General features: G+C 37.4%; 2 protein-coding genes across 4 annotated transcripts; both read left to right on the top strand.

Moving 5' to 3' along the window:
- The first annotated feature begins 54,853 nt into the window (after positions 1–54,853).
- LOC138858974 (citron rho-interacting kinase-like) lies at positions 54,854–56,217 on the top strand. The gene is made up of 2 exons (XM_070113043.1): positions 54,854–55,147; positions 55,216–56,217. Exons 1-2 carry the CDS (start codon positions 54,854–54,856, stop codon positions 56,215–56,217), a joined length of 1,296 nt encoding a protein of 431 aa, XP_069969144.1.
- A 6,992-nt stretch (positions 56,218–63,209) lies between these two features.
- On the top strand, positions 63,210–65,858 carry LOC106625022 (cylicin-2). 3 transcript variants are annotated; one of them, XM_036368437.2, is made up of 7 exons: positions 63,210–63,307; positions 63,377–63,499; positions 63,566–63,705; positions 63,755–64,008; positions 64,108–64,464; positions 64,518–65,631; positions 65,695–65,858. In XM_036368437.2, the coding sequence occupies exons 3-7, from the start codon at positions 63,662–63,664 to the stop codon at positions 65,786–65,788; spliced, it is 1,863 nt and encodes a 620-aa protein (XP_036224330.2). In that variant the 5' UTR covers positions 63,210–63,307; positions 63,377–63,499; positions 63,566–63,661; the 3' UTR covers positions 65,789–65,858. The 3 variants fall into 3 exon arrangements, with proteins under 3 accessions (XP_036224330.2, XP_036224329.2, XP_014100299.2); XM_036368436.2 differs by having other exon boundaries at positions 64,105–64,464; XM_014244824.3 differs by having other exon boundaries at positions 63,212–63,307; positions 64,102–64,464.
- The last annotated feature ends 6,231 nt before the right edge of the window (positions 65,859–72,089 follow it).

Below are 72,089 nucleotides of genomic sequence, written 5' to 3'. Positions count from 1 at the left end.
TATTAGAGCATAATCTTACATTTTTTGAAACAGATGCATTAGAAGAATTTGATATGCTTCTGGGTGAACAGGGACTTAGAAAAATTAAAGCAGAGATCAACCTTTTCGAGTACAAGCTCAGTTATAAATATAGGGCCAAGAACGAAAGTGAATCTTTGCAAAAAATTAATTATACGGTTAATAGTGAAAATTATAGGGCAGAAATCGAAAAATGTATGCAAAAAAATGAAATCACAAACGAAGTGCTACCTTATACTACCGCGATACAAGCTACCATTAGGACGAACTCCGAAGATCCTATTTGGACCAAGCAATATCCGTACCCTATGTCAGATAGCGATTTCATTAACAAAGAAATTACTTGGACAGTCGATAAAAAAGGTACCGATTAAAAAGGGAAACCTAAGCGCAGAATAGTTGTAGACTTTCAAAAGCTAAACGCTCAAACTATTACAGATAGATACACCTGATGTGGCTATGACCATACAGAATTTAGGTAATGCAAAAGTATTTACAACTTTAGATTTAGAGTCTGGCTCCCATCAGATCCTTATTAAAGAATCTGACAGGGAAAAAACTGTCTTTAGTGTAAATGGAGCTAAATATGAATTCCTTCGTATGCCGTTCGGCCTGAAAAATGCTCCATCAATTTTTCAAAGATGTGTAGATGATATTTTGAGACCATATATCGGCAAGTTCACATACGTTTATATAGACGACGTTCTCATTTATTTTTCCTCTCCCGAAGAACATATCGAGCATATCCGCATAATAATAAACGCGCTTCACCAGGCCAACATGAAGATTTCCAACGAGAAATCTCACTTTTTCCAGGACTCTGTAGAATATTTAGGTCATATAATTAAATATAACAGGATTACAGTTGATCCTTCACAAACCATTAAAGATTTTCCTATTCCCTTAACGCTTAAGGAACTCAGATCCTTTCTAGGCCTTGCGAGTTATTATCGAAAATTCCTACAGAATTTCGCAGCCATAGTCAAGCCACTTACTACGTTCCTCAGAGGAGAGAACGGTGGCATATCCAAGAATCAAAGTGCAAAAATAAAAATCAGCTTAGACGAACGTGCACTAGAAGCATTAAACAAAATAAAAGAAGAATTACAAGCCCAGGTTGAACTCTTCCAACCAAATTTTATCAAACCCTTCGAGTTAACCACAGATGCTAGCAATTACGCTATAGGAGCCGTATTATCTCAAAACCAAAAACCCATATCATTTATTTCACGAACGCTCAGCGAAGCAGAACAGAATTACTCCACGAATGAGAAAGAGTTACTCGCAATTGTGTGGTCACTACAGAAGCTACGTAATTACTTGTATGGTATAGCAGATTTAACAATTTACACTGACCATCAATCATTAATCTTCTCCATTTCAGAAAAAAACCCCAATACAAAATTACAAAGATGGAAAAATTTCATTGAAGAATATGGTGCAAAACTCGTTTACAAACCCGGACATCAGAACGTTGTTGCTAATGCACTTTCTCGCCAGCAAATAAACAACACTGTAAATTCTGATGACTCCCAACATTCAACACAAAGCTCCCCAACACAAAAACTCAAACGAGTAAAGAAGCCAATAAACTCCTTTAGAAATCAAATTATTGTGAATCAGTCAGATCAAAACTCCGCCGAAATATCGTCACAAAACATATTTTCTAACAGCCGACACAAGCTTTTTTTTTAACACAAAAACTGAATTACTAGACAGACTAAAAACTATAATTAGACCAAAGGTCACTAAGGCACTTCTTATAGACGAACAAATATTATTTTATCAACACATTTCCACTGTATCAATTGTACTAGCGCAAAAATTGGTAGACGACATCACCGAAACCGAACAACAACAACGAATCATACAAGACACACACAGACGTGCTCACAGAAACTACAAAAATAACGCACAGGAAATTTCGCTCAGATACTACTGGCCACACATACGTGACGCTTGTAAATAAGAAGTACAGGACTATGAAATTTGTCTCACAAACAAGTATGAACGCCGACCAAATAAACAACCAATAGGTTCAGCAACAATACCGAACAAAGTAGGCGAATACATACACTTAGATTCTTTTTTCTGAACAATAATATATACATTAGTTCAACCGACAAATACTCAAAATTCTGTCATTTGAGACAAATACCATCAAAGAAGGACACATACAAAGACGTTGACGAGATACTATTGCAAATATACCAAAACTTCAGCCTATCATTCGACAACAAACGGGCAAGTTGAACGGACGCATAGCACGATAATTGAACTCGCGAAAGTTTTGGCACATGAACACAGTTCGGCACCTGATGAACAGATATTCGAAGCAGTCCGAAAATACAACAAAACAATCCATTCGGTAACCAACGAGAAACCCGAGGATATGTTTTTCAATCAAAGAGAGTATCCTGACATCAAAGAGCGTCTTCAAAAAAACCAAGAGAGAGTTTTGCGATCCCATAACCGCAATCGGAAACAACTGACCTATAAAGAAGGAGACGTAATATATTCCAAGACATACAGAAGGAACAAAAACGTAAAAAAATACGCGAAGCACATAGTTAAGGAAGATAACGGTAAAACAATAACAACCAAGAAAAGAGTTATTATACAAGTTAATATATTTATTAATAGATTCTTAAAAAAAACACAAGTTTTTGTTTTTATTACGAGCGGGTTGCTCACTTTATTGCTTAAAATTAAAATTAGAACTGACTTACATTTTTGGTCTTACAGCTAATTTATGCTAGTAAGTCACGTTGCAAAGCAGGTGCAATTGCACATTGTTGTTGTTGTGGGCTGGCTGGCCAGACGTTCTCATGCGGCGACGGTGTGGAGTCAGCATTTTGGCAATTGCGCGTGTGGTGTCGTTTGACTGTGAAAGTTATTTTGTTGCCTAAGCTAAGGTAGATCGTGGGAAAGGTATTTCGGCGTATACCGTGTTAACTCCTCCCCCTTTAAAACATGCAGCGTCCTCGATGGATGTCTCTGAAATATGGACAATTGCTGGAGATGATGTTTCCATCGGTATTGGAGAGTTGTTTTGTACGTTTTTCGTCTCAACTTGGATGTGGATTTTTCCTTTTCGGTTTGCAATTATTCTTTTTAGTGCCATTGTTAAGACCATTGCCACAAGGAGTATAATTATAACCGATTCAGTAAAAACGCTGATTTTATGCTTTGTGTTGATGGCATTGATTTCTCTGATGTTTGCAACATTAAGCTCTTTCAAATATTGCAGCGAGAGAACTTCTTCCAAATTTGCTGTGGTATTTGCGAAATTAACGACTGCTGGTAGTGGTTTCGCAAAAAATTGGCTTATATTTATATAGCTTTTACCATTAACTATTACGGTTGCGTTATCGTATTTGATTAGGAATGTGCCATGCAGATTGATGATGTCTTGATCTACTTCTATCGTGCCATTGTAACTGTTAATAAGTATAAGGCCATGATTTATCTCTTCTATTGTAGGTATATGATGCCCATTGATGGTTGTGCAGTTTGAAGAATATCCCTTAAGTAAATTCGGTATGCAGCTGCTTTGTGTGACTTCTTCTATGTTTTCTTGTTTACATATAGATACATCATTTAGGTTCTTACAACTATTTTTTATATTATATATATTCTTCTGACAAACAATTAAATTTTTATTTTCTAGTTTAATAACTTTATTATCTTGTTTTACAGGTTTTATTATTAATGATTTACAATTTTCTTCGCTTGTAATAGATACCTTTACAATGTAAATAATAGATGATAAATTTGATGCGATTTTTACATCACTAAATTCTATAGCTTCTATTACATTTATATAAGGCATTTTTTGCCTTTCCAATTTCTCCTTAATAACATTAATTTCTTCATTCGACAGTATAAATGAATTAACAATTTTGGCTTTTGCCCATTGAATTGAATAGTCTACATTCTTTAAATCTTCCTTAATATAATTTAATTTTCTTTCGATATTTCTTTCTAATTCTTTCTGCTTTATAGCATCATTCGCTTTTACTTCGCTTAAGATTATATTTGCAATATGTGTTAAGTTATTTATTCTTTCTAATACAGATTTATTAATTATTATTTGTTGGTTATTATTATTTAGCAAGTTATCTATTTCGTCATTTACTATTTTGAAATCATCGTGATCTGGGGATCCGGCTAACCATTTCCAGGCTGTGCCGAGGGAATTTATTGCTCCTTTTATTTTCCTGGGTCTAAGTTGAGATAAGAGTGTTCGGATGGATTTTTCTTCTTGTGAAAGGAATCGATAATTTTGGCTTTTCTTGGTTACGTAATGCTCTATTGTATTGTGTATCTCGTCAAGTACGCTGTCATATTGGTCTAGGTCAATAACATGTATCAGTCTAAATGTACCAGTCTGCACCTTTGCGTGTCCTGTCTCTATTGTCACTATGTTACTGTTCGTATAATCAAAAGTTTGGTTTTCCGCATTGCACAAGGCATTTCGACCTGATTTTGTTAATATTGTACATCCTTTATCTACCTGTACTAATTCCTTCTTATACTTAGGTGTGAGTTTGTTACCTAGTCTTTTATTGATACTCACATATATGGTATCGTCAGTATTGTATGTCTTATATTCTGTCCTGTTTTTATTATGATACTCTAAGTCTTTTTCCTGCTTTTCACAGATTTTCTTAATGTTGTCTAGTCTGTCTTTTTCTAATTGTGCTGGGTTAGTAGTAACTCTTCGTCCAAAAAAGGCTTCTACGGGTTTTTTATTGATAGTTGAATGAATCGAATTGTTATATTTGTGAATGGCTCTAAAAAGTAAATTTTCAAATGAGTTGTGGGTTTTTTCGCTTTTTACACAGCGCATTATTTCTGTTAATGTACTGTGAAACCGTTCTATTTGTCCATTTACGGTACTAGTGTAGGGCGGTGTTTTGTATATCTGAATTCCATACTGGTTTTCTAGCATGAATGTTATGGGGGCAACACTAAGACATTTTTCGTTATCTATTACTATGTTTGCAGGTATGCCAAACATTGTGAGAAGTTCCTGCAGGGGTAATTTTATATCTTCTGAAGCTCTGGATTTCACTATCTTTGCCTGAGCATATTTAGAGAATTTGTCTATTGCGGTAAGTATGACTTTTTTATTAGTGTGATACAGATCAATGTGAACGATTTGGCCTGGATATTCTGGGATTGGGGAAGCTTTCAATATTGGTTTTGCCGTATGTCTCTGATATTTATTTTCTTGACAAACTTTACATTGTTTTGTGATATTCTTAATTTTCGCGTTCATCTGAGGGAAATAGTATTTTTCAAGTAGTTGAATTTTGTTCTCTGTCGCATTCCTGTGTGCTCTGTTATGTTCCTTTATAATTTCCGTTTCTTGTGCTGATTCGTTTGTTAGATCTTTCACTATTTTTCGCGTGTATTTTACTCTATATCTGCTGAAATTTTGTGAGTAGATATTTTGGATTTTTCCTAATATTCTGTCTTCGGTTTTAATGCAATTCGTTACGGAAGGGTTAAGGTATCTTTTTAGTAGTGCTGTGAGACTTTCTTCTGTAAAACTTCTCTCTATTATAATATGCCTATGATAAGTTGGGAAAGTTATTTGGAATTGGTATGATGCTGTTTCGTCGGTAGAAATGAAAATTCGATTCTTAAATACGTTGATAGGTGCGTCAGTGTATTGTATTAAGGTCTGTCTTGAGCTTTCGTCACTATGTTGGGTTGCTGTCATAGAATTTACTTGCTGTGGCGGTCTAGAAAGTGCGTCGGCGACGACATTGGTGTGACCGGATTTATATTTAATTTCGTAGTTATATTCTTCTAAAATAGATTTCCATCTTTTTAGTTTGTTGTTGGTATTTCTATTACTAAGGGAATATGTTAGCGGTTGATGGTCAGTGAAAATTTTGACTGTTGCAGATCCGTAAAGGTAATTCCTAAAAGTTTTCAGAGCCCATATTATGGCTAAAAGTTCGTTTTCGTTAGTCGCGTAGTTTTCTTCGGTTTTTGTCAATGTCCTGGATATGAACGTTATGGGTTTGCCATCTTGTTCGAGGACTGCTCCTATTGCATGGTTCGATGCGTCCGTGGTTAAGTGAAATTTTTTACTGAAGTCGGGATATTGTAGCATGACGTCTGTAGATACTAGTGAATTTTTTAATTTGCTGAATGCTTCTTTTGCTTTATCGTCTAGAGCAATTTTTATTTTGGATGATTGATTTTTTGACATGCGTCCCTCCTCCCCTCTTAAAAGTATTGTTAGGTATTTTGCGAGTTTCGCATAGTCTTTAATGAAACGGCGGTAATAACCAGAGAGTCCAAGGAAGGATCGAAGTTCTTTTATTGTTTGTGGTGATGGGAAGTCTAAAATTGATTTTACTTTTGTTGCATTTGTTTTTAGTCCATTTTGAGAAATAACGAATCCCAAAAATTCTACTTCTGTTTTTAGAAATTCGCATTTGTCAATTTGGATTTTCATATTAGCTTCTTGTAATGTTTGGAAAATGGTGTGAACGTTTTGTAAATGAGACTCCTCGTCTTTGCCAAAAATTATAATATCGTCTATGTAAACAAAGCATATTTCTCCGATATATTTTCTTAGTATATCGTCTAATGCTCTTTGGAAAATTGCGGGTGCGTTTTTTAAACCGAATAGTAGTCTGGTAAATTCATATTTACCGTTGTTGACCGAAAAAGCTGTCTTTCCAATATCAGATTCAACTAATGGAATTTGATAAAAGCCACTTTTCAGATCTAGGACTGTAAAAAATTTATTTTTGCCAAGTTGGGACAGAACTTCGTTTGTGTCTGGGATGGGATAACGATCGGGTATTGTGATTAAATTTAGTTTCCGGTAATCGATTCTGTATTTTTTTGTGCCAGATGCATCGATTTTTTTTGGTACTATCCAAATTGGGGAATTGTAAGGAGATCGGGAAGGTCTTATTATTCCGTCTTCGAGTAATTTTGCTAATTGTTTTTCGACTTCGTCCTTAAGGGACATAGGATAAGGGTAATATCTAGAATAAACTGGGTCTTGGGTGGTAGTTCTTATTTCAGCTTTTACTGTGGTAGTATAAGTTAATTTCTCGTCCGGTTCGGAAAAAAGATTTGGGTATAAATTGCATAATTTACAAAGTTTTTCTGATTGTCTATTTGTGAGGTGATCCGTCCTTATTTGGATATTGTTATTTGATTTTGATTCCTGTTGTTTTATTGCAATTTTTATATTGTTTTTTATCATCATGTAATTTTTTGAAGTGAATATTGTTGCTTCGAATTGTTTTAAACTGTCATTACCTAAAATACCATCAAAGGATTTTAAGGTGGGTAGGATAAAAATTTAAGGTTTTCGTCTTTCATTCCGAAAAGATTGATAAGGGTATGGGGAGTTATTTTAATATTTCCTGCTACTGAACTTGCGAGGAAACTTTCGTTGTTGGGTATAAGGTTTTTTGCAAGTTGGGGTTGAATATAGTTCTTATTTGAACCTGTGTCTATTAGAATTTTCAATATTTTTCCATCACTATCCTTGCATTGAAAATAAGGAAGTGTGGAGTTCGTCAACCTAAAAAATGTATATCTGAAAACTCGTTAGTATCTTCATCTGGTATGTTGTCCTGAGAAGCATACTGTTGGTAGTAGTCTTCCCATGATTGCTCATTTTGTCCTTGGTCTGATTGTCCTGAGTCTATTAGTGTATCGTCAACGGGTTCTATGTGATTAACTCGTTGTTGCTTAAATGGTTGATGCATTTGGTCTGATGGGACTATTGGTCTTTTTCCGTCAAAGGGATTATTAGTAGGTCTGTTCATATAGTTTATATTTTTGGTCCTTTGTGATTGGTCTACGTCCATTGGCACTGGTGGTTTGGGTTGAGTGAGTCTTGGCGGTGGATTATTAAAATAATTAGGTCTAGGTGTTGGTCTGTGAGCGTATGCGAAGTTTTGTGGATAGTTTAAGTTTTGTCGGTATTGAAGATTAGTTGGGTTTTGGTTAATTGAATTTCTTTGGTATAGTGGATATTGGTTATTTGTATTCCTGTTTGAATTTAGTTGTCCATAGTAGGGAGTTGGTTGGGGTAGGTATGCTAAATTTGGGAAAATGGTTGTGGTTTCTTTGGTGGAATATGTGGGGTGTTTAGTTTTCGCTGTGAGGGTTGGTAACTAACGCTTTGTCGCGGTAGGTTTTAGTAAGGATTTGTATGGATTCCGGTCCTACATCCATGCATGAAATTTTATTTAAAATTAGTGAAAGATGTGAAAATACATCCTGGTAGAATTCATTAATAGATTTATTGACTTGGAATAGGCATGACATCTGGTACTCTAAGGTACTGATATCGCGCTTATCACCATAATGTGTGTTTAAACATTTAGAAATTGCCGTCCAGTTTAACGGAGTGTTGTACGATTCTAAAGCGACGTCGGCATTGCCCGTTATTTTGTTTCTTATGACATTTAAAATGCCAAAATAACGTGGAGTGCATTTTTCGCTGTCATATATCCTTAGAATTCTTTCCATGCTTTTCTTCCAAGATGCGAATTCTCTAGGATCTCCAGAGAAATCTCGGAGACATCTAACGACATCTGGTATTCTATCTAAGCCTGCAAGGTTGTTAATATGTCCTGGGTCTATATTCTGATCGGTTATTATTTCATTCGTAGGATGGATGATATAATCTATAAGAGAAGGTGCTTCTTCCAAAATCATCTGTGAGACAATATTTCTAATGAGGCTTGCTAGTTCTGGGGTTGTTTGGTAGTGTTTGACCATTGTTAAATGGTCCTGGTTGTCTAGTAGCGTTTTGCGGAATGGTGGGTGGAGGCGGGACATTTATATTAAGGACAGGAGGCTTAATTAATTCTGGATTACTCATTTTGAAGGTTTTATTTTATTTTACCCAATTAATTTATTTATTAATGGTTTTTTTTTTGTCAATCTCTGGAGGGTCCCCCTAAAGGTGGTGAATCGCGGCCTTGCTTTTACTTATTTATTGGCTGTACAAGCCTTTAATTTATATAATTTTTTGTTTAAGTATTTAATCTTTAAAATCTAAATATTTTACTTTGATTCACAAAGCTATTTTTTTTTTTAAAATAACTTAAAGTTAGATTTAAACCCTAAGCAGAAATTGATGTATCTTTGCTATTTGGTGGGCGTCTTTACGTCGCCAAAGTGATCTAAGTATTTATATAATTCTTTAAGTTTTTACCACTTGAGGGTCCTGCCGCGTCCTGGCACTTCTTGAGGGCTCTTCGTGAAAGCCGGGTTTAATAATTTTGCGACGAAATTCCCGTTTCCTGGCACTTCTTAAAAGCTGGGTTTTAATAACTTCGCGACGAAATTCCCGTTTTTTTTTTTTGTTTTTTCGCACTTCACTACAATCGGACGCGACTGGCCGTTGGGCGCCAGTTAATCTATTTATTAATAGATTCTTAAAAAAACAAACAAGTTTTTGTTTTTATTACGAGCGGGTTGCTCACTTTATTGCTTAAAATTAAAATTAGAACTGACTTACATTTTTGGTCTTACAGCTAATTTATGCTAGTAAGTCACGTTGCAAAGCAGGTGCAATTGCACATTGTTGTTGTTGTGGGCTGGCTGGCCAGACGCTCTCATGCGGCGACGGTGTGGAGTCAGCATTTTGGCAATTGCGCGTGTGGTGTCGTTTGACTGTGAAAGTTATTTTGTTGCCTAAGCTAAGGTAGATCGTGGAAAAGGTATTTCGGCGTATACCGTGTTAACTTACATAAGGACAATATCAGAGTAAAGGCATGTACGGAATAATATTTATCTCACTTTTCTCTATCGTACTTTGCGATAGTATAATAGATTTAACCGATAGGAAATATGTACTTGTAGAAACAGATCCTGTTTACATATATCAGGACACAGCTTTCTTATATCACATATCTAACCTTACAAAAATATTCGCGCCGTACGAAAATATAATGAAATCATCATAGAATTTAGAAAACCAACCTGAAACTCAAATATTAGTGAACAAAATAGAATCTCTGAAAAATCAGCTCATCCCAAATATCTATAGACCCAAAAGATCACTTAACTTCCTTGGTTCCATGTTAAAATTCATCACTGGCACACCAGACCACGATGACCTGGTCGAAATTAAAATTTTACTTAATATGCTAATAGAAACTAATAATAAGCAAAGAACAATTAATTCACAGTTCGAAAGATTACTCGAAACCCTTGATCCCAAAGCAATAACCGAAAAAATTATTATATCAGAAGTTTATAATGAACTCCAATCAATAACGAGCACTATAAATTTTGCAAAAACTAATAATTTTTACTCTGGCACACTAAATTTAAGAGATGTATATGATTTAATAAAGCATGAAAAGTTGGATCTTCCATTAATTAATATATTAGAGTATGCAGACATTCATATCTGTTACCTACAAGAAGCAATTATAACTATATACAAATATCCTATTCTCGAAACTAAATGCAGCCTATTGAATGTATACCCCTTAGCACATAAGCATGGTAAAATTAATTTAGACTTTAAGATCGCAAAATGTAACAATTATCAAAGAGTATCTTAATGTAAAAATTATATGAGTACCTTTATTTGTAAATCAGAACCCTCTGACAATTGTACTATAAAAATATTAGAAGACAAATCAGCCCAATGCGATACAATCCATGAAAACAATGCTCTACTCCACATCTTAGAGAATGGATATATTTTGACAGATTACCAGCATACTTGGAACAACATATATATATCAGGCCCTAAATTGATACATTTTAACGAATCCACAAACATCGATAATATCACGTACTACAATCATCAAGGACAACACAATCAACACAGCGAAAAATTTGAAGTACTCCGTATCCTTTCCTCAAATTCAATCTACAAATTCAGTAATATCCAAAAACTCTCAACATTTTTGATACCTATTGAAGAAAACCCAGTACAGCTGACGTTCTTTATCATAATGGGATTCCTTACTTTAGTAGTCATTAATTATGGTATTGTAAATCTCTGCCGATACCTCGAAAATAGAAAAGTACTTAACAGACAAAGGCAAATTGACGAGTTATACGAAATCGAAATGAACCGTCTTCAACAGCAACTCGTAGCAGCAGCGTAGCGAGGATGCTCTGTTTTAAGAGGGAGGGGAGTTAACGACATAGCCGCACACCGCATACATATCTGCATACAATATGTGATCTGTACACTTCACATACACATCGTACATATACATATAGCATATCACTAGCATAAATACACAAAATCGAAATAAGCATATGTAAACATATCTATCAGCTAACACACATTGTTAAATATAAATACTAGAGATAAGAACACATAACAATAGAAATGCACTATGAATAACAACCCAAAGATAATAATAGAAACTAATAGTTTTATCTGTTAGTAAACAGATAACTATCGATACAGCTCAATAGTATAAATAGCACTAAGATTTATGTAAACTAGTTAGTCTTAAGAATATCCATAAAGAGTACACATTTCACTGCAGCTCAAAGGTATTTTTAATAACTCATATCGCGTAAACGATAATAACTCGCTCAGGCTCGTAGACGATAAGCGAATGATATATAGCGAATGATCCCGTCCTTTTTGGTAGGTGTCTTCGTGCATATTGTACTCAGAGGTTGAGTGTGGTGGTGTCATCATGTGTAGTGTTCTCAAATGTTAAGTCCAGTGTGGTGTGTTTCATTAGGGTGTGCCAGTTTTACACAAGTAGATTGGTGTGTATATATAGGGGTGGCTTATCTTATTTAAACAAGCATTACTACAGCAATATCGAGTCCTGATGACTTTTTTGAATTTATCTCTTTTAGTATTTTAAAAGTGCAAATCTTAAAATATAAAAGCGATTTGGTAGCAGTGTCGAACAAAATTGGCAGATTAAATAAAAAAGAATACCTTTTCTAGGTGGTTTGCAAAGAAAGTTGCCTTTTCCTCATTCCTTCCAGCCCAATCACCACTCATGTCTCTTATGGGCAAATTGAAATATACCGGTGGTTTAAAGTGTTTTTGGGCTTTCCAAAGTGAGTTTTGCTTGCTTAATTTTCAGTGCTGTATTCTTCCGCACACTTAAGCGCTTCTCTTAGTCTACGTACTGCATCCTTCAATTCAGCTGAATAAAAGGAGAGTGATTTGCTTGCCATTCACGTCTAGCTCGCCTCTTTTCAGTTACAAGCTTTTCTATTTCAACATTTGTTATTCTTCTGAGACCAGGCGGCTTGTTAGTTTGGTTCGCTTTTGCTTTGGTCAATATCTCATTCTGAGTTTATTCTGTAACCAATATTAATAACGGGTGTTTTTTTTTTGAGGCATAGAACTTTAAGTGGGCATTACTGTTCAAGATGGCGACCGATTTAACAGCTGTCAAGTCACGCCTGAACAACGCTTGCAAATAGTGCAATTTTATTTCAAGAATAATGGTTCTGTGCGCAATACGTATCTTGCACTACGTTCATTTTATCGTATGATGCGATGAAGCACACTTCTGGTTGAATGGCTACGTCAACAAGCCATACTGCCGCATTTGGCTTGAAGCTAATCCTCAAGTGTATGTCGAAACACCGTTACCTCCAAACCTGACTGTTTGGTGCGATTTATGGGCTAGTGGAATCATTGGTCTGTACTTCTTCAAAAACGATGATGGCCAGAACGTTATAGTCAATGGTGATCGGTAAAGAGCCATGATTACTAACTTTTTCCTTCCTGAATTGAACAACCATGATGTCCAGGAGCTGTGGCTCCAACAAGACGGCGCAACATGTCACACAGCTCGTACCACAATCGATTTATTGAAAACCATGTTTGGTGACCGCCTAATTTCACGTTTTAGACCTGTGAATTGGCCTCCAAGATCTTGTGATTTAACACCGCTGAACTACTTACTAAGGGGTTATGTAAAGTCATTGGTCTATGCGCATAAGCTACAAACGCTTAACCATTTGGAAGACAACATTTGCCATGTTTTGCCGATATACGGCCACAAATGTTGGAAAAAGTCATCGTCAGACGTCCAGATTGGACTACATCCGAGCCAGCCGTGGCGGTCATATGCCCGAAATCATATTTTAAATGTAATGCCAGAAGATTATCTTTCGGATAAATAAAATTCATGTCAATCGAATAATCCATCGTTGTTTTATTGCAATTTAAAGTGCTATACCTCTAAAAAAAAACACCTTTTATTACCAAAATAGGGTTGAGTTGACCTGAAGTTGAATTGCTTCAACTTCATTTCAACCAAGTGGAGTTGAAAACCTGAAAAAGTGATTAAGTGCGATCAACATACAAGTTTGCTCCGCGGCTGTAGGCGGATTCGCCGGAGGGCATCAACATTGTTTTCACCACGTTACACATAGTTTTCCTAGGACTAGTAAAAAAAATCACTCAATTAATAAATTTTCGCGCAAAAAAAATTTTCTCCACCTCCTTAAGTGAACATCAGCGGTTTCTTTCACACGGTGAGCCAGCGCTGCCACATTAGTGAAATAAAATCAAAATAAACACTTCTACTTCTAACTGCATTATCGACCAAACGACAGATTGCTAATACCCAGTGGAGAAAATCCTAGAAAATAAAAATGACTGAACCTCTTCATGAGATGAAGAAACAGTCTCTGCTCTTTTAGAGTAAATAAAATAAGAGAACTAGAAAAACCAAATCCACTTATAAACGAACAAACCGCTAAAATAACCGGCAAAAATGCGTAATACACTTTTACAAAAGTGGAAAGTGAAAAAATAAACATAAATAAAAATAAAAATCTTGATGACCGTGCTTACTTGACAGCTCGGCCAGAACGTAGTAACTCATTATCCGCATATCTGAGTGTAAAAAATCGAATAGTGAAGTAAAAGAGAGAAAACCTGAACCAAAATCCAACGCACCAACAACGTCAACAGTAGCTCAACATCAAGCGCAAACAGGTATGCAGAGATATATTACTATTACCAAACGCAAAGCTAGCCCCAAGGGCTCTCAACGACAGCGTATTGCTAAGCAGTTAAAACTACACAAGGTGAAACAGCTAAGAATGGCAACAGATTTTCCATCCTTGCTTTTGCAGAAGACGAGGGCAATGAAAGTCAAACCACCACAAATTTACTTGCGCGAACAAACATCAAACACAATTGTGAATATGTTGTCTCAGTTGGTGGGCAAAGTACACTTCCATGTTGCTTCTATTCATAAGGATCTGGTTCAAGAAACAAAGAAGAGTTATTACACGTACCAGCTGAAAAGCGCCAAAGACGTGGTAATTGTAATAAAATGTATAGATAGCTCTGTGAATACTGATGACATTAAGAGCGCGCTAGAAGAAGAAGGTTATGGTGTAAGATCGGTGCACAATATTTAAAATAAGAATCAGGGAATAAGGTTGTGAGGCCTAACCAATGCACCGAGTAAAGATCGCATTCGATGCATCGCACATAAAATCGAAAAACTCAGTGCATCCCATATATAACTTGCGATATCTTCTGAACAAATGATTACCGTCGAAGAGCTCCTAAACCGTAAGGGTCCGATGCAGTGCACTAATTGTCAAGAATTTGGACACACGAAGGCTTATTGTAAGCTACCATCGGTTTGCGTAATTTGCGGCGATGCTCATGGCACTTCAGAATGCTTGCATGCCAAAAATTAAAATTTTCTTACGCCAATGTTGTAATAGATGATCCACAGGCTAAAAGTAATTCCTCAATCGATAACCTCATACAGACAATAAATAGTTTTATGTCTAATATGCAGAGTATGTTCCAGGAGATGATGGAAATTCAAAACATGCTTCGGCAAGTTTTACTTAGTAAAAATTGAGCCCACTGAAAATATGTTACCGGAACGCGAATGGGCTATCCCAACGTAAGCTCGAAGTTGAACAATTTTTGCACACAGAAGGTATCGACCAGAAGTGTCTTGGTAACACACTATACCGACAAAAACTGCTTTAGAATCAAAGGTTACTACAATTATGATATTGAGCATCCAAGTAGAAAGCACGCGCTGGTAGGGCCATAAATGGCTCTATGTGAGACATTCCCTAATGCCGGAATTTAAAGAAGAATATCGCAATTTCATCTGTTTACTGATCCCCCCCCAGACACAAAATTTAACTAGTCAGGTTTCAAACGTTTTTTGCTTCGCTTGGCCAAGATGTATTGCATCTGGTGATTACGACGACGCATTAGCCCTAGAGGTAGGCGCAGTTGAATAGATGTATTACGTTATTGCGCAATATGTTGCAGCTGAAAAGAAAATCCGGACTCGCAAACTACTTTAGATTTTGGATACAACAAATAACACAAATTATAGCCGTAAGGCACATGAAATGTCCTATCACTCACGAATCACCTTTGAGATTGGAAAACCGCACTTGGGCCAAAACCCCCAGCGAAAGAGTTAACGCTTTTGCAAACAGTCTGGAGAATGTCTTCACACAACACGACACAAATGCTCATATCAGCCCATCAAACATAAGTAATATTGTTAACGCACCTATCAAATTTCGGCTTTCTCACGGCCGCTTTGAAAAGCCTTGATTTGAAGAAGTCGGCGGGGCAGATGGCATTACAGGATTAATAATAATCAATTTACCAACTTGTGCTATACGAATTGTACTATTAATTTTTAACGCAATGTTAAGAATTGGTTACTTCCCACCATCTTGGAAGATTTCTACAATTGTTATGATTCCCAAGCCGAGAAAAGACGCTAGTCAAATTACATCATATAATAAAATTATAAAATTCTTATCCAAAGTTTAGCTCTCAACATCAGTTTAGATTTCGAGCTAATCACGGTACTAGTGAACAGGTACACAGAATCGTCACTATCATTAGATCGGCTTTTGAAAAGAAGCAGTATTGTTCAGCTTTCTTTGTTGACATATCACAGGCATTCGTTAAGGTTTGGCACGACGGGCTGATCAGCAAAATAATTCGACTGCTACCCGAGAATACACAAAAACTTTTTAAAAGCTATTTAACTGATAGAACGTGCCCACAAATCCGAACACACTCTCTTAGTGAAGTGGACGTGTTTTTTCCGCTCCTGGGTTTGCCTGCAGATAATCCCAGCTTTACATTGTGAATTACAGTAGTTTTTGTATTGGACTTCCGGGCAACCGGACGATATAAGTGGATTTAGCCTAAATATAGAGATAAGTACAAATTTGTTTTATATAAAAAATCATTGGCACTTACCTGCCCCTTTATAATAAGTTAGTTTTAATTATCATTTCCCCTAATTTTTCGCTGTTATTCACATAAAACGTGCACTTTTTTCAATCTGCCGTTTTGTTTTGATTAAACAGCTGTTCCCCGCTTCGCTTTCTCCTTTTCGTTTTTTCTTTTGGTTTTGGCGTTGCCAACCATTCAAAAAATAAGTAAGGTTTAGCGCTAGGGTTGAACATACCCATTGACAGGTGTACCCAAACTATTCTCTAGCTGAGCTATGGTCTCTGAGAATAGTATGGGGCGTACTCCAGAGAATCCTTTTCGGAGGAATTCTAAAATTTTGAGAACGCCACCAAATGACAGAAATGAGGAACCCACCGCTGCTGGATCAACATGGAATGGTGAATTTACGGACCAGGCAAATAAAGCTTAAGAAAAGTCAGAAAATATTGAAATTTCTGGTAATTTTAACAAACTGGGTAGTAAATTAAAAGAGTTGGAAAACATGATGGCTGGTCAAAGGCACGTTAACCAACTATGCGTGATCTACTAAGCAGCATTATGAGCCTGTATAACAGAGCCGAGAAACCGCAGAATCAACGGAAAAAACTTATGGCTGAGAAAGCAACACAAGTTTTTCTTACTTATAAAGAGATAAATACGCCAAAACGGCTGCGGGAGACATCGGGGACCTTACCCCCCACGAAAAAACCGAAAAAAGCTGTTGAAAAAGTGCAGCCAACAACCAGTGAGTCCACGATAACAATAAAGGAAAACACCAGGGAACAACATAGCGCTGGCGAAAAATGGGTGGGCGTTGTTAAAAAGAGGAAACCGATTCAGAAGAAAATAAGGACGAAACCGGACGCCATCATCATAACCAAAAAGGAAGGTGCGTCATACGCTGATATTCTCCGGAAGATCAAAAGCGACAGCGGTCTTGAAGAGTCGGGTTTAAACGTTACCTACATACGGAAGACCATGAAAGGACACCTACTGATTGAATTAAAAAATCAGGCAGACAAGAAAGCCGAATCGTTTCAAAGCGTCTTAGAGGGAGCGGTGGGGGAAATGGCGGTGATACAACCGAAATCCCACAACGTCATAATAGTGTGTAAGGACCTAGATGAAATTACCACTTCCGAAGAAATCTGCGCGGCACTGCACAAGGAGTGTGGGATCCAAAACCTGGAAAAAACAAGCGTCAAAAGCATGATAAAAACTCGTAGTGGCACACAAATTGCTCTTGTATGCCTGCGTGCTCAGGAGGCCAAGGCTGCACTTAAACTGGGCAAAATTAGGATAGGGTGGTCGATCTGTCGCCTCCGGGAATATTCGCCTATTCCGCGTTGTTTTAGGTGTTTCAACCTGGGACATATGGCACGAAAATGTTGCAACCCGACTGACAGGTCGTCTCTTTGCACGCATTGTGGAACTGGAGGACACGTTGCAAAGATATGCACAAACGCTCCAAAGTGCATGCTATGTAAAGGGGATCACTCAATATTGAGTACGAAGTGCCCGAAATATCTGGAGATGATGACGTCACTAAAAATGAAAATATTGCAGCTAAATTTAAATCACTGTGTTGCAGCACAAGACCTGCTCAAACAAACGATTATAGAAAAAAGTATTGATATCGCGTTATTAAGCGAACAATACTGCCAGCGTTCGGAAAGCACTTGGATCACAGACAGTACTGGCAAGGCAGCAATATGGTCTTGTAAAGGGAAACCTTTTATGTTGCATTCCAGGCAAGCTCACAGTGGTTTCACATGGGCAAAAATAAAAGACATATATTTTGTAAGCTGCTATGCCCGCCCCAGCGCATCAATTAAAGATTTCGAGGACTTTCTCCTGGAACTGTCCTTGGAAACCAGAAGCAAATCGCCAATAATAATAGCGGGCGACTTTAACGCATGGTCGACTGCTTGGGGCAGCAAAAGAACAAACCATCGTGGGCGTCTTATTTTAGAATTCCTGAGCCAAACTAACCTCACGTTAATGAATAGCGGCACGAAAAATACTTATCAACAAGGAAATAAAGGTTCCATAATAGACCTAATGTTTACAAATGACACATTGAGCAGACGCATTAAGTGGGAAGTGTCAGATATCTACACAAATAGCGATCACTCGGCTATAATTGCTGAAGTTCTGTTCTCTAGGGAAACGTTTACAAGAAATTCTTCACAGAGGCAAAGCTGGAGACAAAAAGATTTCGATAAAGACGTTTTCGAGGTAGTCTGGAGTGCGGCAAAGACACAACGTGAAGACGCCGCCCACTTGGTATCCGCAGTGCGGAAAGAACTGGTCGCAACATGGGACGCTACTATGCGTAGGACAACACACCGAAATAAACGAAGGCCAGTATATTGGTGGAACGAGCAAATAGCCACGCTTAGGAAACTTTGTCACTCAGCCAGACGTCGCCTACAGCGTAACCAGAATGGCACAAACGATATTGAGTTCAGGGAAACGTTTAAAAGACATAAGAAGCTCCTGAAGTCAGCGATTACCCGCAGCAAAATAAATAGTTTCGAAAAGCTTTGTAATGAAGCGAACATAGACCCATGGGGAACTGCGTACAAAATTTTAATGTCCAAATTTAAAAATAAGTCCCAGCAGCCTAATAGCGCATCTTTTATGAGAAGAGTAGTCGGGTCACTATTTCCGACACACCACCCTATCTCCTACGCTACGAAACGATGATGCAGAGCCACCATTGTTGGTCACTGAAGATGAAATATTGACCAGAGCTAAAAGAATAAAAACCAACAAAGCGCCTGGAATACATGGCATACCCAACAGAGCCCTAAGGGAAGCCATGACCATAAATCCCAGTTTGTTTGTAAAAATGTACAATGCGTGTATAACAGAGGAGGTGTTCCCCGACCCCTGGAAGATACAACGTTTGGTACTGCTCCCAAAGCCAAAAAAGCCACCGGATGAACCTTCATCTTATCGACCATTGTGCATGCTCGACACGGTTGGTAAAGTGTACGAAAGCATTGTAAGAAACCGCTTGGAGCTAGTCATCCAAAAAGCCGGCGGATTATCAGAAAGACAATACGGCAAAATCGCATTTTGCTATTCGACACTGACGAGGGCACTCAGAGCTACACTATCTCGGGTGGAGTACCGCAAGGTTCAGTCTTAGGCCCCCTACTATGGAACTTGATGTACGACGGGGTACTAAGAATACATCAACCAAAAAACGTGAAAACAATAGCGTATGCGGATGATCTCATAGTGGTAGCAGTGGCTAAACATTTAGACGATCTCAGGATCAAATGCAACGATTGCATAAATGGTCTGCGCCAATGGTTTGCTACCATGAGCTTAGAGCTGGCCGAGCAGAAAACGGAAGTTTTGCTCATAAGCACAAGGAAGGTGGAAGAAAGACTGTCACTCACCATAGGGGAGTACGAGATTACTTCACAGCCGCAGATGAAGTATCTGGGAGTAATACTTGACTCCAAATTAAAATTTAAAAAACACCTGGCGCATACTTCCGGTAAAGCGAATAAAATCGATAATGCTCTATCGAGAATGATGGCCAATAGAGGCTGTGTGCGCTCCAGCCGGCGGTTTTTAATAGCAAAAGCAATGAGTTCGGTGATATTATATGCAGCACCAATATGGATACAAGCGCTAGACATAAAATCATATGCTAGACAAATAAACGCAGTGCATAGGCTTTCTGCAATTCGGATAATAAGTGCTTTCCGAACGATATCAAGTGATGCTGCTGAAGTATTAGCCAGCATGCCGCCTATCGACATCCAGGGGGACGAATTCGCGCGACTGTACCAGCGCTCAGTGCCGTCTTCAGGAGTAAAAAAAGGAGAGAGAACCAAGAGCCTAACAATGTGGCAGCAATGGTGGCAAACCTCATCTAAAGGACGATGGACCCAAGGACTAATTCCGGACATTCATTCATGGATAGACAGACGACACGGGGACCTAAATTTCCACCTAACCCAAATACTGAGTGGGCATGGATGCTTTAGAAAGTATCTATTCCAATTTCATCATGATGTTAGTCCGTTTTGTCCGACGTGTACAGAGTGCATAGAAGACTCTGAACACGTATTTTTTCAGTGCCCCCGTTTTTTGAATATTAGGAAAAAGTTAAAATCTACACTCGGTAGTCTAACGGTGGAAACCTTGACAGCACATATGTGTCAGTCCTCTGATAAATGGAAAGCTGTCAGCGAAGCGTCAGCTTTAATTATGACAAAACTGAGATACTTACAACAGATTAGGAGTCAGTCAGCCCGTACCGTAGAGGAGACTTAAATGTCCTTTTCTCTCCCATGAAGTAATACTTAATCCGGTGGTTCCGTGGGAGAGATATGAGATGGGAGTACGTTAGGTTTAGCGGATTAAAGTTCCGCACTTCGGCTTTCGATGCTTCCCCCTACTATAAAAAAACAAACAAAAAAAAAAAAAACATCAACATATGCAGACGACACCGCATTTATAAGCGTCAACAAGGATCCGAAGGTAGCATTAACACAACCGCAGTCGCACACATACGATTTAGAAAAATGGTTAGAAGAGTTGAGAATAAAGTTAATCCGTCTAAGTGTGCTCATGTAACCTTCACACTCAGAAGACAAGATTGCCCACAAAACAAAAATAAATAACATTGCTGTCCCTGTCGAAAATCACAACAGATACCTAGGAGTGTATCTAGACCGGTGTCTAACATGGTTCTGTCATATCCAGGCCAAATTAGCGGCCATTAAGCTGAAATCCGCTCAAATGCACTGGATTATTGGTATTAATTCAACACTTGAACACAAGGTTCTTCTATACAAGTGCATTATAAAGCCAATATTGACCTACGACATTCAGCTTTGGGGCCTGCTTGTGAGTCTAATGTCCAGATTTCGAAGGCCATCAGAGGTTAAAACGAAATGACATATTGAGCCTCGGTCGATACCCCCACTAACCGTGATTATAGAAAATTAATACACATATTGTAAGATTTCAATACATAAAAGTTGGCACGCTGGTGCCAACTCTAATTCTTAAAACTAGTCTTAAGATTTAAATATATTTTAGTAAATTTCTTATGGAAAGATTCAATAAAAAAAGAGAAAGAAAATATCAATATGGCTACTGATATACTTTTAATATTTTAACCAGTTTGTTTTATGGGATGTGAAACCCACTTTTGGTGATACACCCAACAGTTGCGTAGTTTTATTAGCACAAGAGAGACAGGAAGTCAGTACATGTATCAGCAGTTAAAAGGGATCTATCTATATTTTTAATTCCAGCAAGATCACTTAAATCTGGTATTTTGTTTCTATCACTGGGCCAGTATATCGGCTTAACGAGCGATATTATGTCAAGATTATTGCGCCTATTTATAGTAGTGTAATAGAGCTGACTTTCTTTCGGATTAATTAGACGTGACGCTTCAATTTTGTCCCTCAGGCTAAGAAAAAAATAACAATAATTTTTTCGCTCCACCCTAATGCATGTGCTTTGCATCGTATTCACCACCTGCTAGAAATCTAGCCAAAAAAGTCTTTGAATTGGTTTTCTGTAATTTTAAAACGAGGTTAGGTTTAAGTCACTACCGCGATTTTTTAGAGATATTGCTACAGCTTGTAAGTGGGCTGTAGCATGAGAATCTAAAGCATGGTTGTTTAATCAATTTCTAACCAACACTGCTGTTTCACCATGCGCCTTTCCAACTGGGTGGTTTGTAGCATAGAGTCTAAAACCAAGTTAAAGAAAATTGTTCTTATTTATTAGATGTATTTCCGATAATAACATTACATCTATATTTTTTTCATTCAGAAATCTAATAATCTCCAATTTATGCTGGTTAACACCGTTAGTATTCCATATATAAATATTTAGGGCGCTCATTTTTTATTTAAAAAAGTTTGCAGCATTTGGTGTTGCGCTTTAACTAGATCTTGAATCATATTTTGCATTGTAGATATAAATTGTGTCATAAATTTAATAAGATTTAAAATTGTTCTTTTAACACTACTGCTTGGTTCTTTTTGTGGCAATAGCGTTTCCTTTTACCACATTTGCATAACTTCCATGGACTACGTTATTCTTAACATAACTAGGTTTTGAACTCTAGTCAGTGATTTCAATAATTATGGCACCGTGCGACTTCTACCTTTTCGGAAAAATGCATTTGCCGATGAAAGGAAACCGCTATGCTGACGTTGATGCCATCCAAAAGGCGACGACTGCCATCCTCAACGCTATACCGACAAATAACCTAAAAAAGTAATTCGATAACCTTCTTGAACGTGCAAAACGTTGCATTCAGGCGGAAGGAGACTATTTTGAAGGCGACCAATAAATTTTTCAAAAAAAAAGAAATAATATTCATTTTATAATAAAAGTCCTGAAACTTTTGAATTGCACCATTACATCTATTTTTTTCATTCAGAAATCTAATGATCTCCAATTTGTGTTGATTAACACCGTTAGCATTCCATATAGTTATGTATGTCGTATTTTATTGAATAGTAAGAGGATAAAGAACATGATTTTTCTTAATTTTAGCAATCTTAGTAATAGTAGTGGGATGAGTAGATGATGTGAAAAAGAAAGAGAGATAAATTGACGGGAAAGTACGTTTAGAAATATTGTAGTGTTGGTAGTGATGGGTTTTACTTATATGACTATGTAACTCCCCAACTCTTAAAATTTTTGCGTCTCTACAAAAATTAAATAAAGCTTAACAACTACATATGTTTGTACATGTCACGTTTACATGAAAATTTAACAAGTTAAAGAAGTGGTTTTGCTTTTTGCTTCAAGAGAAATTATTCATTAATACATTTCTGACTTTAAATGGTGTTTTTTTTTCTTTAATCTAGACTCCAAATTTACAATGTTTGGTAATTTGTGTGTACATTGTGTTTTTTTCATTTCGATTATTTACACACTTGTTTTTGCAATAGTAATAGTAAGCAATACAAAATAGGAAAAAATGATTTTTCTTCATATTACTTTTATTTAATTTAATGTTATTATTATTCTTATTTTCTGAACCTACACTGTCGTTTTGTTCTATTCTTATTCTATTTAATTTTGGTGTCTGTATTTGCGTTATAATTGGGATTTGTAATTTCTTGTTTGAAATTTCTCTTTGAAATTAATAAGCTCTTTGAACTTAGGCTTGTATTTCGCTATTTGCCTATCGTTTATAACATTTACTAACTGTCTAAATTGTTAATTTTTACCGGTATTTAATAATTCTATTAATTTTATTTTGCTCGTATTCTTCACTTAATTTTTGTATATAATCTTAATAAAAAATTTTTATTAGAAATTCAATTGGATGTATCTTTGTTGTTGAATGTATCGTATTGTTGTAATTTGTGAATATTTTAAAAGGCTTATTGTCCAGGTCAAGTGATTTATTCGACACGCCAACCTCCATTACTTGCAGATGTTCATTTAATGTTCCATGCAACCTTTCAATATCTGAGTTTTTAGTTTTAAGAAATGGTGTTGTCCTGTGAGTTTCTATGTTTAGTTCGTGTAAAAATAATTTAATTGCACTGTGCAATATGCTGCATAAATCGCTCGCTGTCAAATATAAATGTTTTTTTAATTTTTCCTTAAAATAAAATTCTCCGTTTTAGTGCTTGTAATCTACTTATCCAAGTTCTGTCATTCAACTTATTAAAAGTTGCATATTATGAAAATATATCTATCGTTGTTAAATACATTTTATTTATACCGTAATTTAATTGGATGCCTATCATGTTTTGCAATTTTACAAGCATGGCAATTGTTTACTACTGAGGTTATAGTTTCAAGTAATTTTGGAAAAAATATATTGTCTTTCAACTCAAGGTAGATTTCTTTTACACCTCTGTCGTTATTTTTAAGTGCTCATCTTTAATAACTTTTAAAGCTTCGTTTTTGTCAGTAATGTCTAGTAATTTTTGACAGTAATATGGTTTTGACATTTAGTGTTTATTATCTTGATAATACACTTTTCATGTTCACCATATTTCAAATAAATTTGGTTTTTATGGGAATTTATACATTTATTTGTAATAAAAATATAATTAAAATTATCTCCTAGTGCACTATGAACTGTTGCACCAGCAGAGCTGATTTCTAAATCGGGGTAATAATTTTCTTTTCAATTTATTTCATTATTGAGAACAGTTATGTCCGACTCAAGGCATCAGCAACATTATTGTCTTTACCTTTTATATACATGATTTCAATGTCATACTAATTCAACTGGATTTTTCATCTTTATAGCTTCATATTAGTTTCTTTAATATTATCTAGCCAAATAAGTGTCATATGATACGTTTGAACAATAAACTTTCTTCCATTACGGTAAGTACGAAAATGTTTAACAGGTCACACAACGGTCAATAACTCTTTTTCAATAGTAGAATATTTAATTTCGAACAACATAGCATAACAAATTGGATGATATGATTGGCTTAAAACGGCACCAATTGCAAACTGTGAGGTGTTGGTGGTCAAAACAAACTTTTTTGTAAAATCCGATAGCTGAAGCACAGGTTCATTTTTTATAAGTTTTTTTTTTCATTGATGAATTTAAGTCATCTTTTTCTGTTCATATCTAATGCTTTCAGTATTTTATAATAGGATACGCTACTTTTGCATAATCTTTTATAAAATCTCGTGATCTCCGAAAATTGCCTAACTTCTTTAATATTTGTTGGCGTTTTCATAGATTCCATAATTTCAATTTTTAAAAGATCAGGTTTTAGTTCATTATTCGAAATCATATGTATATAAAAATTTCGTGCAAAATGGTATTTATCGATATGAATTTTAGATTGAATTCGCAAAGTTTATTACAAATTTTGTTTATGGAATCGACATGTTCTTGAAAACTGGTTGAGAAAATTAGTGTATCATCAACATATACTACACAGATTTCATTTATAAATTCACTTAGGACTGTATTTATTAACCGTTGAAAGGTAGCTGAGGCTGTTTTCAAACCGAACGGCATACGTGTAAATTCGTAATGGCCGTCTGTAGTAGATCGTCAGGGTGAACCTCTATTTGGTGCAAACCTTTTGCCAAATCAAGGGAGCTAAAATAGCAGCACTTTCCCAACTTATCGAAAATGTCTTCCATATTCGGAATGGGAAATTTGTCATTTATAGCTTAGCTTAGTCGATTATGGCCCTCCACTTCACTTTGCCACCACTGGCTTGTTGTTTTGGTACCTGGACTGGTATTCGGGATTATAATTCTTGACTGAGCATTCCTTTTATTTTCCTATCAACTTCTACGCGATGTATAACTGGGTATCTGTAAAGTTTACTGTAAATGGGTTTATCGTTGCAAGTGGTTATTTTATGTTTCACTATATTTGTAAAAGATAGATTTTCTCCATCTTTGTAAAAAAAAAGTATTATTTGATTTCAAAATTGATTTTAGAATATCTTCATCCTTAGTATTTAAATGGTCTGAAAATAGCTTATTTATTGACGTTATTCACATGTAAAAATTTTAACCGATTCGTTTCTAAAATAATTTCCTGCAGACAATTCTCATTAGTGTTTACCTTCCACTTGGGACTACAAATATTTGGATTTACAATACTAAACTCAGCGCCTGTATCTATAATGAATCTAAGCATTTTGATTGGAGTGTTTATAACTAAATAGGGCCCTTAGGTTGACTACCTGAAAATTTGGGCCTGCTCGATTAACACTTATATTTATTGGTTTAACAATAATATTTTCGTTGGGAAAATTTGGATTTATCCGTTTATTTTGGGGACTATTTAAACATCTACTATTATTGTTGTTGTAATTTCAGTATTGATTACTGTTGTTGTAATTGTAGTTGCTGTTACGATACATTTGTTGTTGTAGCTGCGTTTTGACAACCTGTTGTTATAGTTTGTATGGTGTTGCGCAGACATATTATTGTTGTAATTTGTATTCCTTTGCTGTTTTGTGTTATAAGGTTTATAGGAAAAGTTCTAACAGTTATTGTATTTTAAATACCCATTAGATTTAATTATATCGCAAGCTTCTCTTAAAATTTGAGAGTTACGACTAACTATAATACTAATAACGGGTTCTGGCAACCCATGTTTAAATGCCCTTTTAAATAGAAAGCATTTTTTAATCTGCACAAATAATTATTTAATTTATTGCAAAATATTTCAATAGTAGAGTTACAACGAGATAATCTATTTGTATCAGCTAGTTCGTCAATTGAGTCTCTTTCGCCATGATTTTCCATTAATTTAAAAAATGTTTATTTCTGGCCAAGTACTTTACCTTAATAAGTAAAATTTTTTTCGCACTACCAGTAATTTTATCCTTTATTATACCTAACAACAATTGCAAGTATTATCAAAAGTGCATATCTAAAATATTAGCCATAGAATCGATGATTTAAAAAATGTTTATTTCTGGCCAAGTACTTTACCTTAATAAGTAAAATTTTTTTCGCACTACCAGTAATTTTATCCTTTATTATACCTAACAACAATTGCTTATAAGTATTATCAAAAGTGCATATCTAAAATATTAGCCATAGAATCGATGCTCGAAAATAAATGATTTTAAATTTAGCATTAGCATCCAGTGTTTCCAATGTGCTTAATTTTTATTATTTTTTTTTTTTTGTTTTAACTGTTTGTCTTCCAATTAATCTGTCCTTCCTTCGGTGTATTCCTTTCTGTTTTGTTGTTTTTGTTGAAGCTGTCGATCTGGGATTTCTTCTCCTGATATCACTTTTTATGTTAATTGTTGCTCGTTTTTTTGTTGTTTTTCTTTGTAGTTAAAAGTCGAACTTAACGATGTATTATACATATTATAGCTCACGCGATTCACGATTTTGTGGTTTTATAGTAACGCTTTTACGGTTAGGTTAACTTATACAATTTTGCAACGCGTTACATAATATCGCACATGGTTTGAAGTTTTTATAGCGTGTTTACTTAATTTAAAATTAAAACCGCTTTTTCGTTTGCAATTAGTTTATATTGCAATGTAGTTTATTGTATTTATTGCTTTCACTTTAACTATAATATGTGGATTCTTTCAATAATTATTTTAAGTAGATAGTACTGTATTATCAGTAAGCCTCTCAATCTTACTAATAGTAGTAGGATGAGTAGATGGGGAAAAAGAAAGAGAGATAAATTGATGGGGTGTTTGTCATTTTGTTTCGACGAGCTTGAACTCCGAGCGACAACTTCGATCTCAAGTCTTTATATACAGGAAAACCCCTATAATTAGCAGTGTGATTTCCTCCATAATTGCTACACTTTTTCATTAAATCCTCTTTTAGTAATTTGTACATTGTACCGGACTAGTTCTTTTATGGGGATCTTCAACGGTAATTCTACGTTGAAAGAAATATTTTAAATTGTATATCGAGTTTTTTTCTTTCTTTTTTTAAGCTTTTTTCTTAAGCTGGTTGGTATTTGGCATCAATTCAATACTACAAACATATATACATTTAGAGTTTTATCCTTATTTACGTTTGGAGTGTAGGTTTCAATTTTTTTTTTTGTTGGACCGCTGTTTTTATAGGACTTGATTTATTTTGAATGTTTATGTAGCGGTCAAGACCAATGATGGAAGATTGCTATATTTTTATTAGGTACACTCTCACCTTCGTTTCTTTTTTCCTTTACTGTCCGTCCGTTTGCTAGTACCTGCATGCTGGTACCTTGCATGGTGCCTGTAGGTTTGTAGTTGCGCTGTTGTTGCGTACTGCTAAGAGCATTCTCTGTCTAATTTTTGTCGCCGTTTTTTTTTTTTGCTGTTAGATCGCTTTTACACACAGACTCTTTTGTAACCCGAACCGGTAATTGTGGGTGAGGGGACGACGAGGAAAGACGAAGGGACCGTGCCACTCGTGTTCGGGTGGCACGCTTTGTGTTCTTGTTCGTAATAGCTTGCTGCTACCCTATTCAGCATTCCTTTTCACTTTCAAATTCTTTAAATGGTTGCAAGAGCGCTCGGTTTCAAATGAATTCGTTCACAAATTTGAATTGTTATCTATTTTTTGTATGTATGCATAGAATAATAGAAATATTTTGAAAAATTGTAAATAAGGAGAAAATTAAGATATAGATTATATGGAGTTAAGAAATTATGAATTTTTAATACCTAAAGATTAGGAAATTCCTGTTATAAATTTGGCCTTGAAAATATTAGTAGCGGATATTCAATAGATTCTGGTTGATTAGGGAGTTCCCGTCTTAAGTATTTCTTTGAAACTATTAAGCGGGTAGGTATTATGCATATTGTTCTATTCATATTCATGGTAATTTATTGCAAGCAAAATGTGTGACCTACATCTCAACATACCAATGAAATGTAACACGCTCTAAATGTTGCGCAGTCGAACCGCACAAATATTTACAAAAATTTTGTGAAAGGAATGCAGAAAAACTAGACTCGAGTTGCTGGACTCTTTTTTCCCGTGTGAATGCACAGAGCGACACTAAAAGAGAATTTGAAAATATGAGGGTCAAAAGAGTCCTAATGTAAAAGCCGTCTAACTCACACAAACACTCACCACCCCTGCAGACATCACACCACGCAGACTACCTACACATACATTTACAAAAACAAAACAAAAACAAAAAAGAATGGACTGACACAAACATATGTACAAGAGGTGAAAAACAACAATTATCAAAAAACAAAAAAAAAAAGCGGGCGCGAAATAACACAAAATTTCATACGGGCGCGAATAGCAACAGAAAACAACAAAAACGCATTCATAATTACCACCTCAACACAACACAAAAAAAAACCACACCAGCCCACCAAATTCAGCACAGCGAAGCAGAAACTGTGAGAGCCACAAGCGGAACAAGAATATCACAATGGTATACACACATATGGTATATAATATTGTCCCCAAAACACTTTGGCGGAAAGCAAAGTGAGTCGTATCAATTCCTTTTATTATTTGTATATTTTCTAATATAATATATGTACTTTAAAATTTATGCTTTTGCGGTTTATTTATTACATAAATCCGTCTTAATAAAAGCAATAACAAACAAGAGCGGTTACCAAACTGTTTCAATATCTCGGTTTATTTTCCGGTAAAAACCGAAATACCGCTAACAGATAAAACAGTTTGTTAAAAAATATATATCCAAATATATAACGAACTCTTGATTGCCTAACTGCTTACCGTTGTGTTGTTGGTACCACGGGGAGCAGAAAGCCTTTGGACTTCGGTCCAATCTGCTCATTGGGTTATGGCCCCTTTGGGGAGATTCGTGGTGGCTGTGGTTGAAACCTAAATGCAGGAAGAACTGAAAATTCAACTGAATACTTTTCAGTTCTAAAATAAAGTTGCAAAAAGCAACTGGGTTCCGTACCCGAAAACGGAAGAGGTTTTAGGTCGGCCTCGAATCATACCAAGATGGTAGTGTGGACCCAGACACACTGCCACTGGTATCCAAATAAATACTTGCAAATAGCTCGTATTGTTTGGGGCGCTTATCAACGCATTGTATTGATACGCTGTGTTTTGGAACACCGTGAGGTAAGGCCGTCGCCGGCAGGTACTCACGTAAATCAACAACGAAAGTTGTTCTACCAATTCATTGCAAGCAAAATGTGTGACCAACATTTCAACATACAAATGAAATGCAACACGCTCTAAGTGTTGCGCAGTCGAACCGCACAAATATTTATGAAAATTTTGTGAAAAGGAATGCAGAAAAACTAGACTCGAGTTGCTGGACCTTTGAAGTGCCTTCGGCCTTGTTGATGAGACTGCGCAGCACTCATGGTGAGTTATTGATTTTTTTGTTTGTTTTGTGCATTGATTATTTGTTTATGTTTTCTTTTATTGTTGTTTAAATATTGCTTGTTTTGATTTTCACTTTCTTAACTATTGTGTTTTTTATTTAATTGTATCACTTTTTGAGGGTTTTTTTACTTGAAATTTTGTCTGTTTTGTATAAACATTCACTGAGCGAATTACAAAACACCTCTATACTCTTTGATGAAACTTGCCTTTTTAAATGAATATTTTTAATTTGATAATGCAAAGTATATAATGATAAAGTTATTTAATATGCTGAATTAAAAAAAAACGACTTGCAGTTTCAAAATATTACCATGTTAAATAAACTGAAAAAGGAAATATATTCGAAAAATATTTAGTATTTTTATACTCTTCCAACATACTGCTACAGAGTAAGAAAGTTTTGTTCACCTAAAGGTTTTTTGAATCACCTCAAAAAATATTACGGGATATTTCAATTTCAGAATAAATAGAATTTTTAATAATTTTTTCACAGATTTTACAATATTTTCTATGTCTCTAAGATTGGCAGGCACCTGCGAATGGCAGGCACCTTGACGTGCTGCAGGGGCTTAGGTCGCAAGGCATTCTCGGCATCTCCCAACCAATGTGAGAAGTGCTGCCTAGCACCTCTCACGCGGTTGTCCGAAACCGCATGCGTGGGACAACCAAGAGCTGCCATCTCCTAATCCAGGGTGTTATGCGACTCCCGAGCCCATTGGATGATTTGCAGCCAGGAGGTAAATTCGGCTGTATTCTAACGGATCCTTCCCAAAACCGGGCCGCATTGGGAAGTAACGGTGGCCTTACCGCGTCATGGGGCTCTGGCGCGGTGGACTTTCGCGTTCCCCTCACAAAACGTTGACCGGACGGCTTGCCATGTCGAGCCTAAGGCCGTAAGGAAAAGATGGACCACAAAAAACAAACAACAACACAGCAATGGACACAAAAAGGCAACAACATCAGCAAACGGACAAGGACAAGGCCAACAAAATCAGCGCCGGTGCAGGTAAGGGAGTTTCAGGGGCTAAACAGAAGTTTAGCTTCCTGGACGCCCTTTCGCCAGAAGAGCGGGCGCTGTTCGAGGAGCATGCAAGGGATGACGACGACGACATGCCCTCGTGCAGCGGCGCTCAGCAGGTGAAATTGACTGCTGCTGGCGCTGAAAAAGCGAACCCCAAAGAGGCTCCTTCGTGCAGGATTACCTGCTCGGACTCGAGCGACTCGGAACGGGCATCTATCGGGGGGGTTCGCAAACGGAAGCGGAAGAGGGGAGGCAGACAGGACGATCCCAGGAGGAGAAGCATGAGCGGGGCCAGCCTCAAATGGTACCTCAGGCACCTCCAGGAGGGGAAGACTCCGGAGGAAGCCGAAAAGTTGGCGCGTAACAGGGTGAGAGGAAACAATCCCTGCCCTGCCTCGGAGAAGCGGAAGGGTGGCAATACTGCGGCGAGCAGCAAAAACAGCAGCGGAAATCGAAGCCAACGCCCGGTTAACGCAACTCAGGCCGCAAGGCGGGGTTGCGAAAAGGCAGCGCCTTCGAACACCCAAGCCGCAAAACGCAAGAGTGGGCAGCTAACGCCACAGGAGCCACCAAACACCAAGCGGCAGAAAAGCAAACAGGGGACTGGAGTTCGGTGGTCCTGAGGCCATTCAAGCCTAAGACGGCCACCGAAAATGAAGCGGTGGAGAAGTTGCTGGTAGATGAGGTTGCGACTCATCCTGGCACCAGCACGGCGGAGCAGGCGGCAACTGCTGGAACCACGGTGAAGGTCCCTACGGAGAAGGCTGGCGAACAAGGGGGGGCGCTACCCTCCACGCAAGAGCTTCTCGAGGGACTCAGGGACCTAGCGGGTGGTAACGCGGAGGACAGCGAAGATGAGGAGCTCCTTATGGAACCGATCCTCTAGCGGGTCCACAAATCGAAATTGCCCAGGTGAACCTGCATCACGCGGCGTCGGCCTCGGCCGTCATCGCGAGCAGGTTCACAGCGGATGGTCTGGGCATTCTACTGATCCAGGAGCTATGGATCTACAAAGGAGAGGTCAGAGGCCTCAAAATGGTGGATAGCAAGGTAATCTGGGATCTCTCAAGTGAGAGACCCAGAACCTGTATAGTAATTAGGAACGATATTGATTACTTTTGTATTTCAGAGTTCCTAACACAAGACCTGGTCGCTGTGCAGGCAAAAAGTAACGAAGGAGCTCGTTTTTTATTTAAAAAAGTTTGCAGCATTTGGTGTTGCGCTTTAACTAGATCTTGAATCATATTTTGCATTGTAGATATAAATTGTGTCATAAATTTAATAAGATTTAAAATTATTCTTTTAACACTACTGCTTGGTTCTTTTTGTGGCAATAGCGTTTCCTTTTACCACATTTGCATAACTTCCATGGACTACGTTATTCTTAACATAACTAGGTTTTGAACTCTAGTCTGTGATTTCAATAATTATGGCACCGTGCGACTTCTACCTTTTCGGAAAAATGCATTTGCCGATGAAAGGAAACCGCTATGCTGACGTTGATGCCATCCAAAAGGCGACGACCGCCATCCTCAACGCTATACCGACAAATTACCTAAAAAAGTCATTCGATAACCTTCTTGAACGTGCAAAACGTTGTATTCAGGCGGAAGGAGACTATTTTGAAGGCGACCAATAAATTTTTCAAAAAAAAAGAAATAATATTCATTTTATAATAAAAGTCCTGAAACTTTTGAATTGCACCATTACATCTATTTTTTTCATTCAGAAATCTAATGATCTCCAATTTGTGTTGGTTAACACCGTTAGCATTCCATATAGTTATGTATGTCGTACTTTATTGAATAGTAAGAGGATAAAGAACATGATTTTTCTTAATTTTAGCAATCTTAGTAATAGTAGTGGGATGAGTAGATGATGTGAAAAAGAAAGAGAGATAAATTGACGGGAAAGTACGTTTAGAAATATTGTAGTGTTGGTAGTGATGGGTTTTACTTATATGACTATGTAACTCCTCCGCTCTTAAAATTTTTGCGTCTCTGCAAAAATTAAATAAAGCTTAACAACTACATATGTTTGTACATGTCACGTTTACATGAAAATTTAACAAGTTAAAGAAGTGGTTTTGCTTTTTGCTTCAAGAGAAATTATTCATTAATACATTTCTGACTTTAAATGGTGTTTTTTTTTCTTTAATCTAGACTCCAAATTTACAATGTTTGGTAATTTGTGTGTACATTGTGTTTTTTTCATTTCGATTATTTACACACTTGTTTTTGCAATAGTAATAGTAAGCAATACAAAATAGGAAAAAATGATTTTTCTTCATATTACTTTTATTTAATTTAATGTTATTATTATTCTTATTTTCTGAACCTACACTGTCGTTTTGTTCTATTCTTATTCTATTTAATTTTGGTGTCTGTATTTGCGTTATAATTGGGATTTGTAATTTCTTGTTTGAAATTTCTCTTTGAAATTAATAAGCTCTTTGAACTTAGGCTTGTATTTCGCTATTTGCCTATCGTTTATAACATTTACTAACTGTCTAAATTGTTAATTTTTACCGGTATTTAATAATTCTATTAATTTTATTTTGCTCGTATTCTTCACTTAATTTTTGTATATAATCTTAATAAAAAAATTTTATTAGAAATTCAATTGGATGTATCTTTGTTCTTGAATGTATCGTATTGTTGTAATTTGTGAATATTTTAAAAGGCTTATTGTCCAGGTCAAGTGATTTATTCGACACGCCAACCTCCATTACTTGCAGATGTTCATTTAATGTTCCATGCAACCTTTCAATATCTGAGTTTTTAGTTTTAAGAAATGGTGTTGTCCTGTGAGTTTCTATGTTTAGTTCGTGTAAAAATAATTTAATTGCACTGTGCAATATGCTGCATACATCGCTCGCTGTCAAATATAAATGTTTTTTTAATTTTTCCTTAAAATAAAATTCTCCGTTTTAGTGCTTCTAATCTACTTATCCAAGTTCTGTCATTCAACTTATTAAAAGTTGCATATTATGAAAATATATCTATCGTTGTTAAATACATTTTATTTATACGGTAATTTAATTGGATGCCTATCATGTTTTGCAATTTTACAAGCATGGCAATTTTTTACTACTGAGGTTATAGTTTCAAGTAATTTTGGAAAAAATATATTGTCTTTCAACTCAAGGTAGATTTCTTTTACACCTCTGTCGTTATTTTTAAGTGCTCATCTTTAATAACTTTTAAAGCTTCGTTTTTGTCAGTAATGTCTAGTAATTTTTGACAGTAATATGGTTTTGACATTTAGAGTTTATTATCTTGGTAATACACTTTTCATGTTCACCATATTTCAAATAAATTTGGTTTTTATGGGAATTTATACATTTATTTGTAATAAAAATATAATTAAAATTATCTCCTAGTGTCTTTACCTTTTATATACATGATTTCAATGTGATACTAATTCAACTGGATTTTTCATCTTTATAGCTTCATATTAGTTTCTTTAATATTATGTAGCCAAATAAGTATATATATATATATCATATGATACGTTTGAACAATAAACTTTCTTCCATTACGGTAAGTACGAAAATGTTTAACAGGTCACACAACGGTCAATAACTCTTTTTCAATAGTAGAATATTTAATTTCGAACAACATAGCATAGCAAATTGGATGATATGATTGGCTTAAAACGGCACCAATTGCAAACTGTGAGCTGAAGCACAGGTTCATTTTTTATAAGTTTTTTTTTTCATTGATGAATTTAAGTCATCTTTTTCTGTTCATATCTAATGCTTTCAGTATTTTATAATAGGATACGCTACTTTTGCATAATCTTTTATAAAATCTCGTGATCTCCGAAAATTGCCTAACTTCTTTAATATTTGTTGGCGTTTTCATAGATTCCATAATTTCAATTTTTAAAAGATCAGGTTTTAGTTCATTATTCGAAATCATATGTATATAAAAATTTCGTGCAAAATGGTATTTATCGATATGAATTTTAGATTGAATTCGCAAAGTTTATTACAAATTTTGTTTATGGAATCGACATGTTCTTGAAAACTGGTTGAGAAAATTAGTGTATCATCAACATATACTACACAGATTTCATTTATAAATTCACTTAGGACTGTATTTATTAACCGTTGAAAGGTAGCTGAGGCTGTTTTCAAACCGAACGGCATACGTGTAAATTCGTAATGGCCATCTGTAGTAGATCGTCAGGGTGAACCTCTATTTGGTGCAAACCTTTTGCCAAATCAAGGGAGCTAAAATAGCAGCACTTTCCCAACTTATCGAAAATGTCTTCCATATTCGGAATGGGAAATTTGTCATTTATAGCTTAGCTTAGTCGATTATGGCCCTCCACTTCACTTTGCCACCACTGGCTTGTTGTTTTGGTACCTGGACTGGTATTCGGGATTATAATTCTTGACTGAGCATTTCTTTTATTTTCCTATCAACTTCTACGCGATGTATAACTGGGTATCTGTAAAGTTTACTGTAAATGGGTTTATCGTTGCAAGTGGTTATTTTATGTTTCACTATATTTGTAAAAGATAGATTTTCTCCATTTTTGTAAAAAAAAAGTATTATTTGATTTCAAAATTGATTTTAGAATATCTTCATCCTTAGTATTTAAATGGTCTGAAAATAGCTTATTTATTGACGTTATTCGCATGTAAAAATTTTAACCGATTCGTTTCTAAAATAATTTCCTGCAGACAATTCTCATTAGTGTTTACCTTCCACTTGGGACTACAAATATTTGGATTTACAATACTAAACTCAGCGCCTGTATCTATAATGAATCTAAGCATTTTGATTGGAGTGTTTATAACTAAATAGGGCCCTTAGGTTGACTACCTGAAAATTTGGGCCTGCTCGATTAACACTTATATCTATTGGTTTAACAATAATATTTTCGTTGCGAAAATTTGGATTTATCCGTTTATTTTGGGGACTATTGTTTGATCTACTATTATTGTTGTTGTAATTTCTGTATTGATTACTGTTGTTGTAATTGTAGTTGCTGTTACGATACATTTGTTGTTGTAGCTGCGTTTTGACAACCTGTTGTTATAGTTTGTATGGTGTTGCGCAGACATATTATTGTTGTAATTTGTATTCCTTTGCTGTTTTGTGTTATAAGTTTTATAGGAAAAGTTCTAACAGTTATTGTATTTTAAATACCTATTAGATTTAATTATATCGCAAGCTTCTCTTAAAATTTGAGGGTTACGACTAACTATAATACTAATAACGGGTTCTGGCAACCCATGTTTAAATGCCCTTTTAAATAGAAAGCATTTTTTAATCTGCACAAATAATTATTTAATTTATTGCAAAATATTTCAATAGTAGAGTTACAACGAGATAATCTATTTGTATCAGCTAGTTCGTCAATTGAGTCTCTTTCGCCATGATTTTCCATTAATTTAAAAAATGTTTATTTCTGGCCAAGTACTTTACCTTAATAAGTAAAATTTTTTTCGCACTACCAGTAATTTTATCCTTTATTATACCTAACAACAATTGCTTATAAGTATTATCAAAAGTGCATATCTAAAATATTAGCCATAGAATCGATGATTTAAAAAATGTTTATTTTTGGCCAAGTACTTTACCTTAATAAGTAAAATTTTTTTCGCACTACCAGTAATTTTATCCTTTATTATACCTAACAACAATTGCTTATAAGTATTATCAAAAGTGCATATCTAAAATATTAGCCATAGAATCGATGCTCGAAAATAAATGATTTTAAATTTAGCATTAGCATCCAGTGTTTCCAATGTGCTTAATTTTTATTATTTTTTTTTTTTTGTTTTAACTGTTTGTCTTCCAATTAATCTGTCCTTCCTTCGGTGTATTCCTTTCTGTTTTGTTGTTTTTGTTGAAGCTGTCGATCTGGGATTTCTTCTCCTGATATCACTTTTTATGTTAATTGTTGCTCGTTTTTTTGTTGTTTTTCTTTGTAGTTAAAAGTCGAACTTAACGATGTATTATACATATTATAGCTCACGCGATTCACGATTTTGTGGTTTTATAGTAACGCTTTTACGGTTAGGTTAACTTATACAATTTTGCAACGCGTTACATAATCGCACATGGTTTGAAGTTTTTATAGCGTGTTTACTTAATTTAAAATTAAAACCGCTTTTTCGTTTGCAATTAGTTTATATTGCAATGTAGTTTATTGTATTTATTGCTTTCACTTTAACTATAATATGTGGATTCTTTCAATAATTATTTTAAGTAGACAGTACTGTATTAGCAGAGTAAGCCTCTCAATCTTACTAATAGTAGTAGGATGAGTAGATGGGGAAAAAGGAAGAGAGATAAATTTATGGGGTGTTTGTCATTTTGTTTCGACGAGCTTGAACTCCGAGCGACAACTTCGATCTCAAGTCTTTATATACAGGAAAACCCCTATAATTAGCAGTGTGATTTCCTCCATAATTGCTACACTTTTTCATTAAATCCTCTTTTAGTAATTTGTACATTGTACCGGACTAGTTCTTTTATGGGGATCTTCAACGGTAATTCTACGTTGAAAGAAATATTTTAAATTGTATATCGGTTGAGTTTTTTTCTTTCTTTTTTTAAGCTTTTTTCTTAAGCTGGTTGGTATTTGGCATCAATTCAATACTACAAACATATATACATTTAGAGTTTTATCCTTATTTACGTTTGGAGTGTAGGTTTCAATTTTTTTTTTTGTTGGACCGCTGTTTTTATAGGACTTGATTTATTTTGAATGTTTATGTAGCGGTCAAGACCAATGATAGAAGATTGCTATATTTTTATTAGGTACACTCTCACCTTCGTTTCTTTTTCCTTTACTGTCCGTCCATTTGCTAGTACCTGCATGCTGGTACCTTGCATGGTGCCTGTAGGTTTGTAGTTGCGCTGTTGTTGCTTACTGCTAAGAGCATTCTCTGTCTAATTTTTGTCGCCGTTTTTTTTTTTGCTGTTAGATCGCTTTTACACACAGACTCTTTTGTAACCCGAACCGGTAATTGTGGGTGAGGGGACGACGAGGAAAGACGAAGGGACCGTGCCACTCGTGTTCGGGTGGCACGCTTTGTGTTCTTGTTCGTAATAGCTTGCTGCTACCCTATTCAGCATTCCTTTTCACTTTCAAATTCTTTAAATGGTTGCAAGAGCGCTCGGTTTCAAATGAATTCGTTCACAAATTTGAATTCTGTTATCTATTTTTTGTATGTATGCATAGAATAATAGAAATATTTTGAAAAATTGTAAATAAGGAGAAAATTAAGATATAGATTATATGGAGTTAAGAAATTATGAATTTTTAATACCTAAAGATTAGGAAATTCCTGTTATAAATTTGGCCTTGAAAATATTAGTAGCGGATATTCAATAGATTCTGGTTGATTAGGGAGTTCCCGTCTTAAGTATTTCTTTGAAACTATTAAGCGGGTAGGTATTATGCATATTGTTCTATTCATATTCATGGTAATTTATTGCAAGCAAAATGTGTGACCTACATCTCAACATACCAATGAAATGCAACACGCTCTAAATGTTGCGCAGTCGAACCGCACAAATATTTACAAAAATTTTGTGAAAGGAATGCAGAAAAACTAGACTCGAGTTGCTGGACTCTTTTTTCCCGTGTGAATGCACAGAGCGACACTAAAAGAGAATTTGAAAATATGAGGGTCAAAAGAGTTCCTATGTAAAAGCCGTCTAACACACACAAACACTCACCACCCCTGCAGACATCACACCACGCAGACTACCTACACATACATTTACAAAAACAAAACAAAAACAAAAAAGAATGGACTGACACAAACATATGTACAAGAGGTGAAAAACAACAATTATCAAAAAACAAAAAAAAAAAGCGGGCGCGAAATAACACAAAATTTCATACGGGCGCGAATAGCAACAGAAAACAACAAAAACACATTCATAATTACCACCTCAACAGAACATAAAAACAACCACACCAGCACACCAAATTCAGCACAGTGAAGCAGAAACTGTGAGAGCCACAAGCGGAATAAGAATATCACAATGCCATACACACATATGGTATATAACCCTTTGGCGGAAAGCAAAGTGAGTCGTATCCATTCCTTTTATTATTTGTATATTTTCTAATATAATACATGTACGTTAAAATTTATGCTTTTGCGGTTTATTTATTACATAAATCCGTCTTAATAAAAGCAATAACAAACAAGAGCGGTTACCAAACTGTTTCAATATCTCGGTTTATTTTCCGGTAAAAACCGAAATACCGCTAACAGATAAAACAGTTTGTTAAAAAATATATATCCAAATATATAACGAACTCTTGATTGCCTAACTGCTTACCGTTGTGTTGTTGGTACCACGGGGAGCAGAAAGCCTTTGGACTTCGGTCCAATCTGCTCATTGGGTTATGGCCCCTTTGGGGAGATTCGTGGTGGCTGTGGTTGAAACCTAAAGGCAGGAAGAACTGAAAATTCAGCCTAACTGTTTTTTCAGTTCTAAAATAAAGTTGCAAAAAGCAACTGGGTTCCGTACCCGAAAACGGAAGAGGTTTTAGGTCGGCCTCGAATCATACCAAGATGGTAGTGTGGACCCAGACACACTGCCACTGGTATCCAAATAAATACTTGCAAATAGCTCGTATTGTTTGGGGCGCTTATCAACGCATTGTATTGATACGCTGTGTTTTGGAACACCGTGAGGTAAGGCCGTCGCCGGCAGGTACTCACGTAAATCAACAACGAAAGTTGTTCTACCAATTCATTGCAAGCAAAATGTGTGACCAACATTTCAACATACAAATGAAATGCAACACGCTCTAAGTGTTGCGCAGTCGAACCGCACAAATATTTATGAAAATTTTGTGAAAAGGAATGCAGAAAAACTAGACTCGAGTTGCTGGACCTTTGAAGTGCCTTCGGCCTTGTTGATGAGACTGCGCAGCACTCATGGTGAGTTATTGATTTTTTTGTTTGTTTTGTGCATTGATTATTTGTTTATGTTTTCTTTTAATGTTGTTTAAATATTGCTTGTTTTGATTTTCACTTTCTTAACTATTGTGTTTTTTATTTAATTGTATCACTTTTTGAGGGTTTTTTTACTTGAAATTTTGTCTGTTTTGTATAAACATTCACTGAGCGAATTACAAAACACCTCTATACTCTTTGATGAAACTTGCCTTTTTAAATGAATATTTTTAATTTGATAATGCAAAGTATATAATGATAAAGTTATTTAATATGCTGAATTAAAAAACAAAGACTTGCAGTTTCAAAATATTACCATGTTAAATAAACTGAAAAAGGAAATATATTCGAAAAATATTTAGTATTTTTATACTCTTCCAACATACTGCTACAGAGTAAGAAAGTTTTGTTCACCTAAAGGTTTTTTGAATCACCTCAAAAAATATTACGGGATATTTCAATTTCAGAATAAATAGAATTTTTAATAATTTTTTCACAGATTTTACAATATTTTCTATGTCTCTAAGATTGGCAGGCACCTGCGAATGGCAGGCACCTTGACGTGCTGCAGGGGCTTAGGTCGCAAGGCATTCTCGGCATCTCCCAACCAATGTGAGAAGTGCTGCCTAGCACCTCTCACGCGGTTGTCCGAAACCGCATGCGTGGGACAACCAAGAGCTGCCATCTCCTAATCCAGGGTGTTATGCGACTCCCGAGCCCATTGGATGATTTGCAGCCAGGAGGTAAATTCGGCTGTATTCTAACGGATCCTTCCCAAAACCGGGCCGCATTGGGAAGTAACGGTGGCCTTACCGCGTCATGGGGCTCTGGCGCGGTGGACTTTCGCGTTCCCCTCACAAAACGTTGACCGGAAGGCTTGCCATGTCGAGCCTAAGGCCGTAAGGAAAAGATGGACCACAAAAAACAAACAACAACACAGCAATGGACACAAAAAGGCAACAACATCAGCAAACGGACAAGGACAAGGCCAACAAAATCAGCGCCGGTGCAGGTAAGGGAGTTTCAGGGGCTAAACAGAAGTTTAGCTTCCTGGACGCCCTTTCGCCAGAAGAGCGGGCGCTGTTCGAGGAGCATGCAAGGGATGACGACGACGACATGCCCTCGTGCAGCGGCGCTCAGCAGGTGAAATTGACTGCTGCTGGCGCTGAAAAAGCGAACCCCAAAGAGGCTCCTTCGTGCAGGATTACCTGCTCGGACTCGAGCGACTTGGAACGGGCATCTATCGGGGGGGTTCGCAAACGGAAGCGGAAGAGGGGAGGCAGACAGGACGATCCCAGGAGGAGAGGCATGAGCGGGGCCAGCCTCAAATGGTACCTCAGGCACCTCCAGGAGGGGAAGACTCCGGAGGAAGCCGAAAAGTTGGCGCGTAACAGGGTGAGAGGAAACAATCCCTGCCCTGCCTCGGAGAAGCGGAAGGGTGGCAATACTGCGGCGAGCAGCAAAAACAGCAGCGGAAATCGAAGCCAACGCCCGGTTAACGCAACTCAGGCCGCAAGGCGGGGTTGCGAAAGGGCAGCGCCTTCGACCACCCAAGCCGCAAAACGCAAGAGCGGGCAGCTAACGCCACAGGAGCCACCAAACACCAAGCGGCAGAAAAGCAAACAGGGGACTGGAGGCAACCACTCCGTCCCAACTCCCCCCCGGATGCTCTCAAAGGCATTCGATGGCTGTGCTGCCTCTAAACTACCCAGCGGAGACACTGGGGTCGGAGGAGCCCACTGTGCTCCAAGATCTACTCATGGAAGAGATATTCGGGGGATCTTGATATAAAGCCTCATTCCATGGAGTGTATTTCAAAGGAGGCATGTTGCAGGTGGACTGCAAGGACGAGAGGTCTGCCGACTGGCTAAGGGAGATCGCTCCCAAGCTGGAAGGCTGGAAGGGCCCCGTCCTCTACGCAAAAAAGGGGGAAGACATAGCATGAGGGTGTTCCTCCCCAGGTGCGCAGGTAAGCCATATGAGTTTGCTCTCGGGCTCATTCAAAACCAGAACGAGGGCCTTAGCATATCGGGCTGGAGAGTAGTCACCAGCAAGATAGAGGATTCAGGGTGGAGGCTCAATCTCTGCATCGATGACGAATCGTATAAATTCGTCAGGAGAGCGAGCTTCCGACTGAATTACAGATTCAGTTCGGTGGTCCTGAGGCCATTTAAGCCTAAGACGGCCACCGAAAATGAAGCGGTGGAGAAGTTGCTGGTAGATGAGGTTGCGACTCATCCCGGCACCAGCACGGCGGAGCAGGCGGCAACTGCTGGAACCACGGTGAAGGTCCCTACGGAGAAGGCTGGCGAACAAGGGGGGGCGCTACCCTCCACGCAAGAGCTTCTCGAGGGACTCAGGGACCTAGCGGGTGGTAACGCGGAGGACAGCGAAGATGAGGAGCTCCTCATGGAACCGATCCTCTAGCGGGTCCACAAATCGAAATTGCCCAGGTGAACCTGGGCATTCTACTGATCCAGGAGCTATGGATCTACAAAGGAGAGGTCAGAGGCCTCAAAATGGTGAATAGCAAGGTAATCTGGGATCTCTCAAGTGAGAGACCCAGAACCTGTATAGTAATTAGGAACGATATTGATTACTTTTGTATTTCAGAGTTCCTAACACAAGACCTGGTCGCTGTGCAGGCAAAAAGTAACGAAGGAGCGAACTTCGTCCTGGCAGCGGCCTACTTTCCTGAAAACACGCTGACAGCACCCACAGAGGCCGTCGGGAACCTCGTGGATTCTGCAGGAGGAACAACCTGCCCCTCGTCATGGGATGTGACGCCAACGCCCATCATACTGAATGGGGCAGCACAGACTGCAATACACGGGGTGAGTCCTTACTTGAATTTATAGTAAGTAGAAATTTAAGCATTGTAAACGTGGGGTGCGAACCCACCTTTATAACCAGTGTAAGAAGGGAGGTGCTTGACATCACTCTTGGTAACGAACTCATGACAGGGCTGATCGGGCAATGGAGAGTGTCATCGGAACTGCTTACAACAAGGAGATTAGGTCAGCAAAGCAGAAGAGCTTCAGAAATTTCTGTGAAAGCGTCTCCTCAACGCCAGAGGCTGCAAGGCTGCATAGGGCTCTGGCTAGGGGCAAGACCGACACAGTTCTAGCTATTAGAAGACCGGATGGGACCTATACGTCCAGCGCGGAGGAAAGAGCCACGGCCCTTCTTTGTGCGCATTTCCCGGAAACGATTCGAGAAGACCTAATTCGACCCAGGGTCGAACGAAAGCCAACTCGCTTAGATTGGACAGCCGCAAAACAGCTCTTCACTGTGGACTCCAATAAGTGGGCTGTGGCCTCCTTAGAAAAATATAAGTCTCCGGCATCCTTCCAGCTTTTATGCAACAAGGGGGGCAGGTCCTACTGCCCCACCTTGTTCGGCTGATGAGGGATAGCCTGGCGCTGGCGTATATCCCAGAACCGTGGCGCACTGCAAAAGTGATCTTCATACCCAAGGTAGGAAGGAAAGACTATTCGTTGGCGAAATCCTTTAGACCAATAAGTCTAACTTCCTTCCTACTGAAAAGCATGGAAAAGATCATAGATCACGAAATAAGATCGAAGGTGCTGAAAGCTGCACCGCTACAAGCGACGCAGCATGCTTACAGAGCAGGCAGATCAACCAATACTGCTCTGTATCAGCTGACCTCAGAGATCCGAAGTTCGTTGGAGGGGGGTGAGGTGCTGTTATGCGCCTTCCTTGACATCGAAGGTGCCTTTGACAATACGTCACACGAGAGCGTGTCAAAGGCACTAGAGAAAAGGGGTGTGGCGATGCCGGTGCGCAGATGGATTGAAGCAGTACTGTGCACCAGGATTGCCGAAACCACAGTAGGCGACACCAAGATTCGTCTTGGCACAACAAGAGGCTGTCCACAGGGTGGAGTGCTATCCCCCCTACTTTGGAGCCTAGTTGTGGACGATCTTCTCGAGCTGCTAACTAGCAACGGAATCCGCTGTCAGGGATATGCGGACGATATTGTTATATTAGCTAGGGGTAAATTCGCTGACACTCTCTGCGATATTGTACAAAGGGGATTAAGGCTGGCAAAGGAATGGTGTAGTGGGGTTGGCCTAAACATCAACGCCTCCAAAACTACAATCATACTGTTTACCAGACGCAGGTTGCTGCCAGGCCTCAGAAACCTATCCCTAGGTGGAACGGAGGTGGAGATGGCCAGCACGGTAAAGTACCTGGGCCTTACGCTGGACTCCACTCTACGGTGGAAACAGCATGTGGACCTAACAGTAGGCGAAGCTACGAAAGCGCTCATGTTGTGCAATCGACTTGCTGGGAAATCATGGGGCTGCAACCCAAGGATTATCAGATGGTTGTACACCCTGATTGTGAGGCCGATCATAACATATGGAGCGGTGGCCTGGGGTTCCAAAGCATCGCAGACCTCGGTAGGACTTCGACTATCGAGGCTGCAACGACTTGCCTGCATCTGCGCGTCGGGCGCGATGCGTACGTGGAAGTAATGCTGGAGCTAACACCACTACATATAGTGATCGAGCAGACGGCCAAACAGACCTTGCTTCAAATGTCAGCAGAAGGGTTTGGCAAAGGGAAGGTAATCTCGTCCCAGCAGAAGAAGGCAATTCCACTGGCCCTTCCTCCAAGGGACAGCATTACCAAAACAGTAAGCTTCACTAGGAAGTTCAGGGTTACCCTTAGCAGTACGGCAGAATGGAACGATTCCACGCTGGACATACTACTAAGGAACAGTACTATCAAGTGGTACACCGACGGCTCGAAAACGGCGGAGGGGATTGGCGCAGGGGTCGCAGGACCACGCACCAAGCTCTCCATCCCCATGGGAAGTTTTCCTAGCATATTCCAGGCGGAGGTATATGCTATAAGTCGGTGTGTAGAAATAAACCTCCAACGCGACTACCGCAATAAGAGCATCGCCATACTCAGCGATAGTCAGGCAGCACTTAAAGCGATCTCGGCTTTTGAGGTCAAATCGCTACTAGTGCAGGAGTGTATAGAACGGCTGAACAGCCTATCAAGTCTCAACAGAGTGCACCTCATCTGGGTGCCTGGTCACAGGGGTATAGCAGGAAATGAACTTGCTGACGAGTTGGACCGCTCTGCAGCCTCTACAAAGAGGGTATGACCAGAACCGTGCGTAGCGGTTGGTCCACATACCATTAGGGAGCTGCTCCGTAAAGAGGAAAGAGCAGGCAGGGAGAGACACTGGCAACATCTCCAAGGCATGCGCCATGTCAAGTTGCTAATGGGGGGTTACATCCTCAGACGATTTAAACCCGTAATCAATCTCCCGAGCAAGAAATTTCGGATTCTGGTCGCGTTCTACACCGGACATTTCAGGCTTAACAAGCATTTATTTAACATGGGCTTGGTCTCCTCTGCAAACTGCCGGTTCTGCGACATGGAGTCGGAAACCCCAGAACACCTACTAATGGACTGCACAGCAATCTGCAGACGTAGAGTCAAGGCCCTGGGATCCATGTTTCCAAACAGGGATCGCATTGCCTCATTGGCACCTAGCAGTAACTTCTTGTTCACGGGCGAATTAATTGCCTAGGAGTCTCTGGAGCTGTTGAAGCGTATTCACTACGGCACTCAACCCCGTGGAGCGGCGATGTGGTTGATTACGCTCGTAAGATAGCGGTGGTGGACGCGAGGTGTGGCTTGGGTTGGTCTGGTGCGATCGACTCTCCGTCGCTGAACAGGATCCCTTTGTTGTCTGTGCCGCTTATTCGTGTGGGTTTTCGGCGGATTCACTTGTCCAAGGAATTGATGAAACAATGTATGATGAGGTCGTTGAAAATATTGGCATGATCCGTCGGTTAGACATTTGAAAGTTGTGTGCGTATCTGCCAAGCAATTCATGCAGTAGCCGTGGGCTCTGGCGATCTATTGGCGTTGAGCGGGCTTCATACTCTTGAATACGATGCACCTCTTCAGGACGTATGGTCGATGGCATAGACTGCACCGTAGAGGCAAACGCTCTTCATACTGCTCCTTGATTGCATCGCTGATTGTTGCAGCAGATAATTGGTTGGATGGATTCGTAACTCTATGCCTTCTTGGTACGGCGATAGGTGGAGCTGATGCTCTAGGCGTAGCAATAATAGACCTCACAGTCTTAGGAGTAATGATAATATCTTCTACGTCCATTTCTAGTGAAATATTTATATTTAATAAAAACAGAGTTTGGTTCATAATTAGTTTTATGGTATTTGTTGTTTGTTGAAATAGATATATAATATAATTATACATACAAGTATAAATATACATTGTTGGTACAGTTAAACACGGAGGTGACGGAATTATGGTGTGGGGTTGCATGGCGGCTGGTAGTGTGGGTCAGCTTGAATTTATTGAATCCACAATGGATAAATGGGGTTATTTGAACATTTTAAAAAACAATTTGAAACAAAGTGCAGAAAATCTTGGATTATTTTCGACGTTTTGGTTCCAACAAGATAATGACCCGAAGCATACTGCGGAAATATTGTAGTTAGACTTTGGCTCTTGTACAATGCTCCTAGACAACTTAAAACGCCCCCTCAATCACCTGACCTCAATCCTATTGAGCATCTATGGGATCTGTTGAAAAAAAGAAATCGTCAGCATACAATAACAAGTAAAGAGGCTTTGCGAAGTGTTATGAAAGAAGAATGGTCCCAGATTACAGCTGAGGAAACAGATAAGGTGGTAAAATCAATGCCAAATCGATTAAGCGAGGCTTTAAAACAACGCGGCTATCCAACAAAATATTTAATTTAATTTTTCTTTATCATTTTTAACAAATTTTTTTTGTATATCCCGTTATCACAAAAATGAAAAAAGGAATATAAATTTTTGTTTATGCATTTTGAACTTAAAAATATAAAGAGGAAATACATGTAGAAAATTTGAACTGAATTACCTATTTACATTGTGTTTTTACTTCACTTAAAAAATAGTGTCGGGTGAAGGCAGACTTTATTGGCTATGTGTATATTCATTGTTTTTTAATTTTAATAGCGTTTGTTAGTTTTAGATTTGCATGTACGGATTAAAAAACGGTAGTATTTCAAGTTAAACGAATTAATTGGCGGTTTTGATTTTATGTGCTTGATTTAGTGTAATCGGTTCTTTGGTGTTCGGAAGGAAACACAATTTTACTAATGTTGGAGTTAGTATGTCAGTTTGTGTTCGTACATCTACTACTCTTACATGACCATCTCGTCCCCGATGGACCTTACCAATTTGGCCTAGTCACCATTCGGTTGGAGGAAGGCATTCGTCCTGTGTGATGACGTATTTTCCTTCTGAATCGTTTTCCACCGATGTCTCTTATGGAGTACTTTGAGGTAATCTTCTTTCCATCTATGGCTGAATTTATAATGAAGGATCTTGATTTTTTCCCTTCGTTTTATTAAATTGAGTTAAAGCGTGAAAATGCTGCGAAAAAAGTCACAGTAGTCAGATCTGAACTTAGCTCGAGGTGTACTGCCTTTGTCGTAAAGCATACAAAGACAGCCACATACCCATTCCTGAATAAGGAAAACCTCAACGTAGAGGCCTTAATCTAGAAAGGTCCTACAAAATCAATCAATTTGTACAAAGTTCATCGTTTACACATAGAAATCGTCTGTTTGATTTGTGGCATAAGTCGCGGTATACTTGTATAAAATTTTGGTCGGACCATTTGTTGCAACAAGCGGTGCTCACCATCTAAGTTAAGTTGGTGGAGCTATATTAGGAATAAATAAGTAAAACGCGATTTCTCGGAGATAATAATGGGATGTTATTCCTTGAAACTGAGGCTGGAGTTCGTTAGTCTTTCATTTGCCCGAATTAAACCCTTAGTGTCTCAAAATAAATTTAAAACAAGAATTGAGCTTCCCGTATCGAGATTGAAATAGTGAGTTTGTGTATACATGATAAGGCTGACCTTGGCATGTTGCAGGTCGGAGTTATTTGTTGTGTCGTTTATTTTATTTGGTCTTAATACCCCGTGGAAGATAAAAAGATAAATATCTACCTTTAGATACTTTTTCATATGATACAGCTTGGTCCATATGATTGAGGTCAAGATATTCATCATCATATCATATGACAAAAACGTCAAACAAGAGGACGCTTTTTCTGTCCTAAAAAAAATCCAAGCGGGAGTTCCGCAAGGTAGTGTATTGGGACCAGTTCTTTATCTCTTATATACTAGTGACCTACCAACATTTAACGAAAATATTTTTGCTACATTTGCTGATGATACTGCAATTTTAGCCGTTGGCGACAATAATATTGAGTCAACAGAAAAATTACAAAAAGCCATTGCAGAAGTACAACGCTGGACAACTACTTGGCGCATTAAGCTGAATGAAACCAAATCAGTGCATATCGATTTCACCAATAAACGTATACAGCACAAACCAATATTTATGAACCAAAAAATAGTTCCGTATGAGAATACAGCAAAATATCTTGGTATGACCCTTGATACTAAACTTAGGTGGAAATCACATGTCAAAAAAAAACGAGAAGAATTAAAACTTAATTACAGAAAAATGTACTGGCTATTAGGCAGATATTCTGCCTTGTCAATGTACAACAAGCCACTCTTGTATCAACAAGTCCTTAAACCGATCTGGACTTATGGTATTCAACTCTGGGGATGTACCAGTCAAAGCAACAGATTAATTATCCAAAGATTTCAAAACAAAGTACTTCGTGGTATTGTTAATGCACCCTGGTACATTCGCAATGACAACTTGCATACGGATCTGAATGTAGAAACTGTTGACACCGTCATCAAAAAGTATGCTCAAAGTCATGCACAACGACTTCAACAACATATCAACATTGAGGCTCTCCAGCTCCTTAATAATGATGGCCTTACCAGAAGATTAAAGCGAGTAAAACCTTTCGAACTTGTGTAAACAAAAAAAAAAAAAAAAAAAAAAAAATGAACTATAAAATAAAATAATCATTGTTCAGGTCTCACTAAAATAGTGACTATAATACATACATATGTATAAGTTTAACATCTGAAATGAATATCATAGGATAAGCATTTTGTAATTTTAAAACCGTGTAAATTTAAGTCAGAAACAAATAGTTTATTAGTATTAATTTACTAGATTGCTATAAAATAAATTCCCCAAAGGGGTGTTTTTACAAAATAAAAAAAAAATATCATATGCTGATTTAAGCTGGCTTTTCTTTATTAGTATTTTTTCCAAGCTTAGAAATTGCTGGACTACTGATATTCTAGAGTAGCCTAGAGCTATAGTTTGATGGAGTCGCACAACATAACGACCATGTTCGTTCCTTGTTGTTGTGGACTTGTAAAATTCTTCGCACACCTGATCTTCTTGCGAAGGCAGAGGTAGAAGAAGAACTTCTAGTTCCCAGAAGTATTTGAGTTCATTATCTAAATATTCGTTTGAAATATTTTCAACTTCAGCTGTGAAGGAATTAATTTTTTCTGTGAGTTGGTCACTTAATATCCATCCATTTGGGCTAAAAATTTATTGGAGATTTTCTCTATACCTTAAAGAATTATTTAAGTCCCTGCCTAATAATTTGTGATGGGAAATGACAGTTGTGATCTGCTAATTTGAGATATGAGCATTTTTCCCATTGTTTTTTATTTACTTCATAGCTTGGAAGCAAATTTGTGAGTTGCGGCAAAACGATGGCTTGTGCATCTATCTTTATATCCGCGTATGGAGACTCTTGTAATTAGGCAAATTTTGTTTGAATTTTGTATAATTTTATCGCCCATTTCTGAAATTTTAAAATTGGAATTTTCGACTGGTAATTTTAGCCGTTTTTAAGACTTAGATTATATGAAAGATCTTTGAGAGCCTTAATCTATTAATGCTCTTAATTTGAATAATTATCCTCAATGTTCAATAGAGACGACTGCAGTGGGTAAAATAATTTTGCTTTCATTCTTTGAATGAAGAGCTTGAATTTTTCCTGCTTTTGAGAAACATGGTTGTTCCTCTTTATTTTCGGGATTCGGGATTTCACGATTACCTGATTTGGTTGTCCCGACTACGCCCGTGGTTTTATGTATGAGATTTTGCTTCATATTTGTAAAATTGGTTATGTGAAGCAATAAGTAAGTGTCGTCGTTGACAGTACACAATTAATTTGTCATTACAGTCTTTTGTCCCGTGAGAATTTGACAGACAGTTGATGCAAAGTTTGTGTTGTCAAATTTTACATAATGATTGCCATTGATTTGTTTGATTTGACACGAATGTTTGGCCTCTATTAACGTGTCTTATACTTGTATATTGTAGGTTATTGCTGGCTTGGGATTTAAAAAAAAAATTATTTGAGTAATTCCGATGATGTTATGGCTAAACTAGCTTTTTGTCTATTTGCTCAGCTATTTCGTACTGCATTGTTAAAAATTCTTTCATTTGATGCCATTTTGGCGATTTCTTTTTTGTGACTCGTGATTACTACCATCGTAGCAAAGCAGTATCAGGTAGTATCGCTGCGCAAATATTTACTAGGATAGGTCCCATGATTCTGTGGAGCACTGTCGAGTATAAGTTTTGAAACTCTTGGCTGGTTATTGACCAATATTCTTTCATTTTATACTCTTTCGACCAGTGCATCCCTAGCCAGTTTAAAATTGTCGTCATTCAAATCGAAACATTTGACGATACCGCCTGCTTCCCTTTATGTTTTGTACCTGAGATGGTACAGACTTTGTGCTCGTGGAAGTTTAAGATACTTTATATACACGGCAGAGAACATGTCCCGGAAGGACGGTCATTGGTCACAACCTCCATGAAAAACTTCAGTATCTAAAGCTGGAACTTTTAAATATGCACCTGTATCTTGGTCGTCTTTTGGAGTTGTAACTACTTTCGGAGAAGGAGTAGTGGCTCTACATGGCCTTAATAAGTTTATTTGCTATAATATCATTGCCTTCGTAGTTTGGTACTAATCGAGGCAGTTTTTATATTTGGCTGACGCCAAAGTTTTTATGTTTTCTGAGAGTTGAGCGTCGTCAGTATCTAGTAATGTATCGTACGCTGCCAGAAGGTGTGCCCATAGATTATCTATACTTTGAATTTTTAAATTTAAAACCGATTATGTATTGTCATCAATAGGAGAAGCCGAGAATTATGTGCAGTATCTAATAAAACTGTCATTTTCAGTTATGAACTTTGACACTCCACTATCTTTCGTTCTCTTTTGGTTTGCACCCTGCTTTGTGCGTGTAGCCTCTGCAGGTGTGCCTTGTGATTTATCGTCATCAGCCATTTTTGGTATTTCTAATAATTGAGGTTTCTTTGGTTTAACCTTCTTTGATTTGTCAGAATGCATTGATTTGAATTGAATTGAAAAATTTGAGCTTAAAACTGTTTTGTTTGAAATAATTTGAAAAATTACTAATTTGAGAAAATGCAGCTACGAAAGTGGTTGTAAGATATACTTATATGTAGAATTAAAATTTTAAATAACAGAAAATTCAATGAAAGAATTAATTTTAATAATCACAGATTTTGTTTGTTAAATTCGTACTTTTACACTTTTATTTTAGTGCATTTCAATTTTACAACATTTATTCATCGCAAGAATCGATTGAATAAATGTTCGTATTATTTAAAAAAATATATTTCTTCTGTGCGTGTGTATGTCACTGAACTCCTCCTAGACGGCTGGACCGATTTTAATGAAATTGTTTGTGTGAGTTCAAAGGGTGTCGAGGATGGTTTAGATTCACAATTCGATCAACTAGATAATGTTTTAACAATGAACTTATTTAATTGTATACTCTCGCAACTTGTTGCTACAGAGTATAATAGCAACCTTACTGTTGTTTGTATCACCAAGAACTAATCGAGTTAGATATAGGGTTATATATATACTGTCTGTCCTTCCGTCCGTCCGTCTGTGCAAGCTGTAACTTGAGTAAAAATTGAGATATCTTTAAGAAATTTGGTACACATATTTCTTGGTACCGTAAGACGGTTGGTATTGCAGATAGGCGTAATCGGGGAACACAGGATCACATTAGGGAGGGGCATCTGCAGTTTAAAATTTTTTTTAAAAGTCCCCCTAATAAGTTTAATGTGCATATCTCCTATACCACTGAAGCTATAACAACAAAATTCGCTGGGAACAAATGTTTTTAGCATCTCTCCCCATATAACGGTACTGTTAAAAAATACTAAAAGCGCGATAAATCAAGCACTAAACAAATCAGAGAGATTAAATTTTATCTCTGGGATGGTATAATATGACTTTATAGCCCGCCAGCACCGCCCACTTTTAGGTGAAAACCCATATCTTGAGATCTGCTTAACCGATTTCAACCAAATTCGGTAGATTTCTTTTCATATATCTATGTTATAGTACGAAAATGGGCGAAATCGGATTACAACCACGCCTATTTTCCATATAACACCATTTTAAATTTCATCTGATTTTCTCACTTTCCAATATGCAAATCAAGCAACAATGATTATATCGGGGTAAAACTTTGCGTGAATAATACTTTTAAAGTATGCCACCTTGTGACCAAAAATTGTCTTAATCGAACCAAAACTGTTCAAACCCCTAGGTACTGAATATGTGGATCAAAGTACCCATAGTTGAGTACCATTTGATTTTGCGAGAATATAAAATGTTCGGTTACATCCGAACTTAGCCCTTCCTTACTTCTTTAAATTTTTATTGATGTTAAAACGTTTTACACAGAATTTCGTCAGACGGCGCTGCAGTTGTGTCATATATTCAAAAGTTTATTTGAGTTCGAGTTGCGAATGATAGATGGCCCTGAGATAATATACTAAGATAGCAGAAGGGGCATTCATAAATTATGTAAGGCGTTTAGGGGAGGGGGGGTGTTTAGTGAATCTTATAACTTCTTACCATGGGCAGGGAGGGTAGTAAACTTTGTATCACGTAAGATTTTAAATTTAAAAATTCATCACTTTCGCGGTAAGAGTTGGCGCTATAGAATAGCGCCATCTGTACTTCATCTCTTTAACTTGATATTGCAACAGATAAAAATCTATTATTCTATTGTTATTTTCGTTGTCATTGTTTAAATGAGTTTAAACTCCCTCCTCCAAGTGCACTACTCTACTCGGGAAAAACTGACACGCCTTAATGAAACACACCACACCTGTGAACACTCAAGGAATTTCACCCCACACCAGATGACACCACACAGGACAACACAACATACCATTTCTCTTTCGCTATATATCATTATTTTCGTCTACGGGCCTGAGCGCCACATCAACCTAAAACATTCGAAATAATTCCGATCTCTTTGCGTAACGTCATCGTATAAAATCGCTGTCTCCGCTACCAACCGTCAACACTTTCTGGGCTTAAAACCGTGGTATTAATCTTTATCAAAAAAAGTGTTAAACCAATAAAAAAATTGTGAAAATTAACATTTAATAAAAAAAGTAAAGAACATTTTAATTTAAACCTTAAAAAAAGCGTGGAAAAAATGGAAGAAATAATGTTATTGGTGAGTGCTAACATTATAGCATAATTAATCAGTCATCTTATACGTGGAGTGTGGCAATAGATGCATTTTTTTAGTTAACACAGCTTCTTTATTTCACTTCACTCATACAGTATATGCATACTTACACTTTTTTTTTGGATAAGTGTACATGTAATGACTTTAGATATTAAAATAACCCTTGAATAATAATTTTTATCAAAACGGTCCAGATTGTTACAGCTTATTAAAGAATGTTTGAAATTTTCGAATTAACGACAACGTCTGTCGAGTCTACTAGTATTCGTATATATGTAATTATCTGTATTAAATGTACACGAAAAATTATTACTGGATATTAGGTTACTTTATCTTCGGTTCACTTGCGCTTAATTTGGAGTTATATTTGGTTTTAATATCTGTAACTTTTAATTACACAAAAAGAAAATCGTAATTAGCAAGAATGTATGTATGTATATTTATTTGCATATACTTATGCTTTATGTCTGTATATATTATTTTATTTTTGTTTTGTTTCGTTCCTATCTTTTGTATTTACTTACAACTGTTATATAATATATGTATATATTATATGTATATACTATCATAGATGAACATAAATGTATATAAATATATTTAAACGTATAGGTAACCGTTCGATGAGAGCAAAGAATAATGGTAATATATAAGTTTTTATATATAGGTATTGCACATGTATAAGGTTTTAAATTTTGTAGGTATGTATGTATGTGGTAATAATAATTATGACACTTTTGGATTAAGTTTTAGGAAAAAAAATTTATTAACTTATTATTAAATTTATTAACTTATTTTAGTTAATTAAGTCTGACAAGTAAAGTTTATAAGAAAAGGTTTTTTAGTCCAAATGTATCAGTCAAGTTCAACGAGTGTCTGTCCTTTCGTCAAGTCTTTTCGTTAAGTCGACGCGGGTACGATGCTAATTCACATTTATACAATATAATTGTTTTAAAATGATATATAAGTATAATATTGTGGCGAACACGAATACCAGAACAAATCAGACGATAAACTGTCAGGAGCAACTAGACAGCGAATTCGTAGTTGCCAGAATGTTCTAGTAGCGAACTTTTGTTAAAAATTTACTATATAAGGGCTGCCGGATTGTGCAGCAGACACAGTTCTAATTAGAGTGTTGCCGTAAAAAGCAATTAACCTATAAGCAATAAGTTGTAAACTCTAATATCGAGCAATAAGTTTTAAGTTGTTGGAAATAAAAGTAAAGATAAGTGTATAGCTATTAAATTGGGACTTTAAGTTCACAATCCAGTGATCGAACTCAAGAGTGAGTTACAGGTAGACGATTTATCGAGAAATTCCCAAGGAGATAATTATTTGGAAATGGCCAAGTTTAACGATCTGAAGATTTCACAACTGAAAAAGGAGCTAGAGAAACGTGCTTTTGAGACAAATGGATTAAAAACTGAATTACAATCACGGTTGAGAGAGGCCATGGAGGCGGAAAACATTAATGTTGAGGAATATGTCTTTTACATGGAATTAGAGGAAGAGACAACAAAGATAGAAGAAAAGGAAGAGGCTCAATGCTCGTCAAAGATGGTGGACATAAACATGATTTTTGCTGCAATATCGCAGATGGGGAAAGAGCAGAATACACGTAAGTATATCTCAGATGTCAATGCAAATATCGACACAAATTAAATAGCAGGATGCACGTATGTCCCTATAAATGTCGCAGTTAGAAAACGCGATTGTCAACGAATTTGGAAGAGCAGTTCGTAGCACAAGATGCACATATATCAGCACAGGTGTCCTTACAGTTGAAAGAGCAGGATGCACGGATATCGGAAGTGACTTCACAAATAGCAGAAGTGTCCTCACAGACTTCGGAAGAGCGGGATAGAATTAAAACTGAAGTGGATGAATTGAGAGATCATCTCCGTGAGCTACAATTTAATCGGCCAATTATTTCGTCAGCTTCTGCCAAGGTAAAACCTTCATCCTTTGATGGCACTGTTCCGCTACACGTTTTTAAGCTTCAATTCGAAAAGACGGCATCTTCAAATAATTGGAACGCTGAAGATAAAGTAGCTGCATTGTTCGTTGCATTAAAAGAATCTGCAGCGAAGATATTACAGATCATTCCAAACTGCGAGGTGAGTAGTTATGAAACGTTGATGGGTGCATTAGAAAGACGGCATGGTAGTGAGCACAGGAAGCAGATCTTTCAAATCGAGTTGCGAAATCGCCGCCAGAAAGCCAATGAATCTCTGCAGGAGTTTTCTACAGAGATTGAGAGGTTAGCTCACTTAGCTTATGCACATAAATCCGTGGAATACATCGAGGACACGAAAATTTCGACTTTCGTCAATGGAATACGAGATAACACTACACGCTTCGCTGCATTAGCATGTCCAAAATTGACGTTTGCAGAAACCGTTTCGTATGCTCTGACACAAGAAACTGCATCTCTGCTTTGCCATCAAACATTTAAAGCTCACAAAGTAGAAATAGAGGAACACACTTGGGTGAACCTATTACTTGAAAAAATTAACAACATGCAGAAAGCACTGGAAAAATCTACGGAAGCGCATAAGAAAAATGATGGTGTGCTTAAATGCTTCAACTGCGGAAAAAGTGATCATATTGCACGCAACTTTAACCAGTCCAATAATCCCGTTGGATGTAAACGCAACGCTGAAGAAGATCAAGCAAATGTCAAATCAAACCAATCGTTAAACTAAAGCGAGCCAGCCGAAAAGGGCATGGGCTGCCTTGTGTTACACAATTTTATAGTGGCAGACATCATTGACGAAGTCATAATTGGAGTAGACTTTTTAGCGAATCAAGGAATTAAAATTGACATGAAAAACAGGATTATGTCCTATAGAAATATGGAAGTGCCACTTATGCTCAGTTACGATAATAAGTACAACGTTAGACGAGTGATAACAACAGAGAGCCAGCAGATTCCACCAACATCAGAAGCAGTTATTTGGGTAGAAATAGATGGAGACTATGGTTCAAACAAGTGGTGTATTGTTGAGGCCACAAAAGAATCTACACCAAACTTACTTATAGGCAAAACCCTGGCTATGACAACACAAGATACAAGTGTTCCAGTGAGAGTACTTAATGAGTGCAAGTTACCAATCAAACTCTCCAAAGGAGCTATAATAGGGCAGTGTCAAGAGATTGAGGCCGTGATAAATTGCGAAATAGGTCTTGAAGAAGATTCCATGGGCGAAAACGACATATCGAGCGAAATTAACGCATGGATCGAGGAACTAGAGGCAAACTATCAAACTACGGCTAAACAACTTCTTCTCAGATACTCATTCATATTTGGTAAAGACGAACCCAAACCAGGAAGAACCAAAGTTGGAAAACATATTATTAACACAGGTGATACAAGACCAATCCGCCAGGCTCCTCGGAGCGTTCCTTTAGCAAAACGTGATGTTGTAAGCCAGACCATGCGTGAAATGAGCGAAAGCGGCGTAATCAAACCATCAAAGAGTCCGCGGAGCTCACCCGTAGTACTTGTGAAGAAGAAAGATGGTAACATGAGATTTTGTGTATACTATAGAAGGTTGAATGATGTAACGAAGAAAGACAGTTATCCACTACCTAGAATCGATGACACACTGGACCCGTTATCAGGCACAAAATGGTTCTCAACACTTGATTTAAAAAGTGGTTATTGGCAAGTGGAGGTGAACGAAGAAGACAAAGAAAAGACGGCTTTCAGCGTTGGAGATGGTCTATGGCAATTTACCGTAATTCCCTTTGGATTATGTAATGCTCCTGTTACTTTGGGAGACTTATGGAGCAGGTATTAAAAGGATTACACTGGAAGACCTGTTTGGTATACCTCGACGATATCATCGTGTTGGGTAAAAGCTTCGATGAACATCTTAAGAACTTGGAAGAGGTTTTCCAGCGGATAGCTAGTCAGTTATGGAGCGGATCGCCAGTTGTGTGGAGTGCATAGCTGCTAAAGGGCCGCGGTCCAGGAGTCATGTTCAGATGAAGCAGTACAATTCAGGTGCGCCGTTTAAGCGAGTAGCCATGGATATAGCTGGTCCATTTCCTATCAGTAAATTAGTAGTGTTTTGGTAGTCATGGACTATTTCAGCAAATGGCCAGAGGTATACGCAATTCTTAACCAAGAGGCAGGAACAGTAGCGGATGTATTCATCAACAATTGGGTATCGAGATATAGTGTTCCAATAGAATTACATTCTGACCAAGGAAGAAATTTTGAATCAGCTCTAATACACGAGATATGCCAGAAGCTGGGTATCCGGAAAACCCGTAGAACTGCACTACATCCGCAGTTCGATGGCATAGTAGAACGATTCAATCGGACTTTGGAAGAACATTTGAGGAAAGTTGTGGACAAGTATCTAAAAGATTGGGATACCCATATATCCTTGTTCCTGATGGCTTATCGGTCTGCTGTACATAAAACAACGGGGCAGACTCCAGCAAGGGTAATTTTTGGTAATGATCTTCGACTACCGATTGATTTAAATTTGGAGTTAACGCCAACGGAGGAAGGAATACTAAGGAATTCAATAGCATCCTAGAAGACGAGATGAGGGATATACATGCTATGGTGAGACAGCGCACCAAAATTATGAGCGATAAGATGAAAGCTAAATACGACAAGGCAAAAATTTACTATATAAGGGCTGCCGGATTGTGCAGCAGACACAGTTCTGATTAGAGTGTTGTCGTGTAAAAATCAATTAAGCTATAAGCAATAAGTTGTAAACTCGAATATCGATAAATAAGTGTTAAGTTTTTGGAAATAAAAGTAAAGATAAGAAAGATCGAACTCAAGAGTGAGTTACAGGTAGACGATTTATCGAGGAATCCGTTACAATATGTACGTCGCGCGAGAAAGATGGTTTGTGTTTAAGGGCATAAGTATGTGTATATACATAAATGCATAGTATTATATAATTTTTGCTATTTATCTTTTATTTTCTCTCTTCCGTCTTTGCTTAGGTATAATATGCGATCCTGCTTGTTACTTTATAGCCCAAGGGGTACCGCTAGAGAATTTGCAAGTATGTAATACAATGAAATCGCTGGAAAAGTGCGTAATACTTGACTTAGTAAAATATTAAATTTTTTTTTTAGAAATTTGTAACGTCATGTTTGAAGACACAAACTAAGCAAAATTCCGATACTGATTTTTGATTTTTTCAGTTATTATGTTACATCCATATATGTATGTATACCGAACTGCCGCTCAGTTATTAAGATCAGTTAGGTGTTTTTTTTTGTAATTTACGGTGTCCCGTAATGCCGTCAAAACCTGCTCTTCTCTCCTTTATTTGTCTCCTTGTTATACTCTCGCAACCTGTTGCTACAGAGTATAATAGTTATGTTCACCTAACGGTTGTTTTTATCACCTAAAACTAATCGAGTTAGATATAGGGTTATATATATATAAATAATCAGGATGAAGAGACGAGTTGAAATCCGGGTGACTGTCTGTCCGTCCGTCGGTCCGTCCGTCCGTCCGTGCAAGCTCTAACTTAAGTAAAAATTGAGATACCTTTATGAAACTTGGTAGACATATTTCTTGGTACCGTGAGGCGGTTGGTATTGCAAATGGGCGTAATCGGACCACTGCAGTTAAAATTTTTTTTTTAAGTGGGCGTGGTCCCGCCCCTAATAGGTTTAATGTGCATATCTCCTAAGCCGCTAATGCTATAATAAAAAATTCACTGGAAGCAAATGTCTTTAGAACCTCTACCTACAGTGTGAAAATAGTTGAAATCGGGTGGCAACTCCGCCCACTCCCCATATAAAAGTTTTTGTAAACAAAATTGCCTTTACCATTCCAATAAATTTAATGCAATCAATTTCAAGAGCACCCAGGAGTAGTAGTATAAACGGATCGGATCGGGATTAAAAGAGTCTACTTCAAGCAAGCACTCTCAATCCAGCTTGGATTTTGAAGGTTCGGATCTATCAGACACAGGTCCCGCAAACTTAGAGAATAGCTATGTCACAGCCAAACTTTGCATTCAAGCACAACTTGGGGAGGAAGGGAACCTTACAGTTAGCTACGCCGAGACAACAGTTCCAACTGCTGTTTCCATGCCATCACACTTGCCAAGGTTGTCGCTGCCTACCTTTAGCGGAAATTATGCAGAACACAAACATTTTATTGCATCTTTCACTCAACTTATCGCTCGTGAACCTAGACTTTCAAAAATAGAACGATTTAATTATTTATTGTCCAGTTTTAAGGGTTTAGATATGGGAACCGTTGGAGCCTTCCAGGTAACCAGCGAAAACTATCCGGAGGCTATAGACAGACTCAGGGAACGCTTCGATAATCCCACTCTGATTATTTTGAAAGAGATTGTCTCGCTATTATCGCTGTAACCAGCCGATAAATCAAACTATCAACAATGGCGTAGTTTGATTGACAAAGCATCAGCTATATTCAGTTCGGTAGAATCGTTGGGCACATTAACTCATAGCAAATGGAACGGATCACTAGACTACAAAGACAAACAAGTTTTAAAACGCGTGGCGACTAACGCAAAATTCGGGGAGCTGGGGTTGGACGTGAGTGTCAACCGGAAGTTGGGTCCTCGGGTTGTTGTACATGGGGTTCATACGAAGATCTCCCATGAAGAATTCATGGAAATTATGGAAAAACACCGGCTGAACCTTCAGGACTTTAGCCCGGCGTCCCAGAGGTCTGACGTAAAGATGGTCAGTCGTTCCTGGAAGGTAGGCTCTGATGGTAGCACCAATGTTGTCCTGGAGGGTGCGGAAAAAATGATGCCCGCCCTTTTTGAGGCTACATTAAGTGGTTCTCCTTCCGGGTGCGACCGGATAGCCCCGTTTCTGGCTGCTTCCGGTTTATGGGTTTTGATCACAGAGTGCCTGAGTGTAGGGCCAAATCAGATGTCTGTTGAAGGTGCGGTCAAGAAGGCTACTACTTGCGAGTAGTAGCTCATTTATCCTAGGGCTGGATGCGAATGCCTCGACGACGACCATCGATGTGGTTTAGTAAGATATCCCGGCATACGTGTGGATAACAAAGCCACAGTCAAGGCGAGGCATTAAGTGAATGGATGGTGGCTAAAAACCTCCACATTGTGAATGAGCCCAGTGAATGGTACACAATTGATAGGCCTAGGGGCGTGATTGACATTGACGTGACGCTAATTAATCAGACAGTAGATAGGGCGCTCGTCGCTAGATGGGAAGTTAAAGAAGGGTGTGGATTGAGTGATCATAATTTGATCCAAATTATGGTTACCAAATTCCCAACCCCCCCCCCCCCCCCCCCCTTTACGGTATGAGAGTCCATTGCGGCGATGGTGTACTTCTGGTATCGACTGGAACCAGTATGCACCCTCGAAGAGGAGGACTGTTAGGCGATTGAGGCGAAAGTTTCAACCCGCTCGACGGTCCAATTCTGACAGGCTATCCAAGCTAAGGTATGAATTTAGTTGTGCAATTAGGGAATACAAGTATATTTTGGTTAAAGTTAAAGAAGAGGAGTGGAGGAATTTTGTAGGGGAGAATAGGAATGATCCGTAATGTCAGGTCTATAGGATCTGCGGGTCTTTTTAGAAGTTCTTTCCTAGGGAAGAGGTTCAGGTACCTCAAGCACAAGAGGTACCTGTCCCTTCATTGAATGATTGGGTGGTCGGATAGACGTTCAGGGTGCTGTTAAGGCGAATGTCAACAAATATGTTCTTGACGCTCTTGAGGAGTGATTGGGGCCTTGGACGGCATGCTATTCGCACCATATATCGTGGTCTATTTGTGGCTTGTGCCACTTATGGAGCCGCAATATGGTGGGAATCAGAGATGACGGGACAATAGTCCTAACAGTCGGGTGATTTATGTGTACAACCGGGACATTAGGTTTGTTGAGGGTAACCCAGACTTCAAATGTTGTTCGAGTCTAAGTTTTTTGTTTACGGGACATGGGCCCCTGAATGCATTTTTGCACCAGAGGAACCTTTCTAATAGGTCGGGGTGTTTGTGTGGGACGCGATGTACTCGTACATTAGGGATCTCGGGGGTATGGGGATTAGCTGGACTGATGGACAATGTGCCAACCCCTGGATTCCAGTCCAGAGTAGTATGGAAGCTCAACTGGTAGTAGGTACAGCTACGATGTCTGACGACGCTCATAATGTTGCGTTATCTTCAATATTCAGCAACAACATTTTTCAAACAACATTAAATTTCTTCGAAAAACCCAAGCTATTAAAAGTAATTTGAAGTTTCTCACTCCATTACTAGATAACGTAACTAGTTTTTAACTCGTGAATGTTAGTGGGCGTCTAGATAATGCAGACCTACCAAACTCTCAGAAGCCCCCGATTCTACTACCCAGTGATTCTAAATTTGTATTAAAATACGTTCAATACCTACATTTACGCAATTTTCACGCAGACCCAAAGATATTGGTCGCCTTAGAGATGTTGCTCGTCGCATCGTTTGTTCCTGCGTGCATGGTGTTCGCTAATGGGCCCACTACCAGCTACACGCTTTACCCCTCAACGCCCATTTGAATGTTGCGGAATCGGCTTTTGTGGACCGATAAACACATATCTTTGATTTCGAGGAAAACCAGCTACCAACTTAGCTGTTTTTGATTGAAATCTATAAATATTGTTCCTCTGATTTTATTAATTTTCATTTCATTCCACCCAGGGCACCTTACTTCGGCGGCCTCTGGGAAGCTGCGGTATAGAGCGCAAGAGTTGTTTTAAATCGCACATTGGCAAACACTAAGTTAACATTTGAAGATCTAAACACTGTTGCTGTAGAAGTAGAAGCTATTCTTAATTCACGTCCACTATGCTCAATGTCATCACATCCTAATGAGTTTGGGGAACTGACAGGTGGACATTTTTTGGTCGGTGATTCATTGCGTGACTTTTCTGAGCGTTCACTAGAGCTGAAGACTGTCTCACATCTTGATCGCTACAACACAAACACTGTCATCAAGCAAAGTTTTTGGCGGCGCTGGTCGGCAGACTACGTTAATGAACTGCCAGCCCGTACTAAATGGACAACACCTTTACCTGATCTCATCGAGGGTGCTTTAGTGATCATAAATGACGACAATCTGCCACCGCAACGCTGGAGACTAGGTCGAGTTGAATCAACCGTGCTTGGACGAGACGACCATGTTAGAGTGGTGAATCTTCGAACTGCCAATCGAACCCTTTGTAGGCCAATACAAAAATTAGCCATTCATTCGATTTCTTGAAAGATAGTTCTTTCAACGTGGTATATACATATGAACAACTATTAATATAAATCATTCGCTAATGAATTGCTAACAGGAGCATATCGGAGTTCGTTACTCGGTCGATCGATGGAAATATAGTATGGATTTTACACTTTGGTTCTTTTGCACGCCGACGTTGAACGCTCCAACAAAACCAATTAAAATTTAAGAGAACTTTTAGCAGCATAAAAAATAAAATTTTGTACTATTGATTATTTGGCAAGAAAGTTTCCGAAGGTAATTCGTATGTCTTTTTATAATACATACAGAACATTTAACATGTCAATGGTACGGTATAAAATTACAATGGGTTGACACATAGCCTTACTCGCATATACCGATATTATCTTCGACTGAACCTTATCGTCCTTTGCAGAAAAAGTAGTCAGTTGCATTTGTCAATTCGCCATTAGTGAAATATATATTTTTTCACACATTAAAAATTCGCATTAATTATAAATTCGCATAATAAAATTGTTAGATGACTTTTATGCGGTTACATGAATACAATAGGCTATTTATTTGAGTGATATTTGGAAGTAACAATTTCTTTTTTTAGACTTAAAAGCAAACGTAGTCAATTTATTTATATTTTTATACTTCCACAGCATGTCATGTGGGACTTGCACTTGTCAAGTGTGAATGAAAATTTGCACACCACACAACCAAGAACTCGCGAATATCTTTAGAACCAGATACAAAAATTGGAAGATGTAACAACAATAATGAAAGTTAATAAACTTTGTTAATATAAATTCACTCAACGATTCATTGAAAGAACCTGTTATTACTTTCAGGTTGTCATAAATGTTTTTAAAAATTTTAAATGTTATTCTTTGAATAACCTGGTTAAAACAAAATTTCGGATCGGATAAAATGTGCTATCCTGTAAAATGGTTTTTGATTTAAACACCACCAATAACCTTCCACAATCCAGGTAATGCAAAATATTGTAGCGCAACCAATAAAATTTAGTTTATTTACAGCACAAGCAGTTGCAAGGATTACTTTTATGATGGATGTAATAGTAAAAGTCAAAATAATTGCCACGTTCAATACCAAAATTGTCATTGTCGTCCCTGTTGTATAAATTCTGTAGTAAGTGATCACACCTATTCCCTGTTGAAAAAAATTTGCAGAAAAGTGTTTAGAGATTTCAATCGGCAAAAGAGCCGAGAGAAGTATACAATTTTCGATGGTGGAAACAGCGTTAATATCAGAATACACCGGTCATCCCTTGGTTAGCATAATTTCATAATTTACAATAACATATATGTATATTTTTATAATTGAGGAAAATTAATGAAATGAAATTTCTTTTTTTATGTGCCAGGAGAAGATGGGAAATGTAAATCTTTACACACTGATTCAAGTTTATCAACCTTAGGTGTAACTAGGCGGAAATATGGTAAAGATAGAGAAAGAAAGGATGACAACATCTCAGAAAAAAGGGGAAGGGATGCTGGAGTGAGAAATAATGGCGAAAAGGGTAAACTTCGAAAAAGTTTTGAAACTTTTGATACAAAACGCGATAGAAAAAAAAAAGGGCAAGATCAAGAAGGTGAAAAACATGGCAAAGAACGAAAAGGGAAGGGTAGAGAGTATTATGATAATAGTGATGGTACTAGAAGGCGAGACAAGGGTAGAGGAAAGGAAGAAGATGGCGACTATTACGGCGATAGTAAGGGAAAAAAAGGTAAAGGTCCCAATAATGGTGATGATGATGAGGTAATTTATTTATAAAAATAGGCAAAGGTAAAAAAGCTGAGGATGGCGATAAACGAAGTGCTGATAAAAAAATATCTCAAAGAAAAAAGTCTGGTGTTAATGGTGACAGTGATAGAAAAGACGGTGAATCGATAGATGATAAAATAAGCAAGAAAAAATTCAACAAAATTACAAAAAAAAGAGAAGAAGAAGATAGTGATTATTATAGTTCTCGTAATATAAGAAAATTAGATGAAAGCAAGAGTCAAAAACATGATGGTGATGAAGAAAATAAACTTGGTATTAAAAGAGGGAAGAATAAGCAAAGAGACAGTAATGAATATAGAACAAGTATTAAAGATCGGGATGATGAGAAAATGCGAGACGGCGTTTCTAGAGATGAAGGTAAATGGAGCAGAGATCGGAATTATCATGGCAATAAAAGCAAAGATGACCGCCAAAAAGGTGAACGGTATGACAAAGACATTCAAAAAACATCAAAAAATAGTCGCGATCACGACGAAAGTAAAGAAATCAAAAAAGGTGATCATGAGCTTGATTGGTTTAACAGTTCAAAAGACTATCACTCTGACAAGAAGGGTTTCAGAGAAGGTAATCATCAAGAAAAAGGTAGAAAGTATATTCGACTACATAACAAAGATCCTGACAACATCGGAAGGAGAGGTAACAGATATCGCGATAATCAAATGAAAGGTAGTAAAGATGGCGGGCATAAAGATGATCGGTATTCCAGCCCTACAAATGATTATGATACCGATCGTAAAGGCAATACTCTTAAAAGAAAAGGCGTTGTTGATTTACCCGTTATATCTGATTTACGTACTAAAGTTCGTAAAGGACATGGTGTAATGCCTGTCCGTATGACACAAATTGGAAAACATGGGTATAGTTCAAACACACTTCTGGAAGGAGGGAGCCGAAAGAAAGTAGTCAAGCACGGACTTAAACAACGCACCAAAGATAGTAAAGATCGCATTAATGAAAGACATGGAAATATAATAAAAAGGAAATCTCGTTCAGGCAGATGGCGTAGAGCTCGTTTTGGCATCGGATACGGAATTGCGATTTCAAGCCGTTGCGATGAAATCAAGCCGTGTGATATACTTCGTGCCCATATGGAACAACGTGAACTTTGGTTAGTTTTGAAACAAATTTACAGTATACAGAGTATAGATTTACTTTTTATTATTTTTTTCAGTGAAAGGCAAAGGAGTTGTTGCCTTCAATGTTCATGTGACTGCAGTGCTATTTACTGCCCCGCTCCATCTACTATTTGTTCTCACATATGTTAGAGTACCTCTATAAACAATATTTTATATAAATAAATTATTAGTGACCTAGGTTACAATATATATTTTTAAATACGGTTGGCATTTGATTTTTAATTATTTAATGAATGTTAAGTATTTAACTAATTTAGAATGACTATATAAGTAGGTTATAGGTAACAAAAAAGGCTAGCATTAAATGTAACCAATATCAAAATAATTTTGAAATGTAGAGGTCTGTTGATTATCATTTGAAATATGGGAAAATTGGGACTAGAGCAGGGTAGCATAGTAATGATTTATTCTATATTTCACTTATCGGTATAAAGTTTACTACATGCCATTTGTCTCGGACTGGTCCATTTCAACTCGGGACGCAAACCGAATCGATAAATAAATATAGTTTAAAACAAGTAAGGGAAGGCTAAGTTCGGGCGTTCCTGTACATTTTATATTATTGTAACTTCAAAAATCAAAACCAATTCAGCATCCATTATTCAAAGGAATAGTGAATGAATTACAATCAAAATTGGTACCTTCTTGACTTATATTGAAGGTCACTTAGTTGAATTGTTATATTTAATTTCGCGTCATCTAAAATTGTATTAAAATCATCATAAAATGAGATATATTTATGTGATATAAAGTAACCGAAGAGGCTAAATTTATTATGTCGAGTTGATATGAAAACTTCAACCAGAGGATCGGAATTCATTATATTAGGGATATGAAGTTTAGACCAAGGTCTAGACAAATTCCATTCAAATTAAGCGGTAAATCAAATAATTATTTCCATTCTGGCAACATCAACACAAGAAGACTCCACCCACTAAGATCGCTTTTAGACACAGACTCTTTTGTAACCCAAACCGGTTTATTGTGGGTGAGGGGGCGACGAGGAAAGACGAAGGGACCGTGCCACTCGTGTTCGGATGACACGCTTTGTGTTCTTGTTCGTAATAGCTCGCTGCTACCCTTTTAAGCATTCCTTTTCAATTTCAAATTCTTTAAATGGTTGCAAGAGCGCTCGGTTTCAAATGAATTCGTTCACAAATTTGAATTCTGTTATCTATTTTTTGTATGTATGCATAGAATAATAGAAATATTTTGAAAAATTGTAAATAAGGAGAAAATTAAGATATAGATTATATGGAGTTAAGAAATTATGAATTTTTAATACCTAAAGATTAGGAAATTCCTGATATAAATTTGGCCTTGAAAATATTAGTAGCGGATATTCAATACATTCTGGTGGATTAAGGAATTCCCGTCTTAAGTATTTCTTTGAAACTATTAAGCGGGTAGGTATTATGCATATTGTTCTACCATATTCATCGTAATTCATTGCAAGCAAAATGTGTGACCTACATCTCAACATACAAATGAAATGCAACACGCTCTAAATGTTGCGCAGTCGAACCGCACAAATATTTACGAAAATTTTGTGAAAGGAATGCAGAAAAACTAGACTCGAGTTGCTGGACTCTTTTTGCCCGTGTGAATGCACAGAGCGACACTAAAAGAGAATTTGAAAAAAATTAGGGTCAAAAGAATCCCAATGTAACACACACCCCCCTGCAGACATCACACCACGCAGACTACCTACACATACACGTCAAATCTCACCACAACTTTACACAACCCAACACTCAAAAGGGACTAACACAGGACTAGAAGGCTTCTTTTTTCGTTAGCAATTCGAGCCATCGGGACGTCCGCAATTTTTCGCCAGATAATTGGATTATTTTATTGGAAACTCTTTTTTTATATTTTCTTGAAAATAAGTGCTAAAGTGCAAAAAGGTGAGTGCGCAAATGAAACAAAAATTCATGGTCCTTCAGCCATAGTGAGCGGCACTATGGAAAGATTGAAAAAACATATACACAAACAAAAAAAATATATATATATATAAATATAATATATAAGTATGTACATATAATATATAACTTATATATTCAAAAGTGACTTAAAAGTGATGTGCAGTGGAGTGCCATACATTTACAAAAACAAAAAAAATGGACTGACACAAACATATGTACAAGAGGTGAAAAACAACAATTATCAAAAAACAAAAACAAAAAGGGCGCGAAATAACACAAAATTTCATACGGGCGCGGATAGCAACAGAAAACAACAAAAACGCATTCATAATTACCACCTCAACAGAACATAAAAAAAAACCACACCAGCCCACCAAATTCAGCACAGCGAAGCAGAAACTGTGAGAGCCACAAGCGGAACAAGAATATCACAATGGTATACACACATATGGTATATAATATTGTCCCCAAAACACTTTGGCGGAAAGCAAAGTGAGTCGTATCAATTCCTTTTATTATTTGTATATTTTCTAATATAATATATGTACTTTAAAATTTATGCTTTTGCGGTTTATTTATTACATAAATCCGTCTTAATAAAAGCAATAACAAACAAGAGCGGTTACCAAACTGTTTCAATATCTCGGTTTATTTTCCGGTAAAAACCGAAATACCGCTAACAGATAAAACAGTTTGTTAAAAAATATATATCCAAATATATAACGAACTCTTGATTGCCTAACTGCTTACCGTTGTGTTTAAACACATAAAAATATCTCTACAACAAAACAATTCAAGTATTTACTTGCACATATTTCCGGCAATACCCCTTACACTTTATCAAATATAAACAGGATTGTGTAGAAAAAGCAAAGGCAAATCAAAAGCAAACAAAAACAAGTAAGAAAGGTCTAAGTTCGGATGTAACGGAACATTTTATACTCTCGCAAAGTCAAATGGTATACTCGTTTTAGATTTCTTTACGGATCTTGCCGCCTTATTCTATGTTGACCGATATTTTCGGTAAAAAGTCAATTATAGGCACTGCAGTCCACATATTCAGTACTTAGGGGCTTGAACAGTTTAGATAATTTTTGTTTACAAGGTGGCATACTTTAAACGCATTATTCACGCAAAGTTTTACCCCGATACAATCATTGTTGCTTGATTTGCACACTGGAAAGTGAAAGAATCTGATGGAATTTAAAATGGTGTTATATGGGAAATAGGCGTGGTTGTAGTTCGATTTCGCCCATTTTCGCACCATAACATAGAAATATGAAAAGAATGTACCGAATTTAGTTGAAATCGGTTAAGCGGATCTCAAGATATGGGCCTTCACCTAAAAGTGGGCCATGCCCTCTATATAATTTTGAACTTGATTCCTATAAAGTCATCTCATACCATCCTAGAGATAAAATTTATTGTCTCTGGCGTGTTTAGTGCTTGGTTTATCGCGCTTTTAGTATTTTTTAACAGTGCCGTTATTTGGGGAGAGGGGTGGTGTCACCCGATTTCACTCATTTTCACACTGTAGGTAGAGGTACTAAAAACATTGGCTTCCAGTGAATTTTGTTATTTCAGCTTTAGCATTTTAGGAGATATACACATTAAACCTATTAGGAGCGGGACCACGCCCACGTTAATAAAAAATTTAACTACAGAAGCCCCTCCTTAATGTGATCCTGTGTACCAAATAACGGTCTTGTATATTATTGCGGAGCTTAGTTATGCCAATTTATTTGTTTTTGATTAATGGCGTTTTGTGGTCCGATTACGCCCATCTGCAATACCAACCGTTTTACGGTACCAAGAAACATGTGTACCAAGTTTCATAAAGATATCTCAATTTTTACTCAAGTTACAGCTTTTCAACTCGTCTCTTCATCCTGATCATTTTTGTATATATAACTCTATATTTAACTCGATTAGTTTTAGGTGATACAAACAACCGTTAGGTGAAAAAAACTATTATACTCTGTAGCAACAAGTTGAGAGAGTATAAAAAAGAGCGAAAACTTACAAGATAAATTTAAACATAAATACATAACGGCCAATCCAATTTATAATACAAAAATATACATATATTATATAATATTTAAAATTTTGATAATTTCTGTACACGTATCCAAGCTGCATATGACGCAATAATAGAATCTGACGACTCAGATCTACCTGAAAATTTTAAATCCTCGACTTACGCCAAGTACGAAAACTGTTTAGATCAGTTTGAAGCAACAAAAGCAATGATTTCGGATCAATTAAAATTAATTAAAGCAATTGCACCTACTCCACAACCGAGAGTAAACCTGCCACAAATTCAATGTCAAGAGTCAAATAAAGGCATTAATCTCAAGGTGCCCGCATGTGATACATAAATCTTTCATGGTGGTTATGAACAATGGCCGTCTTTCCGGGACATGTTTACAGCCGTTTACATAAACCACCCAAAATTATCACAAGCACAAAAATTGTATCACCTCCGATACAAAACGAAAGGTCCAGCAGGCGTCATAGTCAAACAGTTCGCACTAAATGACGATAATTTCAATCTGGCTTGGGAAGCTCTTGAACCAAGATACGAAAATGAAAGAATATTGGTCGATAAACAAATATCGATACTAATGAGCTTGCCAAAAATTCAAGAGGAAACAAGTGAATAATTTATCAAACTTCAATCCACTGTTTCAAATTGTTTGTCGGTTTTATCGACACAGAATATTAACACAGACAGCTGACCCTATACTGGTAAACATATGCACCGCACCTTTAAATAGAAGCTTTTTTAAAAATCAATCGTTCACATCCGAACAATACAACCAAACGTCATGCGAACTCTGTTCAGAAGGGCAGAAGCTCGAATCTTGCGAGAAATTCCAAAAATTTAATATCATTGACCGAAATAATTTTGTAAAAACAAAAGGCCTTTGTACAAATTGTCTGTCACACGTGCTTACACTTAAAGAGTGCGAAAGCAAATTTAATTGCAATGCTGCATTACAAGACATTTTCCAGCTCACCCCCCAACAGCGCTAATATGAAAAGAGCCACGGGGCCAAATTCCGAAAATTGCCCAGAAGCACCATTCCGCTCAAAGGCATTAAAAACCCAAACGCTACACAGCGAAAATCAAAGTAGAGTACTACTACCCACAGCAGTTATCTGCATCGAACACCGAGGAGAACTGTTTAAACTTAGGGTCTTAGTAGATCAAGGATCACAACGATCATTTATAGCGTCTAGGGCACAAAATAGACTACAACTACCAACAAAATAGCCAATTTTGAAATCACGGGAATGGGCGGAAGAGTAGTCCAAAACTCAAACAAAATCTGCCCCATTACCCTAATTTCCCCCAAAGCGGATAAGCGCATTAAAGCAGAAGCTATTATCTTACTGCAACTAACAAACATGATTCCAAGCTATCACATAAATAGCAAGCATTGGCAAAAGGTTTCACACCTAAAGCTAGCAGATCCTAACTGCAACACTTCCGCTCAAATAGATTTTCTATTAGGCTGCGATCTCATACCACAGATAATACTCGAAGGTATTGAGAAAATTTCAAATACACTTCTGACACAAAATACTATTTTAGGGTGGATCCTAAGTGAACTAGTTACCATCATGACCACTCAAGTTGAGGAAATCTCAAACGAATATCTTAGTTCACAATTAAAGAAATTTTGGGAGTTAGAAGAGCTCCCCCCTATATCAATTACAACCCCAGAAGATCAGTATTGTGAAGACTTTTACAAAGCCACAACTACTAGATCAGATAATGGTCGGTACGTCGTACGACTACCACTAAAACAACAATTTCCTAACTCACTCGCCTTAGGTCACTTTCGCACCTCTGCAATACAGCAGTTTTTAAGTATGGAAAAAAACTTACTTAAAAAAGGTAAGCTTAAGCCAGAATACGATTGCGTGTTAGAAGAATACCTCCATTTAGACCACATGGAGGAAGTAAGCGCAGGTGAAAAAATCATAAACGGCAAATACTACTCATTTCACTTGCCTCATCACGCAGTAGTAAAGTCAGATAAAAAAAACAACAAAGCCAGAGGGGTTTGCAATGCCTCAAGTACCACCAACTCAGGAAACTCCCTAAATGATTATCTAGTCATATATAAAGACGACCAAGATTTTAAGCGAATTATTTTCCATAAATCTCCCATTAGTATACTACGCGACTATAAACTAAAAACAGTTACCTTTGGCGGCAATTGTGCTCCATATTTAGCCATTCGAACACTCCACGAATTGGCAAAAAACACAAAGTCAGAATTTCCTCTGGCAACCGAAATGTTAAAACTCAAATGTATGTAGACGATATCATGCCTGGAAGTCGCAGTCTTTCACAAGCAAACGAGTCACTAGCTCAACTGACACAAGCCCTCAAACCCGCAGGGTTTCCGTTAAAAAAGAGAACGGCGAACCACCCTAATATCTTAAAGGACATACCTAAAGAAAATCTGTTGGACACTAATTTCCTTAAATTC

Source organism: Bactrocera oleae, chromosome 2 (assembly GCF_042242935.1).
Source record: "Bactrocera oleae isolate idBacOlea1 chromosome 2, idBacOlea1, whole genome shotgun sequence".
NCBI classification, from domain to species: Eukaryota; Metazoa; Arthropoda; class Insecta; order Diptera; family Tephritidae; genus Bactrocera; species Bactrocera oleae.
The sequence above is the reverse complement of the archived record's forward strand: the minus strand, read 5'-3'. Positions and strand labels throughout refer to the sequence as shown.

Coding starts and splice junctions, on each gene's coding strand:
- LOC138858974 (XM_070113043.1), top strand. CDS start 54,854: ATGGCCAAGTTTAACGATCTGAAGATTTCACAACTGAAAAAGGAGCTA. Junction 55,148..55,215: donor CACGTAAGTATATCTCAGAT/GTCAATGCAAAT, acceptor TGTCGCAGTTAG/AAAACGCGATTGTCAACGAA.
- LOC106625022 (XM_014244824.3), top strand. CDS start 63,662: ATGGTTTTTGATTTAAACACCACCAATAACCTTCCACAATCCAG. Junction 63,706..63,754: donor AATAACCTTCCACAATCCAG/GTAATGCAAAAT, acceptor GTTTATTTACAG/CACAAGCAGTTGCAAGGATT. Junction 64,465..64,517: donor CGATAGTAAGGGAAAAAAAG/GTAAAGGTCCCA, acceptor TTATAAAAATAG/GCAAAGGTAAAAAAGCTGAG.